The following is a 60,948-nucleotide window of genomic DNA, read 5'->3' on the forward strand; positions in this document are numbered from 1 at the left end:
CGACATTGTGCCACTGCACTCCAGCCCAGGCAACAATGTGAGACTCCCTCTAAAATATACATATATTATATTTTTATATATATATAAATAAATATATAAATATTATATATTAATATATTTAAAATTTTCTTATCCATTATTTTATCCATCTAAAATAAATAAATATATACATACACACACACACAGTCTCTGGATACAACTTTGTTCCTATATATGTTCTTTGTTCCTATAAACGTTCTTTTACAATGCCTTAGCCCAGGAGACCAAGTCCCCTTCAAATCTGGAAAAATCACAACCCTGAGGACCAAATACAGCCCAAATGGAATAGACGCTTATGAAGTTCTCCTGGCAACCCATTCATTCATAAAGTTAAAAGGAGTCAAGCCCTGGGTTCATCAATCACCAGTAAAGATTGTTCCTGTCCACTGTACTCCAGCCTGGGTGACAGAGCAAGACCCCATCTCCAATAAAAAAGTAGTATCTGATAATATTTAAAACTCTCCTCGGCCGGGCGCGGTGGCTCAAGCCTGTAATCCCAGCACTTTGGGAGGCCGAGATGGGCGGATCACGAGGTCAGGAGATGGAGACCATCCTGGCTAACATGGTGAAACCCCGTCTCTACTAAAAAATACAAAAAAAAAACTAGCCGGGCGAGGTGGTGGGTGCCTGTAGTCCCAGCTACCCGGGAGGCTGAGGCAGGAGAATGGCGTGAACCTGGGAGGCGGAGCTTGCAGTGAGCTGAGATCCGGCCACTGCACTCCAGCCCAGGCGACAGAGCGAGACTCCGTCTCAAAAAAAAAAAAAAAAAACTCTCCTCAGCCCCTCATTACACAGGTTACACAGACAACAGGAAGCAGTAGGGCCAACTCATCCAAACCCCAAATGGCTGTAGAAGCCCACAACTAATTTCTCCACCCAGGAATACACTTGTGAACCCCTAACTGATCTTCAGTTACTTTTCAGGGAAAAAAAAAAAAAAAAAGTGCAAGGGCTCTTGGATTTCCAGATAAAGGAAAAGCCATTTATCCATATTTGCATTCCTTTTAGAGTCTAAAACCAGCCTCTGCCTGATCAAACTAGAAGGCCAGAAGCAGATGGCAGCTGAAGGAAACAGCTCACTCAAGATGCCAACCAGGCCTCTGTTAATGCCATCATGGATAAGATCTATTTCTGAGGGTCTAATTAAGTTAGGAACTACAGTTGTATGTATGTTGGGATTCCTTTTCCTTCTTGTCAAGGTACAGATGGAGCAGAGCTATCTTGTATGTCAGTAGCCCCACTCATGCATTCTTGGTACTCAGACCTGCATGCCTTGAAAGCATGAAGTAGCTAGAATGGTCATCACCCCACTTCCCTCAAGATTGAGGAGTGCACAAAAAGGGGGGTACCTGTAACTGTGGGACCAGCTCAAATTAACCATTTCTTAAGTTGTTGCAGGTAAACACAGAGCCAAAATTGCCTTGGCACATGCAATGCAAAAAGCTTTAAATTCTGATTGTTATCATCACCAGCCTGGCAGGCCAGCTGCATTGGCATCATCTGGGTCTAGCTGGAAATGCCATAAAAACTTGACCCACTCCAGCTGGGCATGGTGGCTCACACCTGTAATCCCAGCACTTTGGGAGGCCAATGTGGGCGAATCACGAAGTCAGGAGCTCGAGACCATCCTTGCTAACACAGTGGAACCCCATCTCTACTAAAAAATACAAAAAAGTTAGCCAGACGTGGTGGCGGGCTCCTGTAGTCCCAGCTACTCGGGAGGCTGAGGCAGGAGAATGGGGTGAACCCGGGAGGTGGAGCTTGCAGTGGGCCGAGATGGCGCCCCTGCACTCCAGCCTGGGCGACAGAGCGAGACTCCGTCTCAAAAAAAAAAAAAAAAAAAAAAAAAAACGCTTGACCCACCCCCTAATCACAGAGACAGATCTGAGCATTGCCTCCTGTCTCCTTGCCAGTTGACTTGGTATAAAGCCTTTTTTTTTCCTCAAAAGAGGGAACCATAATGTTGGCTTCTGCGGGTGTCATAAAGTAAGCCTATTGCTCAGTAACAAACATATCTTTCCATTTTTTAGTTTTTCTTTTTACTTTTTTCTTTTCTTTTTTTTTTTTTTTTTTTTGAGACGGAGTCTATCTTCCAGGCTGAAGTGCAGTGGCGCGATCTCGGCTCACTGCAAGCTCTGTCTCCCGGGTTCCCGTCATTCTCCTGCCTCAGCCTCCCGAGTAACTGGGACTACAGGCGCCGCCACCACGCCCGGCTAATTTTTTGTATTTTTAGTAGAGACGGGGTTTCATCATGTTAGCCAGGATGCTCTCGATCTCCTGACCTCATGATCCACCCACCTCAGCCTCCCAAAGTGCTGGGATTACAGGCATGAGCCACCACACCCGGCCCATTTTTTAGTTTTTCTTTTACAAACTTTAAAACATTATTGTAGGCCGGGCGCGGTGGCTCAAGCCTGTAATCCCAGCACTTTGGGAGGCCGAGGCAGGCGGATCACAAGGTCAGGAGATCGAGACCATCCTGGCTAACACGGTGAAACCCCATCTCTACTAAAAAGTACAAAAAACTAGCCGGGCGAGGTGGCGGGCGCCTGTAGTCCCAGCTACTCGGGAGGCTGAGGCAGGAGAATGGCGTGAACCCGGGAGGCGGAGACTGCAGTGAGCTGAGATCCGGCCACTGCACTCCAGCTTGGGCGACAGAGCGAGACTCCGTCTCAAAAAAAAAAAAAAAATTATTGTATTCATAATTTCTCAGTTTATATGTGGTTTTTAGAAGATTTATTCCCAGACAGTTCTCATTTTAAATTTAACATTTTATAAGATGTATTTCTAAGTAGCTTATCATTTCTATTGCTATAATGAATATGAGGGTTTTTTATAGTATTTTTTGTTTGTTTGTTCGTTTTTGAGATGGAGTCTCGCTCTGTCATCCAAACTGGAGTGCAATGGCACGATCTCGGCTCACTGCAACCTCCACCTCCAAGGTTCAAGCGATTCTTCTGTCTCACCCTCCCAAGTAGCTGGGATTATAGGTGCTCACCACCAAGCCTGGCTAATTTTTTTGGTAGTTTTGTAGAGATGGGGTTTCACCATGTTGGCCAGGCTGGTCTTGAACTCCTGACCTCAGGTTATCCACCCGCCTCAGCCTCCCAAAGTGCTGGAATTACAGGCGTGAGCTGCCACACCCAGCCTATAGTATGTTTTCTTATTGGATGTTGGTGGAGTCACGGACTGAATGTGCCCCTTAAGTCATATATTGAAGCCCTAACCCCCGGTGTTGCTGTATTGGGAAGGAGGAATCTCTAAGAAAATAATTAAGGCTAAATAAGGTTATGAGAGGCCAGGAGTGGTGACTCATGCCTGTAATCCCAGCACTTTGGGAGACCAAGGCGCGTGGATCACCTGAGCTCAGGAGTTTGAGACCAGCCTGGCCAACATGGTGAAACCCTGTCTCTACTAAAAATACAAAGATTAGCGGGCATGGTGGTGGATGCCTATAATCCTAGCTCAGGAGGCTGAGGCAGGAGAATTGCTTGAACCTGGGAGGCAGAGGTTGCAGTGAGCCAATTGCGCCATTGTACTACAGCCTGGGCAACAAGAGTGAAACTCTGTCTAAAAAAAAAAGATGTTATGGGATCTTTGGGGTGTCACTTTTCTTGTCAGAAACCTCTGTGGCCGGTGGCACCTTTGCTCGAGTTTTGCTCAGGCCCGCTGGGCTCATTCTGCCCCCTTGGCCTAGCACATTGTGCTCAGCTCACACTACCAGCCCAGATCCCACACCTCTAAGGGTGACTGTGAGGCAGGTGTGGAGCAGCAAGGGGTGTGTGAGCAAGCATGGGATTCAGCCACTGCACCGACATGCTGGCTGCTACTGTGGGGCAGGCAGCTCCAGGTGCTGGCATGGGTGCCAGCTCTCTGTGAAGCTGCGGATGGACTCGGCACACCACAAGCAACTTCCATGGCTAGCACTGGAGAATGCAGTGTTGCCCAGAAGCTTGGAGACCCCAAAAACTACAGGGCCTCAAAGAGGGAGTCACAGCCCTGGCTCAAAGATCTCCCAGGTCTGGGCTCCTCGAAGGGCTGAAGCTCTTCTCTTTCTCTTCACCCACAACGTGGCGAGCAAGGGGCATGTTTCAGCCCTGCGTGTGTTACAGCTCTTTCAGCCTTGCCGTTCAGCGGGTCCTGAGTTCTTGTTCTGCGACCAGAAGGAAGGAGGTAGGCAGACAAGTGAGGGTCAGCAAGATGAAGAGGAGCTTTGTTGAGTCATAGAACAGCTCAGAGGAGACCGCAGGGGGCAGCTCCTGTCTGCAGCCAGTGTGTCCCCCGGTGTTTAGCTCCTAGCACAGAGGGTAGCTCCTCTCTGCAGCTGGTTGTCCTGACGAGGGCTCAGCTCTCAGCGGAGAGGAGGCCCTAAAGTGAGTGACCCCTCTCTGCAGGCAGATGGTCCCACTGTCTGTTCACCTCTGGCTGAGCCTGGGGCTTGTACTGGTCTGAGAGAGGAGAAAGTGCTTGCCGATTGGTTCATGGGCGGCCAGGAAAAGGAACCGTAAGTTCCCACTCCGGGTTCGTGGGACTGGCAGCCTGGCCCCCTAGTCTTCAGGCCTCCCTTGGACTGCAGGTGGGGCCTCACCGGGGACCCGCCCCCTTCCTCCCAGGAGCCTGTCTCCTGTCACTGTGTGCTCAGGCTGCTTGCACCAAGGGGCACCTGTAGGCCAGCCCCGAGCTGCCCTCAGGCCCGCCTTGGCCTCCCCGTTGCACTCTTTGGCACCTGAAGTCTGGCGGGTCTGAGGCGGCAAGAGGCTGGTGTGTCAGTTCCGCCCTGAGCATGTGCAAACCCAGTTGGGCTGTGACTGTGCCTGAGCTCAACTCCAACCCCGCTCCAAGATTGGGCTGGGTGCTGGGAGCAGGAAGAGGCCAGGCAGCGGGAGGAGATACCCCCGAGCCTGTCGGGGGAGGGGTCCTACCCGGGCCTGAGGGTGCAGAGTTCAGAGATGCCCGGGTCCTGCGCCTGGGAGAGCAGGGCTCCGGCCTGCTTTGTGCAATGGGCAGGCAGCCCTGGCCGCAGCCTCCTGGCAGCCTGGGGTGGGGGCTCCAGGTCCTCATTGGGCCCCTCTCTGCCTGATCACGGGTGGCCCAGCCTGGCCCTATCGCAGTGGCTTCCAGGGCAGCAGGCTCTGGAGGGGCTCCTACTTGTCCCTGGCTCCTGCCAGCTCCGTGGAGCACAGCATCCTCTCGGGTCCAGCTCTGCCTCCTCCCCGTGCCCTCCCTGCAGTGGCGGCGGGTGACAGCAGCCACTGGGGACCAGGGGCCGGGGAGCGGGTACCACGCAGCCACACAAGGGTAAAGGCAGCGCATCAGGTGCCTCTGGGACACAGGGCGGGAGACCCACTGCTGCCCCCACAGCCGCTCCTGCCGGCCTGATGACAGTGGCCACTCTGGATAGCCTGCCGCTGCCATCAGAGAACACACACTCGCTCTCTCAGCTCCCACTGGGGAAAGGCCGTGTGAAGACAGTGAGAAGGTAGCCATCTGTAAGTCAGGGAGACAGCCCCAACCAGAAACCCATCATGCTAAACCTGGGCAACATAGCAAGATCTGTCTTAAAACATAAAAATAAATTGGCCAGGTGTGATGGTGGTTGCCTATAGTCCCAACTACTTGGGAGGCTGAGGCAGGAGGATCACCTGAGTCCAGGAGTCCGAGGCTGCAGTGAGCTATGATTGCAGCGCTGCTCTCCAGCCTAGGAAACAGCGTGAAACCCCATCTCTTAAAACACTAATGAATTAAATACAAACTTTTTAAAAGAAACGTTATCTTGCTGACACACTGATTGCAGACTTGTAGCCTCCAGAATTGTGAGAAAATAAATCGTTGTTAAGCCACCCAGTCTGTAATAGTTTCTTCTAGCAGTCTGCGTAGACTAAGACAAATAGTAAACAGCAACAGTATTAATATGTACCTTGGAACAATGCTGAAGTCACTTCTTAGATCTGTATTAGTCAAGAGAGACAGAACCAATAGGCTAGAGAGGTAGACGAATAGATGTGTGGGAGGGGATTTACTATGGGAATCGGCTCGTGGGCTTACAGAAGGTGATTAGTGTCCTTATAAGAAGTCCCACAGATGTGCAATTGCAAGCTGGAAAATGTGAGAAGCTGGAAGAGTGGCTCAGTCCAAGTACCAAGGCCTCAAAACCAGGGAAGCCAGTGGCATAACGCTGAGCTGGAGGCTGAAGGCCCGGGGACCTTGGGTTCTGATGTTGAAGGGCAGAAGATGGTGTCTCCGCTCCAGGAGAGAGTGAAATCACCTCTTGTCAGCCTTTTTCTTCTGTCTGGGCCCTCAACAGATTGGACAGTGCCCGTTCTCACTGGGTGAGGGTGGATCTTCCTTACTCTGCTGATGCAAATGCCAGTCTCCTCTGGAAAGCCCCACAGGCATACCCAGAAATAATATTTTGCCAGTGATCTGGGTATGCTTTAATCCAAACTGACACCTAACATTAATCATCACAAGATCTTGCTTGCAAACAACCAAAAATATTTCTCTTTCCTGTCCAATATACCTCTTAATCTTCATTCCTTGTCTTACCACTAAAATGAGACCACCACTTCTGTTGTCCTTCCCAGCTTCTCCCCCAACTCCCCTTTTCCCTAGTTTATGACAAGAGAGAAGGGGGAAAGCAAAAAGTTGGAAAGAAACAGAAGTAAGATAAATAGCTAGACAACCTTGGCACCACCACCTGGCCCTGGTGGTTAAAATAATAATAATAATAATAATAATAATAATAATAATATTAACCCCTGACCAAAACTACTTGTTATCTGTAAATTACAGACATTGTAGGAGAAAGCACCGTAAAACTTTTTGTTCTGTTAGCTGATGCATGTAGCCCCCAGTCACGTTCCTCACACTTGATTTATCACGACCCTTTCACGTAGACCCCTTAAAGTTGTAAGCTCTTAAAAGCGCTAGGAATTTCTTTTTCGAGGAGCTCAGCTCTTAAGACGTGAGTCTGCCGACGCTCCCAGCCGAATAAAAAACCTCTTCCTTCTTTAATCCGGTGTCTGAGAAGTTTTGTCTGTGGCTCATCCTGCTGTACCACATTGGTTAGGACTTCAGCTCAATGCCAGGGAGAAATAATGAGAAAGAGCAGTGATCTCAGTGGTTCCTCATTTTAATTATACTGTAAGGTTCTGCTTGAAGTATGTTTGCTGAGAGGTTTATCACGAGAAAAGGGTGTTGCATTTTATTCTGAGTTTCTTAAGAATTTTATAACAAATAATTGCTCCAATTTATTGAACATAAACAATTTACTTATATAGTTTATTTTTCTTAAACTGTATAAGTACTTATGTTTCATATCACCCTATTTCTACATTATCTGGTTAAAATGATAAATACATAAACTTTAATATTGAATTATCTTTGACATATTATTTATTTATAAAGTTGAACTAGCCAATGCAGTGGCTCACAGCTGTAATCCCAGCACTTTGGGAGGCCAAGGCGGGCAATCACTTGAGGTCAAGAGTTCGAGACCAGCCTGGTCAACAGAGTGAAACCCCGTCTCTTCTAAAAACATAAAAATTAGCCAGGCTGGTGGCAGGTGCCTGTAATCTCAGCTACTTGGGAGGCTGAGGCACGATAATCACTCGAACCTTGAAGGCGGAGGTTGCTGTGAGCTGAAATTATGCCACTGCATTCCAGCCGGGGTGACAGAGTGACACTCTGTACCAAAAAAAAAAAAAAAAAAAAAAAAAAAAAAGTTGAACTATATGAAGTTGTCCTTTTTGTGGGTTGATCCAGTCACTCTTCTACATAACAGAACACCTCAAAATTTAATGACTTATTATTTTAACTTGATTACCTAAAAAAAGAGTGACTTATTGGCCGGGCGCGGTGGTTCACACCTCTAATCCCAGCACTTTGGGAGGCCAAGGCAGGTGGATCATGAGGTCAGGAGTTCAAGACCAGCTTGCCCAAGATGGTGAAACCCCATGTCTACTAAAAATACAAAAATTAGCCAAGTATGGTGGCAGGCACCTGTAATCCCAGCTACTCAGGAGGCTGAGAACTGCTTGAACCTGGGAGGAGGTTGCAGTGAGCCAGGATCATGCCACTGCACTCCAGCCTGGGCAACAGAGTGAGATTCCATCTCAAAAAAAAAAAAAAAGTGACTTATGATATCTAATAGTTTCCTGGGTCAGGAATTCAAGACAGGCTCAGCTAGGCAGCTTTTTCTAAGGCTAGATCTAGAATAGAAGGGGCTGGAATGTCTGGGGGTGCTTTAAGCATCCCTCACTCTTGATGTAGTCTGTGTGTGAACTAGTTTGGGCTTTCTTACCACAGGGCAGCTCAGGGCCATTGGCTGCCAAGTGGTGCAAGTGTGAATTCCAGTGACAAGGTGGAAGCCGCATGACCTTTTACGACCTAGCTCTGGAAGTTACACAGCTTCACCTCTGCTGCATCCTTTTTTGCTTTTTAAAATAGAAACGGGATTTCACGGTGTTTCCCAGGCTGGTCTCAAACTCCTGGGCTCAAGCAACTTTCCTGCCTTTGCATCCTGAGGCTCTGGGATTACAGGTGTGAGCCACTGCACCTGGCCTATTGCTGCTGCATTCTCTTGGCTACAGGCAAATTACAAGTCAACCCAGGTTCAAGGAGCTGGTGTCGACCTCAACTCTCATGGGAGAAATAGCAGTCACAGTGTATGTGTGATAAGAGATACTGTTTTTGCCATGTTTGGAATTACCACGGTCGGCCCTCTTGCTGTAACAATTCACATCACCCCCCCGCCCCCCGGCAAAGAACAGCCATCTCCTCCCCAAAATCCCAATGTCTCATCCCACTATAATATCAGATTGAAGACCAGGATCTCATCGTCAGACTCTGCTACAGGTGCAGACGGGGCTCTTGAGGATGCAGTTCCTGAGGTGCTATTTCTCCCAATCTGAATGCCTGTGAAATATGAGACAAGTTACTTTCATCTTACACACCCAGGACATTAACAGTGGGGCAGACATAGAAAAACTGTTATCAATACTCCTATTCAAAAGTAGGGACAAGGCCGGGCGTGGTGGCTCAAGCCTGTAATCCCAGCACTTCGGGAGGCTGAGGCAGGCGGATCACGAGGTCAGGAGATCGAGACCATCCTGGCTAACACGGTGAAACCCCGTCCCTACTAAAAACACAAAAAATTAGCCGGGCGTGGTGGCGGGCACCTGTAGTCCCAGCTACTCGAGAGGCTGAGGCAGGAGAACGGCGTGAACCTGGGAGGCGGAGCTTGCAGTGAGCCAAGATTCCGCCACTGCACTCCAGCCTGGGCAACAGAGCGAGACTTCCGTCTCAAAAAACAAACAAACAAAACAAAACAAAACAACAAAAGTGGGGACAAGAGAAGGCACACAGTAGTCACTATTCCATGGAAATTCTTAAATCCTACTGGGTACCCATCACCAGTTCGGTGGTTCGGGTTTGGTTCTGCTGTCTTGGACTTCTCCATGGCTCTTTGCTCTACCCTCTGGATCTTAGTTCTGCTGTCTTGAGTCATCCATGGTTTTTCGTAAAATGTGACCATGTTTGCAACTGAGTATCCTTCTCAACCTACTTCCTGAGCAAAAAGGTTGAGTTCAAATACCTTTTTTGTAGTTTGTCCGTATCTGTCAAGTTAGCATCACTGTTTTTAAAAACGTGTGGGATTTTTATCTATCTGTGTACAATCCATCCCATTAGACAAAAGCCATACGCCAAAAATCTTTTTTTTTTTTTTTTTTTTTGAGACGGAGTCTTGCTCTGTCGCCCAGGCTGGAGTGCAGTGGCCAGATCTCAGCTCACTGCAAGCTCCGCCTCCCGGGTTCACGCCATTCTCCTGCCTCAGCCTCCCGAGTAGCTGGGACTACAGGCGTCCGCCAGGTCGCCCGGCTAGTTTTTTGTATTTTTAGTAGAGACGGGGTTTCACCATGTTAGCCAGGATGGTCTCGATCTCCTGACCTCATGATCCGCCCGTCTCGGCCTCCCAAAGTGCTGGGATTACAGGCTTGAGCCACCGCGCCCGGCCCCAAAAATCTCTTAATAAGACTTTCTCTACCATGGGCTCTCGGTGGGCCTTGTGTGGGACCTCACCTTTAAAATTCTTGGCAGTTCTGTTGCTTATGAGAGGGCTCACAGAAGCATTCCCTCGAGTCCTTAGAAGTTCTTTTTGTTTATTCATTGAAGGGGGTCAGGAGATACCACATTAGACATTTCTGGAATCTTACACAAGGGTACTATAGCCAGTCTTGGATTGCGTCTTTTCCCTGAGGAGCTTTCTTACTTTGAGAATGCTTTACAAGCTGAAAAGACTGTTCTGAGCCATTTATTTACCCCATGGAATGGTTCATTTTTTAGTTCTCTTTCCTCTCTCATTTTATTATCAGCAACGAGAAACCAGGTAGCATCCTGAACCCTGGGTCTAGAAAACACTTAGCTCTATCACTGAAGTGATGAGGTACACTTTCTATTTTCAATTTACATTAAGTGACAGTGTTGATAAATGTCCCGTCACTACATAAAAATGTCTCATTTTCTCCATGTTTCAATAATGCTTTCCTTGTGTTCCTTCAAGCCCTCACCAGCAACCTCCTTGATGACTTTTAGACTCTGCTAATACCATCCCCAAAGCTCACTGAGTTTTACTGACATTTTACTCAAGGGCCTTTTAGATTCTGCTCATTATCCAGTGCCAAGGCCAGTGATGCATGTGAGTAGCACCCCACTTCCAACACTATATTCCAATCACTACTATGGTCTAAAATATCACCTCAAAATATTATAGCACAAATGGCAACAAAGATGTTATTATCTCTGATGGTGTCTGTTTGTCAGGGATTCAGGAGAGGTTTGACTGAGCCTTTCTGGGTCAGGATCTCTCATAGAGCCGGAAAGGCATGGAACGGGAGCATAAGGGGCTGGACAAGCATCTCTTTCTTTTTATGTCATCTCAGAGCCTCTCTGTGTGGTTTCTCTATATGGACTAATTGAGATTTCCTCCTAGTACTGCAGCTTCAAGGACTGCTTACATGGCAAATGAAGGATCTCTGAAATCAAGGCAGAAGCCATATTCCTTTTTATATCCTGTGAAGTCTTACATGATCACTTCCTCCACACTGGCTACAAGTGAGTCACAAGCCAACAAAACTCAAAGAATGGGGCAAGACTATCAGTGGGAGGAGTGGCAAGATCACACTGTAGGAAAGGAGATGAGATGGCAGCTACTGTCACAGCCCACCTCAGAAAACAAAATCTGCCACATATGTAAAACATGGTTGATTATTGTAATTTCCTATGGGTCAACCTTATATACAGATGTATGGTGAAAGAGACCTGGATTTCATTTACTCAGAAAATTTTCATGTATTAGATTGACCTGTATTCTGTATTTCTTTCTTCTACTGTCTCTATCCTGATTTGGTGTAAAGGTTATAAAAGAATTTCTAGGTGAATTTGGAAGAGACATATATATATATATATATATATCTTCCAAATTTACATATATATTACATATTATATATAATATATAAATTTATATAAATTATATAACATATTTTTATATATATATAATTTTTTTTTTTGAGACGGAGGCTCACTCTGTCGCCCAGGCTGTAGTGCAATGGGGCGATCTCGGCTCACTGCAAGCTCTGCCTCCTGGGTTCACACCATTCCCCTGCCTCAGCCTCTCGAGTAGCTGGGACTACAGGTGCCCGCCACCATGCCCAGCTAATTTCTTGTATTTTTAGTAGAGACAGGGTTTCACTGTGTTAGCCAGGATGGTCTCGATCTCCTGACCTCATGATCCACCCGCCTCGGCCTCCCAAAGTGCTGGGATTACAGGTGTGAGCCCTCATGCCCGGCGGAAGTAATCAATATTTTTAAAAATTTCTAATACCACTTACATAACCTAATGATAATAGTCCTCAATATTTGTGAACATTTTATTGGACATTCATCTGGGCTTGCTATATTTCATTGAGGGAAGCTTTTGATACTCCAATTTTCTTATTTATTGTTGATTTTACTAAGTTTTGCTTTTTCTGCTTGGTCGGTTTTGATAATGTGCAATATTCTAGAAAATTGAATTTTTTTTTTTTTGAGACGGAGTCTGGCTCTGTCTCCCAGGCTGGAGTGCAGTGGCCGGATCTCAGCTCACTGCAAGCTCCGCCTCCCGGGTTTACACCATTCTCCTGCCTCAGCCTCCCGAGTAGCTGGGACTACAGGCGCCCGCCACCTCGCCCAGCTAGTTTTTTCTATTTTTAGTAGAGACAGGGTTTCACCTGTGTTAGCCAGGATGGTCTCGATCTCCTGACCTCATGATCCGCCCGTCTCGGCCTCCCAAAGTGCTGGGATTACAGGCTTGAGCCACCGCGCCCGGAAATTTTGTTATGTTTTTATTTTGATTGGCTTATGGTTATCCCTAGTATCCTCCTAAAATTTTTTAAAATTTAGAAATGACTCCATACAATATGAAAGTTTAAAGAATAATACAGAATTTACGCAATGATAATGAATTTGTAAATATTCTTTACCAATATTCCTCAAATTTTTACCATGTTGGCTTTCTCTATAAATAAACGTTTTTTTTTTTTTTTTAGACAGAGTTTCACTCTGTCACCCAGGCTGGAGTGCAGTGGTGTGATCCTGGCTCACTGCAACCTCAGCCTCCTGGGTTCACCCCATTCTCCTGCCTCAGCCTCCCAAGTATCTGGGATTACAGGTGCCCGCCACAACGCCCGGGTAATTTTTGTATTTTTAGTAGAGATGGGGGTTTCACCATGTTGGCCAGCCTGGTCTCAAACTCCCAACCTCAGGTGATCCGTTCGCCTCAGCCTCCCAAAATGCTGGGATTACAGATGTGAGCCACTGAGCCCAGCTAAATTAATGTTTTTCTTGAAATGTATGAGCATTGGCAGGGCACAGTGGCTCACGTCCGTAATCCCAGCGCTTTGGGAGGCCAAGGCGGGTGGATCACCTGAGGTCAGGAGTTCAAGACCAGCCTGGTCAACATGGTGAAAACCTGTCTCTACTAAAAATATAAAAACTAGCCGGGCGTGGTGGTGGGTGCCTGTAATCCCAGCTACTCAGGAGGCTGAGGCAGGAGAATCACTTGAACCCGGGAGGTAGAGGTTGCAGTGAGCCAACAGGGCACCACTGCACTTCAGTCTCAGTGAGAGTTAGACTCTGTCTCAAAAAAAAAAAAAAAAAAAAAAAAAAAGAAATGTATGAGCATGGGTTGGAGGCATAATTTCTCAACATCCCTAAACACCTCAGTGGTGAAACAGTGTCCCCCCCACCAACTCAGAGAGATATGTTGGGGTCCTAATTTCCATACCTTAGAGTGACGCCTTATTTGGAGTGTTTTTACAGAGGTAATGTTAAAATGAGGACTTCAGAGTCATTATGACTGATGTCCCTATAAAAAGGGGAAGTTTGGACAGAGATATGCACATACAGAGGGGAGATTATGTGATGAGACATAGTGAGAAGACAGCCATCTACAAGCCGAGAGGAGCCTGGAACAGATCCTTCCCTCAGAGCCCTCAGAAGGAACCAAACTTGTCAATGCCTTGATTTCAAACATGTAGCTTCCAGAACAGTAAGACAATATGTCTGTGTTGTTTAAGCCATCCAGTTTGTGGTTGTTACGACACTCCTAGACAACTTACAGAATTGTTATTATATTGAAAGTGAGATATTAAGGCTCCAACTAGTATTGATGAGTTGTCTATTTCTCTCTTCATTTCTGTCAGATTTTGCTTGATGTATTTTGGTGCTCTGTTATTAGGTACATATATGTTTACAATTGCTATATCTTTTTTGCCTTTTTTATTGAGGCAAAATATAAATATATAAATAAAATGCAAATATATAATATATATCATCATTACCATTTTTAAGTGTACAGTTCAGCAATAATAAATACATTCATATTTTTCCCTTTCATCCCTCCCTCTCTTCCCAGCTTCTGGTAACCCTTATCTTCATGAGGTCTATTTTTTTTTTTTTTGAGACGGAGTCTCGGCTCTGTCGCCCAGGCTGGAGTGCGGTGGCCGGATCTCAGCTCACTGCAAGCTCCGCCTCCCAGGTTCACGCCATTCTCCTGCCTCCGCCTCCCAAGTAGCTGGGACTACAGGCGCCCGCCTCGTCGCCCGGCTAGTTTTTTGTATTCTTTAGTAGAGACAGGGTTTCACCGTATTAGCCAGGATGGTCTCGATCTCCTTACCTTGTGATCCGCCCGTCTCGGCCTCCCAAAGTGCTGGGATTACAGGCTTGAGCCACCGCGCCCAGCCGAGGTCTACTTTTTTAGCTTCCAAATATGAGTGACAACATGCAATATTTGTCTTTCTGTGCTTGGCTTATTTCACTTAATATAATAGCTTTCAGTTCCATCCCAGTTGGTGCAAATGACAGGATTTTATTATTTTTTTATGACTGAATAGTCCTATTGACTGTATTTATATATATCACATTTTCTTTATTCATCTGTTGATGGGCTCTTACGTTGATTTCTTTTTTTTGAGACGGAGCTTCGCTCTGTTGCCCAGGCTGGACTGCTGTGATGCAATCTCAGCTCACTGCAACCTCCGCCTCCCAGGTTCAAGTGATTCTCCTGCCTCAGCCTCCTGAGTAGCTGGGACTACAGGTGTCCGCCACCACACCCAGCTACTTTTTGTACTTTTAGTAGAGACAGGGTTTCACCATGCTGGCCAAGCTGGTCTTGAACTCCTGACCTCAAGTGATCCACTTGCCTCGGCCTTCCAAAGTGCTGGGATTACAGGCGACACACTGCGCCCGGCCTGACTTCGTATTTTTGGCTCTTGTGGATAGTGCTGCAGGAAATGTGGGAGTGCAGGTGTCCTTTTGATGTGCTGATTTCCTCTCTTTGGGGTATCTACCCAGCAGTGGGGTTGCTGGATCATATGACAGTTCTATTTTCAGTTTTTCTGAGGAGCCTCCACACTGTTCTCCATGGTGCCTGTACTAATTTACACTCCCACCAACAGCATACAAGGGCTGCCCTTCCTCCATATCCTCACCAGCATCTGTTCTTTCCTGTCTTTCTGATACAAGCCATTTTAACTGAAGAGGGATGATATCTGATTGTGGTTTTAATCTGCATTTCTCTGATAATTAGTGATACTGAGCATTTTTTCATATACCTGTTAGACATTTGCATGTCTTTTCTGAGAAACGTCTGTTCAGATCTTTTGCCTACTTTAAAATTGGATTTGGAGTTTGGGGGATTTGTTATTTTTCTTTGTTTTTGTTATAGCGTTGTTTGAGCTCCTTGTATATTCTAGTAATTAACCCCTTGTCAAATGGATAGTGTGCAAATATTTTCTCCCAACCTGTGGGTTGTCTCTTCATTTGGTTGTTTCCTCAGCAGTATGGCAGCTCCTCCCTTGCTGTAATCCCAATTGTCTATTTACAATTGTTACATCTTCTTGATAACTTATCTTTATAAAATACCTCTCTTTATCTCTAGTAAAACTTTTGTTTTAAACTCTATTATGTTGGATATTAGAAAGCCACTGGAGATTTACTATGGTTGCTGTTTGCATTTTATCTTTTTCAATCCTTTACTTCTAATCCAATTCTATGTTTGAGTATGTACGTATGTCTCCTACACCCGGTTGGATTTTTTTATCATCAGTTTGACAATCTGTGTCTTTTGACAGTTTAATCCATTCACACTTAATGTTATTACTGGCCAGGCGCGCTGGCTCATGCCTATAATCTTGGTGCTTTGAGAGGCCAGAATGGGAGGATTGCTTGAGCCCTGGAGCTTGAGCCCTCCATCTCTATAAATAAAACGGCCAGGCATGGTGGTATGCACCTGTAGTCCCACCTACTATGGAGGCTGAGGTGGGAGAATTGCTTGAAGCCAAGAGTTCAAGGCTGCAGTGAGCTGTGATCATGCGACTGCACTCCAGCCTGGGCAACAGAGCAAGACCCTCTTTAGAAAAAGTTATTATTGATATAGTTAGATTTACATAAGCTGCTTTCCCTTTTGTATTTTATGTCTCACATATTTTTTATTCATCTATTTCTCCTTCACTTTTGTCTCTGCCTTAAGGGCATATTTTCTAATGTAAATTGTATTTCTTTAATGATTCCTTACAATATTTTTGCAGTAATTTCCTTAGTGTTTGTTCTAGGGCGTGTTAAATACACACTAACTTATCAGAGTCTACTTCAGATTTATACTACCTTAATTCCAGTAAGATTTTTATAAACCCATCATTCCTATATAGCTCTAGCTCCCACCCCCACTTTTGTGCTGGTATTGTTATATACATCTGTTACAAATGCAACAACACATCGTTATAAATAGTGCTTTATATATTTTATTTAAAGAAGCTGAGAGAAGAATGAAGAGAAAGTATATATTGACAGCTTTTGTTACAGTAGCCTATTTATTTCCTATTTCTGGTTCTCTCAGCTTATTCTTGTGGCTTTGCCATCTAGAGCCCTTTCCTGACCCCAACACGACTTTTCTCCCGCCCTCCTCCTTTGTGCTGTTATTGGCAGACATATTACACTTCTGTATGTTATAATCCAAACAGTATTGCATATTGTTTCATATAATTGCCTTTTTTTTTTTTTTTTTTTTGAGACAGAGTCTCGCTCTGTCGCCCGGGCTGGAGTGCAGTGGCGCGATCTCGGCTCACTGCAAGCTCCGCCTCCCGGGTTCGCGCCATTCTCCTGCCTCAGCCTCCCGAGTAGCTGGGACTACAGATGCCCACCACCACGCCGGGCTAATTTTTGTATTTTTAGCAGAGACGAGGTTTCACCGTGTTGGCCAGGATGGTCTCGATCTTCTGACCTCATGTTTCACCTGCCTCGGCCTCCCAAAGTGCTGAGATTACAGGCGTGAGCCACCACATCTGGTCTATAATAACTGTTAATCAGTTATTAATAAAATTAAAAATCTGCACTTGTACTATCTTTTATTATTACATAACTACCCTTTACTGGTGCTCTTTTTCTGTGGAAACAAATTACAGCCTGGGGTCATTCCTCAGACTGTTGCTCTTCAGTCTCCAAACTGATCACTGGAAATGATGTTAAGTGGGGCCGATCCCGTTCCCACTCCTTGGTTCTTGGACGTGTGTGTGCTCCCTATTGAGTAATCACTATCAGATAAAAGTCGGATTCCAGGACTGCATCTTGGAGGACCGTGCCCTATGCTTGTCAAGTACTGTCACTAAGCTGGTACTTCAACCCACCTTCAGCAGGTCATCCGATGCTGTCACACCAGCAGCTTCTAGGTGGTGAGGTAAGCATAAGGTGTGACCAACAGATCCCTTGGTATGGGACCACCACTGCACCTTATCTGTGGTGAAGTGGGACTCCTTGTCTAATGCCCTGTCATGTGGGATAATCAGAATCTCTACTCTCCTAAAAATTATTAAATAGACTTCTTCCAGTGTTACATACTATTATTTTCTGGGGTTTATTTCCATATTTTTGTACCACCAAATTACATCTTATAATTTTTAAGTCTGTTTAGATTTGGCCAAGCATGACTTTTTATTTTTTTGACTTATGTTTCCAACTTTCTTAGTATTAAATATTTTGTTTAAAATGACATTATTTCACCGTGGTTTGTGAATAACCCTTCTATTCTAGGTAGATGTTTTCTTTCAGCACATTAAAGACATTCTTTTACTGTCTTCTTATGTTTACTGCTGCTATCGAGAAATCAACCTAAGCATGTAAAATTGGAAAAGAGCAACTCAATGATAAAATATCAGACTTTCAACTAATATTCCCATCCTTACAACCTCCAATGATGATATCTGATAACATATTATAAATACAAAGAGAATTTATTTTTTTTTTTTCTAAGACAAGGTCTTCCTCTGTCACCCAGGCTGGAGTGCAGTGGTACAAATATGGCTTACTGCAGCCTCAACCTCCTGGGCTCAAGCAATCCTCTGACCTCAGTCTCCAGAGCAGCTGGGACCACAGCCATAAGCCACCATGCCTGGGTATTTTTTTTTTTTTAGAGATAGGGTCTTGCTTTGTTGTCCAGACTGGTCTCAAATTCTTAAGCTCAAGTGATCCTCCTGCCTCCCAAAAGTGTTGGGATTATAGCATAAGCCACTGCACCCAGCCAGAGTAGGGCTGATTTTAAATTTCATACTTGGGCCCCAAAGTGAGCTGTTATTTTCCTTTTACTGTGATGCTCTTAAAATAGAAAAAAAAAAAAAAAAAAAGCGGCTAAATTGTTTTTAAAAATTAAGGTTGCTCTGGCCGGGTACAGTGGCTCACGCCAGTAATCCCAGCACTTTGGGAGGCCGAGGCAGGCGGGTCACCTGAGGTCAGGAGTTCATGAACAGCCTGGCCAAAATGGTGAAACCCCATCTCTACTAAAAATACAAAAATTAGCCGGGCGTGGTGGCGGGTGCCTGTAATCTCAGCTACTCAGGAGGCTGAGGCAGGAGAATCGCCTGAACCCCAGAGGCAGAGGTTGCAGTGAGCCAAGATCACACCACTGTACTCCAGCCTGGACGACAGAGTGAGACTCTGTCTCAAAAAAAAAAAAAAAAAAAAATTACCCCTACACTTTTTCACAATAAACCTTAAATCTTCAAGACACTCACAAAACCAAAAGCCACTTCCTTCTCCTAACACCCCCAAAATATATGGCCTACTTAGTTCAGACTTCTATTAAAGAGTTAAAAATTCCATCAATAAACACCCAGCATGAATTTCTAAATAAATGTCTGCTTGAAGCACTTCTATTTGCCAGTAGAAGTAATATATTCAACTGTCTCAGGTCAAGAGTTCCTTTTGGCCTCCAGCCTGATCTCAGACTGGACGTTCCTCTTTGGGAACTCCTACGCCCTCTACTCAAGACTGTCCTCTTGGCTTCTCTTGGCTTTTCAGCACCATTGACATTTGTCTTCTTTATGATTTAGTTTGTTTATGTATTTATTTTTACTTTTTACAGAGACGAGGTCTTGCCCTGTCATCCAGGCTGGAATACAATCATGGCTCACTGCATTCTCCACCTCCTGGGCTGAAGCGATCCTCCTGCCTCAGCCTCCCAAGTAGCTGGGACTATAGGCAAGCATCTTTTTTTAGTTCTTCTTTCTTATTCTTTTGCCACAAGTTGATAATTGAGGCCCATGCAAGTGAAGATGTAGACACGTGCCACAGTTAGGACTGTGCTATATACACAGTACATGTGTCTTTGATTTGTTTTTTTCTTTTTTTTAATTTTGAGACGGAGTCTCACTCTGTCACCCAAGGTGGAGTGTAGTGGCGTGATTTCTGCTCACTGAAACCTCCGCCTCCCGGGTTCAAGCGATTCTCCTGCCTCAGCCTCCCGAGTAGCTGGGATTACAGGTGCCTGCCACCATGCCTGGCTAATTTTTGTATTTTTAGTTGAAACGGGATTTCACCATATTGGCCAGGCTGGTCTCAAACTCCCGACCTTGTGATCTGCCCACCTCAGCCTCTCAAAGTGCTGGGATTACAGGTGTGAGCCACCGCTCCTGGCCATGATTTTCATAAATACCATTTACATGATGTAAAAGCAGTGGCCCCAGGAGAACAGGACAGCATTCTACAATAGTCAATAATCCCACAGTAATGGGGAACCTCTGGATTTCAGCAATGCCATTCAGTATTTCAAATAAAACAGAGATTGGCCAACCAAATGCAAATCTAAAAAATACTACATATGGCCGGGTGCGGTGGCTCAAGCCTGTAATCCCAGCACTTTGGGACGCCGAGACGGGTGGATCACGAGGTCAGGAGATCGAGACCATCCTGGCTAACACGGTGAAACCCCGTCTCTACTAAAAAATACAAAAAACTAGCCGGGCGAGGTGGTGGCGCCTGTAGTCCCAGCTACTCGGGAGGCTGAGGCAGGAGAATGGCGTAAACCCAGGAGGCGGAGCTTGCAGTGAGCTGAGATCCGGCCACTGCACTCCAGCCTGGGTGGCAGAGTGAGATTCCGTCTCAAAAAAAAAAAAAACTACATAGACACAAAAGCCAAAGTGATGTCACCCTTCATTAGTGATCACAGGAAGGGTAAAGGAATCCTGAACTCAAGTATTACCCAGTTTGCATTGGCTACACCTTTCTGTGGAAGGCTGGACTATCTTGCCAATACACCTGTTGTTTCCTAATGTTGTCCTCTTCTTCATGGTTCTGTTATCTTATCTGTAATAAACAACTCAAACTGCTATGTTTTCTGATTTTCTGAAAAGTTAAAATCCTTCTGTTTCTTAATTCCACTTTTATATAAGAATGCTTTTAAATGCAAAAGAACCCCCAACTGAAAGTGGCATAAAGACTGACTTGCAAATCCTTGGTTCTAAGTATTTCAGTTCTTCTTTCTTGTTCTTTTGCCACAAGTTGATCATTGAGGCCCAAGCAAGTGCAGATACAGATACATACCACAACTAGGATTGTGTCACATACACAGTACACGTCTGTGATTTTCATAAACACCATTTACATGATGTAAAAGCAGTGGCTCCAGGAGAACAGGATAGCATTCCACCACAGTCAATTATCCCACAGCAGTGGGGAACCTTTGGGTTTCAACAATGCCCTTCAGTATTTCAAACAATACTTGCAAGTCCTTAGCCCTTATACCACTTTAAGTTACAGGTTCTTTTACTTGCATTTAAAAGCATTCTTATATATTACAGGTGGTGGCTCACGCCTGTAATACCAGCACTTTAAGAGGCTGAGGCGGGGAGATCACTTAAGGTCAGGAGTTCGAGACCAGCCTGGCCAACATGGTGAAAACCCACCTCTACTGAAAAAACAAAAGTTAGCTGGGTATAGTGATGCACACCTGTAGTCCCAGCTACTTGGAAGGGTGAGGCATGAGAATCGCTCAAGCCTGGGAGGCAGAGGATGCAGGGAGCTATGATCGCGCCACTGCATTCCAGCCTGGGTGACACAGCGAGACTCTCTCTCAAAAAAGACTAAGGACTTTTTTTAATACTAAATTTGGAAGAAAAGTAGTTCCAGGGTTGGATCACAATTCAATTATTTTCAAAAAGCCAGGATTTTGCCACCTCTAGTGCTATTCCTAGTGAGATGTTTCCGACTTTGATCACGAACCAATCACATCATCACACACCAATATAAAACAAATGGGAAAGCGAGTTTGCATGCAATCGAGGAATACCATTCCTGGAAAATAACCAGGCAGACTTCCATTATATGTTACTGGCAGGACCTCAAAGACATGACTCCTAAACTAATCAGTAGCAGAGGGAAATGAGGTTTCCACCCTCCCTATGGACAGTACTACCTCAATACCAAATAAATGTGGATTTCTTACCAAGGCAAAGACACTCTGGTAGCCAGTGATTGCCACAGAACATGGTTAGTAACTGTCCACTCCTCTGCTTTTCTGAGCCACTATTCAATGAAGCTTTCCCTGAGGGAGTCCTGTGCAGGCTGAGTGGAATTGTTCACCCTGATACCGTCTGGCTTTGCCCACGCCAGCACCAAATTATCCCAAGCGCAGAACTAGTTTTTACGTGAATCTGACAGTTTGAATGTTGCTGAACTTGCAGATGGGATTTGGGACCTTAAAACTGAGTATGTTTGCAAACACACAAAACACTTCGCACGCAGTCCCCAGTACAAGCTTCCGCATCCCTTCCTTCAGTTGGTGGGTAGACTTTCCCTACTTTGTCCTTTTGCTATGGGTGCTGTCCACTGATGCTCTGCCTTTAATGTAGAATTTGCAGTCCACAAGTCTTAAAGTTGAAATCTTGCACACACTCTTAAAATGTGGTCTGGTTGGCCGGGCGGGGTGGCTCACGCCTGTAATCCCAGCACTTTGGGAGGCCGAGACGGGCGGATCACGAGGTCAGGAGATCGAGACCATCCTGACTAACACGGTGAAACCCCGTCTCTACTAAAAAATACAAGAAAAAACTAGCCGGGCGAGGTGGTGGGCACCTGTAGTCCCAGCTACACGGGAGGCTGAGGCAGGAGAATGGCGTGAACCCGGGAGGCGGAGCTTGCAGTGAGTGGAGATCGCGCCACCGCACTCCAGCCTGGGCGACAGAGCTGAGACTCCGTCTCAAAAAAAAAAAAAAAAAAAAAAATGTGGTCTGGTCTGCAAGCTAGTAGCAGTCTGTATGAATTTATCAACTATAAACAGGCATGTGACATGGTCATGGCATCAGAGGCAGAGTGGGCTCTTCGCCTTGTGAGAGTACAGACCCGTTAAGGAATTGTTGTATTTGTGTGGTGAGTTACATGGGCACAAACTGCCTACCAGAGCAGCACTGGACTATGATGTCCTGGGAAACAACCACTGGAGAAGAGTCAATGGTCCACATTCCTTGGATCAGAACTCTGACTTGGCTCATCAGATCACAGTATTATGATCTGATATGTGAGGCCCGAGCTAGTATTCAACAGCCTCTGAAGCTACTTGGGTTATGAGTATAGCACCCTAAAAATGACAGGAAATAGGTTCACATTATATTCTTTCTTCAACAGTATATGGCCTATGGCTAATTCAAGGAACACGGGCTCTTTAAAGCAAGTATGCAAGTTGGGCTGGGGGCCATGGCACTCATGATGCCTGTTACATCAGATGCTTTGATTTTACAGACAAATCCTTAAATGGGTTGAATTCCATTCTTAGAGTTCACAATTAACAATCAACTGGAGACCTCATTACCATGCCCACCCTACCACCCTACACTAATCAAACCAACCTAGTTTAGTTGTTAAGGGCCATTACCAGTCTTCTGAAAGAACAGTATCCTCCAAGAGATGATGGATTTGAGTAACAGATGCTCTCACCCACATTCCCAGCCTAGGGAGAGCAGCTACTACTTTCTTCTTTTTGAGACGGAGTCTCACTCTGTCACCCAGGCTGGAGTGCCGTGGTGCGATCTCAGCTCACTGCAAGCTCCGCCTCCCGGGTTCACACCATTCTCCTGCCTCAGCCTCCCAAGTAGCTGGCACTACAGGTGCCCACCACCACACCTGGCTAATTTTTTGTATTTTTAGTAGAGACAGGGTTTCACCATGCTAGCCAGGCTGGTCTTGATCTCCTGACCTCGTGACCCACCCGCCTTGGCCTCCCAAAGTGCTGGGATTACAGGGGTGAGCCACCGCGCCCAGCCAGCAGCTACTACTTTCAATAACACATTTGTATTGGGTCTTGGTGGAGGGAGAAGGCTTAGGGTCTTAGGAACACATAACGGATTCAATCCCAGCATGTCACAAAGCATTACCATTCTTTCTTCTAGATCATGGCAAAGTTCCTGACATTTGTTCTTTCCCTTGCCAGAAGCCAGTGTTGGATCTGGTCTTGCCCTAGCTGCTGCAGCTAACTTATAAAACCACCATCATGGCCAGGTGTGGTGGCTCACGCCTGTAATTCCAGAACTTTGGGAGGCCAAGACAGGTGGATTACCTGAGGTCAGGAATTCAAGACCAGCCTGGCCAACATGGTAAAACCCCATCTCTACTAAAAATACAAAAATTAGCTGGGCATGGTGGCATGCGCCTTGTAATCCCAGTTACTCGAGAGGCTGAGGCAGGAGAATCACTTGAACCCAGGAGGCGGAGCTTGCAGTGAGCCAGGATGGTGCCATTCACTCCAGCCTGGGCGACTGAGGGAGACTCCATCTCAAAAAAAAAAATCAAAAACCAAAAACCAAAACCATCATGGTGTCAGCGCACCAAGTATATCCTGTAAGTAACTGCCCTTCACTGAACACCCTCAAAGGATTTCACAAGTATTTACCCGCTCCCCCGACTTTTTTCCTGAGACAGGGTCTCACTGTTGCCCAGACTGGAGTGCAGTGCAGCTCACTGCACCCTTGACCTCAAGCAATCCTCCTGCCTCAACCTCCTGAGGAGCCGGGATTGCAGGTGTGCACCACTGTACCCAGCTTTTAAAAAACTTTCGTAGACAGGGTTTTGTCACGTTGCCTTGGGTTTCGTCATGTTGAGAAGTCTGGATATATTACTCACTCCTGCAATGCTCTATGAATTCTACCTATTTCCCTAAATGAGCAATCCCATCCCAGGGCATGTTTAGTGTAGATTATTGTTACCAAACTGGTAAAAATAAGCCATGGGGAATTGGTAGAATAAGCTTCCTCCTGCAAGGCAAATTCCACATTTTCCCAGAAAAGGGAAGGGGCTCTATTTACATCAGGAGGTGGCAGGTTTTTTATGCCTCAGCTACTCAGCTGTGCCATTGCTGTGCAAAAGCAGTCAAATAATACACAAATATATTTAGCCATGTTCTAACAACAGTTAATTATGGACACTCAAGTTTGAATTTTATATATTGCCAACATCTAGTCTATATCCTTAAATGAAGCACCTGCAGTGCAAGGTACATCAGAAGAGTTTGCTAGGCCGAGTCCTCAGGTTCTTCCCAGATATTCCTATTCAAATTATCAAGGGATAACTTTTTGGGGGGGCGGGGAAGGGGAAAATATGGATAACTTTTTCAATGCATGTTTACATTAAGGGATTTAGTAAACATTTCAGGTGAACTGACTTTAATTCACCAAGCCAAATATACTATTTGATTCCCACCATCTCACTCCTACAGCTGTAAGAAACTTTTACAGCAATGTCAAAATTGCTGAGTCTGACACTCCAACCTGAGATGAGATTTCAGGGCTTCAGGCCTGGCATTCTTATGATCTAAGATCTAGCACGATCAAAATCAGCCATCTCCATCCCATCTCAGATTTTCTCATAAATTTAAAATTTTTTTTTTTTTTTTTTTTTTTTTGAGACGGAGTCTGGCTCTGTCGCCCAGGCTGGAGTGCAGTGGCCGGATCTCAGCTCACTGCAAGCTCCGCCTCCCAGGTTTACGCCATTCTCCTGCCTCAGCCTCCCGAGTAGCTGGGACTACAGGCGCCCGCCTCGTCGCCCGGCTAGTTTTTTGTATTCTTTAGTAGAGATGGGGTTTCACCGTATTAGTCAGGATGGTCTCGATCTCCTGACCTTGTGATTCGCCTGTCTCGGCGTCCCAAAGTGCTGGGATTACAGGCTTGAGCCACCGTGCCCGGCCCATAAATTTAAAATTCTTAAAAGGCTATAGTTCTTCGATGTTTCCAAAATTTCAGTGTCAGGGACTACAACATTCCAGGTGTACAGAAACAATAACACTAGTTCACATGATGGGCTAAAAGTTGCTATCTTCAAATATAAACAAGAATGGGATTTTCTTGTCTCAGGAAAAACAGACAAACCTAAATCATATACCCCACTTTGTCAACTACATGCTACCAAGGCAACAACTTATCAGTTAAAGCCCTTAGGTTACAAGAAATAGAAAGCTGGCCGGGTGTGGTGGTTCACACCTGTAATCCCAAGACTTTGGGAGGCTGAAGTGGGAGGATCACCTGAGGTCAGCAGTTCAAGACCAGCCTGGCCAGCATGGTGAAACCCCGTCTCTACTAAAAATACAAAACTTAGCCGGGCGTGGCGGCAGGCAGCTGTAATCCCAGCTACTCGGGAGGATGAGGCAAGAGAATTGCTTGAACCCAGGAGGCGGAGGTTGCAGTGAGCTGAGATCGCGCCACGGCACTCCAGCCTGGGGGACAAGAGCAAAACTTAGTCTCAAAAAAATAAAAAAGAAATAGAAAGTCATTCTTCTTAAGAAAAAAAAACAAAAACCCAAACAACAAAAAGTAAAAGACATTTTTATTGAGAAGTGAGGAAACAACAGAAGATCAGAGAAGCAGGTTCTAAAGGGATAGTATCCACAGTTATTCTTGTAATCAATTAGCCAGAATGAATGGATGTTCTCAACAGAATTCTGGGACAAGAATGAATGAGTTCCCACATTTTCTGGTTCACGTGTGAATGAATTACAGACTCAAAATTCTGAAAAAGAGATTACCATTATCCAACAATGGGTAAAATGCTCACCTGTAGCTAGTGGAACGGATACCTGAAAGACACTACCACAGGAAGCACCCCAGAGAGGGGAGGTATTTCTCCAGAGAAAACAAGGGTGCTCATGTCAATCAATGGACAACAGGCACGGAACTGCAAAATATAATAAACGTTCATTACAATGAGTTCTCTTAAGCGGCAGCCCTGTAATAAATGCCAGATCTGCTTATGAAAAAGAAAAGACAATTAGCATTTAATATGGAAAATACTGGGGGATATTATTCCACAAACTATCAAATATATATATATATAGTTAGATAGAACAAGTTACATTAAAATATAAAATACTAAAAATTTTAGAAATACTTTTCAGTGTTAACTCAGGGAAGTCATATGAAATATCCCTTGACTTTAAGAATCTGCTCCCTGTGTTTTTCCTGAACATTACTTTATTTACATATTTTTTAAAAAACAACTTTATACTCCACCATGAAAAGTCAACTGCTCATAACGAGATTTTATTTTACAAAAACACAGCTTCAAATCTGGAATGTGACTTTCCATGGAACACACTTTCAACGGGAAAATGCTTCCTTAATTTATTGAACTTATAAGGTGTTCCTAGTGTAAATTCTCTGAATCTTCATGATGATACTACAACATCTGATACATTTATTGCTCCACATTCCTTCCACTATTTTCATCTACAAAGATTTGTAACTTATTTCTGAAAGCTTTTACACTCATCCCAAATATGGTTGGTCTCTCTCCTCTCTGATTTTTGACATGAGTGTAGTTTTAGGGCCTCCTGCTTGTAAATCCTGTCTATATTATCCGAAGTCTCCTGAAGATCAGTTTCTCACATGGCATCATTCCGATTTCTCATTTATGAGTCTTCCGATGTATACGAAGCCCTGAATTCCAACAGAAGGATTTCCCACATTCAGAGCACTTCCACGGTTTCTCTCCAGTGTGAACTCTCTGATGTTCACTGAGAGATGACTTCTGAGTGAAGGCTTTTCCACATTCACTGCATTTAAAAGGTTTCTCTCCCGAATGAGTCTTCTGGTGTATCTGAAGTGATGCCTTCCTAGGGTAGGCTTTTTCACATTCATTGCATTCATAGGGTTTCTCAGTTGAATGAGTTCTCTGATGTATAATCAGCTGTGATTTTCCACAAAAGGCTCTCTCACACAAACTACATTCATAGGGTCTCTCTCCGGTGTGTGTCCTCCTATGGATAACAAGGTATGACTTGCTACTGAAAGCCTTCCCACATTCACTGCATCCATAGGGCTTCTCTCCCGCATGAGCTCTCAGATGTGCAGTGAGCTGTTCCTTCCTACCAAAGGCTTTCCCACATTCACCGCATTGGTAAGGATTATTTCCTGTGTGAACTCCCTGATGTACGATGAGCTGTGTCTTCATATTGAAGGCTTTCCCACAATCACTGCATTGATAGGGTTTTTCTCCTGTATGCATTCGGATGTGAACAAGGAGATAGGACTTACTCCTAAAGGCTTTCCCACATTCACTGCATTTATGTGGTTTCACTCCTGTATGCGTTCTCTGGTGTACAACGAATGGAGACTTCAAACTAAAGGCTTTCCCACATTCACTGCATTCATAGGGTTTCACTCCTGTGTGACTTCTCTGGTGTAAAAGCAGCTGTGATTTCCAACTGTAGGCTTTCCCACATTCACTGCAGCCATAGGGTTTCCCTCCTGTGTGAATTTCCTGATGGACAATGAGCTGTGACCTAAAAGAGAAGACCTTTTCGCACTCACTACATGAGTAGGGTTTTTCTCCTGTATGAACTCTCTGATGAGCATTAAGGTTTGACTTGGCACTGAAGGCTCTTTCACATTTACTGCATTCATAAGGCCGCTCTCCTGTATGAATTCTGAGATGTACAATGAGCTGTGACTTACAACGAAAAGCTTTCCCACATTCACTACACACACAATTTTTTTCTATGCTATGAGCTCTTTGATGCTTAAGAAAATACGGTTCTTCATAACCAGGAAACTTATCAGGATTCCTTCTCAAATAACTTCTGCTTGAAGCTGAGTTTTGTGTCAAACTTTTCCCATGTGTGTTATAGAGTCTCTGTCTTGAAGAATCATGGCTTTTGCTCAGATTAAGTCTTCTTCCCAACACACTACAAGCATAGCTTCTTTCAATACTTTCAAGCTCATCTTGATTGTTCTGGTACCATTCTTCCCACCCATCTACAAAAAACAAACAAAAGATAACTTTTTGAATCATAACATAAACCTGATATGGAAATAAACAGTATTAGGACTGTCATGTAATCAACCTTTCTCTTTTGGTAACAAGTCTACCACACTGGTTCAAAAGAAATACTGGGCCGGGCGTGGTGGCTCAAGCCTGTAATCCCAGCACTTTGGGAGGCCGAGACGGGCGGATCACGAGGTCAGGAGATCAAGACCATCCTGGCTAACACGGTGAAACCCCGTCTCTACTAAAAAATACACAAAAAACTAGCCGGGCGAGGTGGCGGGCGCCTGTAGTCCCAGCTACTCGGGAGGCTGAGACAGGAGAATGGCGTGAACCCGGGAGGCGGAGCTTGCAGTGAACTGAGATCCGGCCACTGCACTCCAGCCTGGGCCACAGATCGAGACTCCGTCTCCAAAAAAAAAAAAAAAAAAAAAAAAAAAAAGAAATACTGGCCAAGCATGGGGGCAAGGGAACTGAATCAAAACAGACCAAAATAGGTCCCCTCGTGAAAACTGGTAGCAAATTACCAGTAATCAAAAATAGTTTTTAAAATAGAGGTTTAAAACTGGCACTTGGATTAGCCAGGCATGGTGGTGGGCACCCGTAATCCCAGCTACTAGGGAGGCTGAGGCAGGAGAATCACTTGAACCCGGGAAGCAGAGGTTGCAGTGAGCCGAGATCGTGCCACGGCACTAAGTACAAAGTTCCTGGGGAGGAAGCCTGACTGACAGAGTTTAAGAAATAGAAAAAGGCCAGGAGAGCTAAAACCCACTGAGTGAATGAATGAAAGCAGAACCAAATTATTCAAAACCATGGCAAAAAGTTCTTTACATTTCTAAAACCCTTTTTTTTTTTTTTTTTGACAGGGTCTTTGCTCTGTCATCCAGGCTGGAGTGCAGTGGCGCAATCTTGGCTCACTGCAGCCTAGACCTCCTGGGTTCAAGTGATCCTCCCATGTCAGATTCCTGAGTAGCTGGGACTATAGGCACTCGCCACCACACCCAGCTAATTTTTGTATTTTTAGTAGAGATGGGGTTTCACTTGTTGGCCAGGCTGGTCTCAAACTCCTGAGCTCAAGCGATCCGCCCGCCTTTGCCTCCCACAGTGCTGGGATTACAGGCGTGAGCCACGGTGCCCAGCCTAAAGGTTTTTAATTACAGAAAATCTCAGTCTTCTGCATTTAAAAGATCAGTTTGACTGTTCTGTAAAACGTTAAGAAAAGGGGCCGGGCGCAGTGGCTCAAGCCTGTAATCCCAGCACTTTGGGAGGCCGAGACGGGCGGATCACGAGGTCAGGAGATCGAGACCATCCTGGCTAACACAGGTGAAACCCCGTCTCTACTAAAAACTACAAAAAACTAGCCGGGCGAGGTGGCGGCGCCTGTAGTCCCAGCTACTCAGGAGGCTGAGGCAGGAGAATGGTGGGAACCCGGGAGGCGGAGCTTGCAGTGAGCTGAGATCCGGCCACCGCACTCCAGCCTTGGCGGCAGAGCCAGACTCCGTCTCAAAACAAAACAAAAAAAAAGTAAGAAAAGGGCAGAGAAATACTTTAGACAGTTATTGCAGCAGTCCAGAATGAGATAATTTGAACTACACTTCTTGATATACTTCGGATACCTATTCCCGCCCAAGTCTCATGTTGAATTATAATCCCCCTGCTGGAGGTGGGGCCTGGTGGGAAGTGTTCGCATCGGGATCACAGGAGCAGATCCCTCATGGCTTGGCGCAGTCTTCATGATAGTGAGTTCTTGTGAGATCCGGTCATTTGACATTATGTGGTACCTTCCCTGTCCCTTCTTGCTCCTGCTTTCACCATGTGATGTGCCTGCTCCCGCTTTGACTTCCACTATGACCGGAGCTACCTGAGGCCTCCCCAGAAGCAAATGCTGCCCGTAGAGCCTGCAGAACTCTGAGCCAATTAAACCTCTTTTCTTATAAATCACCTAGTCTCAGGTGTTTCTTTATAGCAATGAAAGAATGACCTAACACATGTCTGGAATTGAGGAAATTTGGAACATATGGGAGGGAACTAAGATGACTTGCTGAGGGGCTGGATGTGGGAGCACAGAAGGGGAGGAGTCAACAGCTTGAATGGCAAGATGGCTCCTTAGAGATGGAGACACTAAGAAAGAAACTTGTGGAAGAAAATGAAGGACTCTGGCTATTGCCTTGAGGAAGAATGGTAATTTTAGAAGGAAATCCCCGTTTCTGATACTGAGAGTAAAGTCTGGGGAAGCATGGGGTAGCGCTCCCACAGGCAGGTAAAACCCAGGACTCAAGTGCCAAAGAGAAAGACCTCATTTTTGATGTTACAACACTGGGGGGAAAGCTTAAACCTTCAGAATGGAAGAGTCTTTCGACAGTTACAACATAGGAGAGGAGAGCCAAACTGGGAAAACATACCCCTCTGGACAACGCAAAAGGGAAGTGTAAGGTGTGTAAAATCACTCAGATACAGGGGACACCAGGGCTAAGACTGTGAGTCAAGTCTAGGGGATTTAACTGTGGAAGGCAAAGGAGGAAATAAAAGAAAGGGAAATAGAGGGCCACGAGCCACACCAAGTGAGGGGGAAAAAAATCCCCTAAAGGTCTCGATGTCCAATGAAACCCATGACCATGACCATGGGGAGGAGGCAAACTTACCCAAAACCAAACCTGGAGCAGAGTTCAGGGAAGAGGGGCGTGCCTGCCTCTCAACAGTAAGGGGGAAGAAAAACCCAAATATATGAAGAGTGACGGCGATTTCCTTATCTGAGGAGCTCCTGGCTTCATCCTGAGTCAGCTCCAGTAGCTCAAGGACTTCCAGAAGAATTTCTGAAGACAACACTGCGAGTGCCCACTCCTCAGGTACTCACCAGCTCACTCCCATGCCTCCCACCTTCCTCGTTCTCACTCACCCACCTGGATGGCTCTGCCTGGAAATTTTGGCATTTATTATCCATGGATCTTCTCCTTGTTCCAACTTGAAGATTAAGTCAGGCTTGGTACCATGATACCCTGTTGATGGGAAATCACAAAGGGTGGGGACCAGGCTGTTAGGGACAGGACCGAGGAATCAAGAGTTACAGAGCAAAATTGCTCATCTCACTTGGGGAAAGATTACAATTAGGAAGTGAGGGACAAATAGGGATGAAGGAAATTTGACCCCTAAAGTTCAAGTTCATAATCATTAAGCACTTCAGAGATCCCAGAGTAGGTCAACAACAAAAAAAGGGATGGCAATTTATTACTATCTGAGTGATGCGATGCTGAGACGCAGTACCTACCCACTGATAACAGGTTATGATAGTTTTCCAATATCACATCTCTGTATAGGTACTTCTGTGTAGAATCCAGTAGCTGCCATTCATCCCAGGTGAATTCCATAGATATATCCTTGAATGACAATAATCCCTGAAATAACACACACCCTGTTCAATTGGATGCAATTACATTAGGTGATGTAGAAAAGCTGTAGAGGAACTGGGAAGGGAAAAATGTTCCTCTACCGACTATTTCCTGTGTCTGGCTTAGCATTTACTCTGTGAGAGAATTAAAAATCAATCAAGGAGTTCTGGGCATGGTGGCCCACGCCTGTAATCCCAGCACATTCAGAGGCCAAGGCAGGAGGATCACGAGGTCAGGAGTTCAAGACCAGCCTGACCAAGATGGTGAAACCCTGTCTCTATTAAAAATACAAAAATTAGCCAGGCGCAGTGGCAGGCTACCTGTAATCCCAGCTACTCAGGTGGCTGCGGCAGGAGAATCACTTGAACCCGGGCGGCAGAGGTTGCAGTGAGCCGAGATCGCGCCACTGCACTCCAGCCTGGTCGACAGAGTGAGACTCCATCTCGAAAGAAAAAAAAAGAAAAAAAAAAATCAATCAAGGAGCTTCTATTTGCCAGTACTCTCTTGGGTCCTGAAGATTTCAGGATGAATAAAATCCAGTTCTGTCTTCAAGAACCTTTCTATATTGTAGATAGGAACGAAAATTTATACATGCAAACAAAGTAAGGTGTTCTGAGTCCTTGGTAAAAACATCCAGGGTACATTTTGCACAGGAATGAAGAGAGCCACTCAAGTAGTCTCAGAAGATTCATGATGTGTTCCTCAAGAAGTTGGGGTGGAAAGGGCAATTCAGGAGGTGTGTGGATGAGGTTCAACTGAGAACAGGGGGATAAACAAGAGAGTTTATCCTTCTACTTGCAGGAGTCTGAAGGCAATTGGTCTGGGGCTTCCATCTCTGCTCCACCTTACACGGCTTCCACTTCCAGGACAACCCAGTCTAAGATGGCTCTAGTCATCACATCTGCATTCTAAGCAACAGCAAAGAGTGGGGACTGGGAGGGAACAGCAGGGAAATTCAGAAATGGAGTCTGTTTCTGTATATGCCCAACTGAAAAACTGGCAAATCTATTATGAAAGAAAGAAAAAAAAAATAGATTGGAACATAATTTGCAGTCCCTGTACCAGGAGCAAGCATCACACAGAACACACGGTAGAGCCTGGTCAATTCAAGGAACTGCAAATATTTCAGACACAGAAAAGATTGCTGTCTTTGTTTTCTATTTTTATAACAGCATACTAGAAACTGGGTGATTTATAAAGAAAAATGTTCATTTAGCTCAAGGTTCTGGAGGCCGGGAAGTCCACGAACATGGTGCTGGCATCTGGTGAGGGCCTTCTTGCTATGTCGTAACTTGGTGGAAGGCATTACATGATGAGAGACAGGGAGCATGCCAGCTCAGGTCTCTCTTCCTATCCTTATAAAGCTACTAATTCCATCATAGGGGCCCTGCCCTGATGACCTTATCAAATCCTAAATACCTTCTACCTCCAAATAGCATCAACTAATAAATTTAGGAATTAAATTTCCAACATATGAAATTTGAAAGATACACTCAAACCATAGCGATGGCTACAATGGGTGAACAGGTAAGAGCTAGACTACAAAATAAACCTGAAGGCCGGGTACAGTGGCTCATGGCTATAATCCCAGCACTTTGGGAGGCTGAGGGAAGCAGATCACAAGGTCAGGAGTTCAAGACCAGCCTGATCAACATGGTGAAACCCCATCTCCATTACAAATACAAAAATTAGCCAGCCGTGGTGGCGGGCGCCTGCAATCCTAGCTACTCAGGAGGCTGAGGCAGGAGAATCGCTTGAACCAGGGAGGCAGAGGTTACAGTGAACCAAGATTGTGACACTGCACTCCAGCCTGGGCGACAGAGCGAGACTCTGTCTCAAATAAATAAATAAGCAAGCCTGGAATGATTGTCCTAGTTTATAGAAAAATTGCCAATGTAGGTTTATATAAATAAGATAAATAATAGGGCAATGTTTGAAGAAAGATGGCCTGAAAATTCTCCTGGAGCGAAGACAAATACAGGAGTTCACGTGATAAAAACCTACCAATTGAAATGCAAGATAAGTCAACCAAAAAAAAAAAGGTCCAAATTTAAGCAGATGGTAACGAAACGTCTGAAAATAAAGTAAAAAGAGAACACCTGATAACCAACTAAAAGGAAAGAACAATGCTTCCTGAAAGTGGGAGAGAAATAAAGTACGGAGAAGAAACAATGCTGATTCTGAAATCTTACACCAGCCAAACTAAAAGGCAAGAATAAGGGAAAATAAAAGACAGTTTCAAATATACAAGCACCTGGAAAATTTATATCCATCAAGTGTGGTAGTCATGCCTATAATCCCAGCATTTGGGAGGCCGAGGCAGGAGGATCACTTGAGGCCAAGAGTTTAAGACTATCCTGGGTCACATAGTTAGACCCCATCTCTACAAGTAACAAAAAATGTGTGGGCATGGTGGTGCACACCTGTAGTCCCAGCTACTCAGGAGGCTGAGGTGGAAGGATGGTTTGAGCACAGGAGTTTGAGGCTATAGTTGGCCATGACTGTGCCACTGCACTTTACACTGGGCAACAGAACCAGACTCTGTCTCTAAAAAAAAATTTAACAACTTAAAATTTTAAATTAAAAAAAAATACACCCTATACAGACAACATCAAGACACAGAAAGAATTGGTGGGAAGCTGGATACAATGGTGAGCCCTGAAAACAGCAGAACATAAATCTAAATATTGATTCAAACACATCTGAACTAAAATTATTATCAGCTATACGATTTAAGCATGTGTGTGATGCAAACAGATGAGAATCATAGAAAATGAAGGTATAAAGAAACATCTTTCACTTGGGAAAAGAGAAAATGCAACTGTATAGACTTTGGTTTAAAGGGAAACGTTCAGTGGGTCTGTGAATGACTTAAAGACAACCGAGCACTAAAATGTAGGGAGGGAGCGCGGAGGAAGTACAGCTTCCAACACAGGAGAGAAAAAACCGACTGACAAAGAACATATTCCTGTTGGAAGAAACATAACTAAGACAGTCTGAAACTCATGAGACACCAAAGAAAAAATACAAATTAGAAAATAAATGAAAAAATATATCAGGTAAATGCTAAATCAATGAAAGCTGATACTCACAGAATTAGCACAAAATAATTGCATTTTTACATCAGTTTAACTCAGGGGACTTAAAACTAAAGGCATTTCTTATGCATCCCAAGTAGCATGAAGGTCTCACTACAGCCAACAGCTCCTCTTGCTCAGGCACCTCCGTGTAGGTCACCATCCCTACTGGCTCATCAATACTCGGCCATGATTCTTCTATGCTAGATGGCTTTTCTACCATATACAATTTCACAAATCAAAACACCTACAAAGTTGTAAGATTTATGCCCATTAGGGAGGTTGAGGTGGAGACTAAATGTGATTTGAAAGTAGGAACAGGCCGGGCGCGGTGGCTCAAGCCTGTAATCCCAGCACTTTGGGAGGCCGAGACGGGCGGATCACGAGGTCAGGAGATCGAGACCATCCTGACTAACACGGTGAAACCCCGTCTCTACTAAAAATACAAAAACTAGCCGGGCGAGGTGGTGGGCGCCTGTAGTCCCAGCTACTCGGGAGGCTGAGGCAGGAGAATGGCGTAAACCCAGGAGGCGGAGCTTGCAGTGAGCTGAGATCTGGCCACTGCACTCCAGTCCGGGCGACAGAGCGAGACTCCGCCTCAAAAAAAAAAAAAAAAAAAAAAAAAAGAAAGTAGGAACAGAGAGAATGGCGAGAAGATTTAAACATGACTATCAGTATCCTCCTCTATCTGAGACTCATTTAAATTACATACAGGAATATAGCACGCACAAACACACCTCTAAAAAAAAAGGAACTACGTAAACGGAAGCCAGTAAGATATTTTGATAAATTTTTAATAAACAGTAAGCCAAAAATCTGGTCACTGACTTCCCTGAGCAGAAGCTCTCCAGAGGTAAGCTGAGGCACAGCAAACCATCTCTCCCACAGAAGCCCTAAAAGCTCTGGGAACAGTCATCCTGCATGAGGACAACGAGGTGTGAACTGAAAATAGCTAAAAGCAGTATACAAATTAGGCTCCCAGGTCCCACCCACCTAGGGTCTCCAGGGTGGGTGTTACTCAGCCAACACATGACTACCTAACATGCCAGTGGTGCTAGGTACTCTTAACAAAATCCAGGGTGGGCACCGTGGCTCACACCTGTATTCCCAGCACTTTGGGAGGCCAAGGCGGGTGGATCACCTGAGCTCAGGAGTTCGAGACCAGCCTGGCCAACATGGTGAAACTCCGTCTCTACTAAAAATACAAAAACTAGCCGGATGTGGTGGTGCACGCCCGCAATCCCAGCTACTCGGGAGGCTGGGACAGGAGAATCGCTTGAACCCATGAGGTGGAGGTTGAAGTTGAGTAGAGATCGCACCACTGCACTCCAGCCTGGGCGACACAGCAAGACTCTGTCTCAAAATAAAAAACAAACAAACGAAAAATCCAAGCAGGTAAGGGACAGGGTCACCAGAGAGAAGGAGGCACGGGTGCTGTTTCAGACAGGGTGATCAGGGCAGCTCTCTGATGAGGTGATATCTGGGCAGAAATGCAAGTGCTGTGAGAAGCCACTGAAAGGCTTCTCGCTCTGACTCGTATTTTGAGATCATCCTGACTGCTGTGGAAGAGGGAGGGGGTTGTAAGAGAAGATACCGGGGAGACCAGTTAGGAGGCAACTGTGTTAGTCCAATGGAAGAAGGCGGCTTGGGCCAAGGTGACAAGGATGGGAATGATAAGCAGTGGCTGGACTCTGGGCATCCTGTGGGGACAGAGCCAGAACACAAGCTGATAGAGACACCGTGGCATGCTTAGAGACAGAAAGGGGGCCAGGAGGACACCAAGCAGCCTGGCCAAGCAAACTACAGAACTTCCCCTTTAAAGAGGTGGAGAAGCCTGGGGATAACAAACGGAGGAAAGAAGATAGTGAATAACTGGTCCATGAATGACTGAAGATGGGGGAGATCCAACCAGAAAACAGTCCACAGAAGGGAGTCACTGAAGGAGAAAAGTGACCTTGCTAGGAACACATGGGAAGAAAGGGAAGCCGACACCCATCCTCTCAAACACGAGGGGCTCCAAGAAAAGGGGACTGTGCAAGCGCCCCACACACAACCTGGACGTCTGCAAGAACTGACCAGGCTAAATCTGGGGACTTTTCAGAAGGAACTGACATGTGCTTAGGAATTTAAGTAAACAAGGATCCGATAACTGCTTTCCTGCAAAAAAATTCTGAAGGCAGAGACTGCAGGGGGACTTTTAAAAGGCAGCAGGGGAGTGAGGGCTCAGCAGCTCACCTCAGGAAGGGCACCGTCTCCCTGCAGTTCACCTCAGGCAGGGCACTGTTTCCCTGGGCCCAAGGAACACCCAGAAGATTCCTGAACTTGACACTTGAGCTCATTAGCAGGCCGCTCCTCAGCAGCACTACTTGCAGGAGGGAGACCCCAGGGGAAGAGGCAGTGAGTAGACTTCTGGGTGAGTCTGCAAGCAGTGAGGGAAAGAATCACATACAGCATGGAACTGCTGGGTAGAGCCCAGTCAGAGGCTCTAACCAAGCCCCACAAACCCCACAGATGTCTATCAGAACACTGGGTACTGACCGCCACACAACAGGGGCCTTTGTATCTTTTCCTCTAACCACTGATCTTCCCATCCCAACCCAGAAGGAGCCCCCACCAGAGGGCAACAAGTAAATGGAGTGGGAATAGACAAGCCTCCTCCATCTCCCGTGCAGGCTAGAATGACGGGATGTACGAGAGCTTGGAGTGAGAGTGGACTGAACTTTCCCATACCTGAAAGTAACTGAAAGTTAATAACAAACAAGACTGTGATCAGAGCATCATCAGCTCTCCTCACACGACCACTAGGGAAGAAAGGGCTGACAGAGCAAGACTGAGGCTGTGATGAGAAAAATGAAGACACTACTGTGCCCTTATTATGTTCAGGCCACTCGTCAAGCGGGTTACTTTAAATCTGAGGGAGAAGAATCATGGAACACATCACGTCGATGTGACCATGTTAGAACCTGGAGGTCTATACCAGAAGAGGAAATGGAGCCCAAAGCAGCTGCTTCTGGGGACACAGGATGGAAGAGGAAAGGTGCAGAGCAGAGAGTGGGTAGACCAGGAGCAGCAAGTAGACCAGGAGGCTTGTTATCTACTTCTATTTAAAGCCTTTTACTATTTCTTTAAGCTTGATATGAATAAAAATAGGCCGAGCATGGTGGTTCCTGCCTGTAATCCCAGCACTCTGGGAGGCAGAGGTGGTGGGTAGATCACCTGCAGTCAGGAGTTCAAGACCAGCCTGGCCAACATGGTGAAACCCCATCCTACTAAAAATACAAAAATTAGCCAGGTATGGCGGCGCACGCCTGTAATCCCTGCTACTCGGGAGGCTGAGGCAGGAGAATCACCTGAACCCAGGAGGTGGCGGCTGCAGTGAGCCGAGATCGTGCCACTGCACTCCAGCCTGGGCGACAGAGCAAGACTCCATCTCAAAATAAATAAATAAATAAATAAAAGAATAAAGATGAAATACAAAATAATGGTTAAAATTTTGAATTGACCTAGCTTGATCAAAAGAAAATTTTAAAAGAAAATTTTGGCCGGGCGCAGTGGCTCAAGCCTGTAATCCCAGCACTTTGGGAGGCCGAGACGGGTGGATCACGAGGTCAGGAGATCGAGACCATCCTGGCTAACACAGTGAAACCCCGTCTCTACTAAAAAATACAAAAAAAAAAAACTAGCCGGGCGAGGTGGTGGGCGCCTGTAGTCCCAGCTACTCGGGAGGCTGAGGCAGGAGAATGGCGTAAACCCGGGAGGCGGACCTTGCAGTGAGCTGAGATCCGGCCACTGCACTCCAGCCTGGGTGACAGAGCGAGACTCCGTCTCAAAAAAAAAAAAAAAAAAAAAAAAAAGAAAATTTTATGACCAAGAAGCAGTCCACAAACTCTAAGAGATTTAAAATTTCACAAGAGATTATGATAAACAGTTCTACTGTAATGGGATGCATATGCTGCAAAAAATTACACCATTCAGTCGCATAAAAAGCCATAGGGCTGGCCGGGCGCGGTGGCTCAAGCCTGTAATCCCAGCACTTTGGGAGGCCGAGATGGGTGGATCACGAGGTCAGGAGATCGAGACCATCCTGGCTAACATGGTGAAACCCCATCTCTACTAAAAAGTACAAAAAGCTAGCCGGGCGAGGTGGCGGGCGCCTGTAGTCCCAGCTACTCGGGAGGCTGAGGCAGGAGAATGGCGTGAACCCGGGAGGCGGAGCTTGCAGTGAGCTGAGATCTGGCCACTGCACTCCAGCCCGGGCGACAGAGTGAGACTCCGTCTCAAAAAAAAAAAAAGCCATAGGGCTTATGGGAAAAATGGGGTAAAGGCATAGTACTGGTGACACACAGAAAGAGAACGTAGAACCTGATAAAAACAGTAGCAGTTTCATACATGCTAAATGGTTAACAAACATATAAACACTACAATAAATATGCCACTTTACCTTGAAAATGACCAGTTACTACATGGTGGTGGAAAGAGGGTTATCTGAAATCAGATGGAAAGCTCACGCTGTTCCTTAATATAGCAATAGTGTGGAAACAAATTCATGTTGTCAAAGCAAACAAAATAGCAGAACTGACTGTATTTACACATTTGTTCCAATAAATTGGAAAACTTAAAGTGGAGATTTTTCTATGAAAATAAAAGTAACCAAAATTACCCCAGCAAGAATTAGGAAAACCAGGCTAGAGCATGGTGGTTTATACCTGTAATCCCAGCACTTTGGGAGGCAGAGATGGGTGGACCACTTGAGTCCAGGAGTTCATCAAGACCAGCCTAGGCAACATGGTAAAACCCCCTCTCTACAAAAAAATACAAAACTCAGCTGGGTATGCCACACATCTGTAGTCCCAGCTACTTGAGAGGCTGATGCGGGAGGACTCCTTGAGCCTGGGATGCGGAGGGTGCAGTGAGCAGAGATGGCGACACTGCACTCCAGCCTGGATGACAGAGTGAGACTCCATCTCAAAAAAAAAAGAAAAGAAAAGAAAAACAGACTAGTCGATGATCATTTTAAAAAACTGAAGTAGTAGTCAAAGGATCAAAGGTATACTCTTCCCAAAAAGGCAACAGTCCCACACTAATAAAAGTTCTAACACCATCCAAAGAACAGAAAATTCCCAGTATATTTCATCTGACGTAGCGCTGTGAAATGATGGGTCACCTGTATGACGCATCACACAAAGGTGCACAACCCTAGAGACAAAACAAGGACAGCACAAACTGTAATCTAACCTCATTTATGATTAACATTGACTAAAATACTTAAAAATATTAGTAAAGTAAAACTAATCCTGCATATGTGTGTGTGTGTGTGTGTATATATATATATATGGCATGTATTTGTACATACATACATAGCAAACTACACCAAGAGTTTATCCAATGAATTAAAGGATAGTCCACATTTTTAAAAAACAAAAAACAATAAAATAAGTCACATTAGCACATTCATGGAGAACAATCATCTCAATAGACATAACAAAAGGAACATGATAAAACTCAACACTTTTGGCCCGGCGCGGTGGCTCACGCCTGTAATCCCAGCACTTTGGGAGGCCGAGGCGGGCAGATCATTTGAGGTCAGGAGTTCAAGACCAGCCAGACCAACATGGTGAAACCCTGTCTCTACTAAATACAAAAAAATTAACCAGGCGTGGTGATGAGAAGCTGAGGCAGGAGAATCGCTTAAACTCAGGAAGTAGAGGTTGTAGTGAGCTGAGATCACGTCATTGCACTCCAGCCTGGGCAACAAGAGCGAGACCCCCTCAAAAAAAAAAAAAATTCAACACTTTCAAAACTCAGAATTTAAAGCAAACTAAAAGTAAAAGGAATTCCCTTGACGCAATAAAGTGTTTCTTCCCTAAACCTATAGAAAATATCATACTTTGGCTAGGAGTAGTGGCTCACACCTGTAATCCCAGCACTTTGGGAGGCCAAGGCAGGTGGATCATGAAGTCAGGAGATTGAGATCATCCTGGCAAACACGGTGAAACCCCGTCTCTACTAAAAATACAAAAAATTAGCCAGGCGAGGTGGCGGCACCTGTAGTCCCAGCTACTCAGGAGGCTGAGGCAGGAGAACGGCGTGAACCCGGGAGGCGGAGCTGGCAGTGAGCCAAGACTGTGCCACCACACTCCAGCCTGGGCGACAGAGCGAGACTCCGTCTCAAAAAAACACACACAAAAAAAAAAAGAAAAAGAAAATATCATACTTTATATGAACCATTAAAATAATTTCCTTTAAAAACACATGACGGCCGGGGGCAGTGGCTCACGCCTGTAATCCTAGCACTTTGGGAGGCTGAGGCGGGCAAATCACGAGGTCAAGAGATCGAGACAATCCTGACTAACACGGTGAAACTCCATCTCTACTAAAAATACAAAAAATCAGCCAGGAGTGGTGGTGGGCGCCTATAGTCCCAGCTACTCAGGAGGCTGAGGCAGGAGAATCACTTGAACCCGGGAGACGGAGCTTGCAGTGAGCTGAGATCACGTCACTGCACTCCAGCCTGGGCAACAAAGAGCAAAACTCCATCTCAAACAAACAAATAAACAAACAAAACTAAGAGAATCAGCTGAGATAAAATGAGAACTGGTGGAGATCCACTATCTTGTTTTGCAGCTGCCTGAGACACAGATATGGCTTCTGTTCTACTGACTCTGGAACTATGTAAACAGCTGTTGGATTCTACAGTCCTTGATAAACAGCTTTCACCCGACTGGCAAAGAGCTGCTTGACTTGTGGATGGCAGTTCCAAGGTGAACAAATGACATCCTGTTTGGAAGGCTGCTGCTCTGATTAAAGAAGAGTCAAGAATCTTTCTGAGTTATTTACAGCTTAGAATAATTGGGTAAAGAATGTTTTTGTGAGCAAAATTTACCTTTCTCTCTACCTGATTTCTCCAAAATCTGGAATCTATTCATGAGTATTCTGATCTTATGGCAACAGAGTTATTTACATAAGTTCAGCAAGAATCTGTTTTCGTTTGCAAAAGGACACAATTGGAAAGACTGGTTATTGTATCAAGGCCTCAAATGGAATGGCATATTTTCAGATATAACCAGGCTGCTTTGAGAAATTTAGGTTGGATTTACAGAGCTGATAAAAAGCCTCTTGGAAAGACTGGCCTGGTACTCTGTCCACCTTAAAGATTCCTGACCTGGGGCAAGTAAAGAATGTCACTTTCTAACAGGCTCAGGAACCTCATGGTATTTTGGGATCTCGAGAAGACAGGAATTCATACAGGTGTTACAAGCACAGTCGAGCGGCAAATCCTTGGGTTGGCTTCTGGCCTTCGAAGCTTTTAAAAAGTCGAATCAAAAATTCCTTATAAAAGTTCCAGCAATGCCGGGCGCGGTGGCTCAAGCCTGTAATCCCAGCACTTTGGGAGGCCGAGACGGGCGGATCATGAGGTCAGGAGATCGAGACCATCCTGGCTAATACGGTGAAACCCCGTCTCTACTAAAAAATACAAAAAACTAGCCGGGCGACGAGGCGGGCGCCTGTAGTCCCAGCTACTCGGGAGGCTGAGACAGGAGAATGGCGTAAACCCGGGAGGTGGAGCTTGCAGTGAGCTGAGAGCCGGCCACTGCACTCCAGCCTGGGCAGCAGAGCAAGACTCCGTCTCAAAAAAAAAAAAAAAAAAAAAAAAAGTTCCAGCAAGGCCGGGAGTGGTGGCTCACACCTGTAATCCCAGTACTTTGGGAGACCAAGGTGGGCAGATTATGAGGTCAGGAGTTCGAGACCAGCCTGACCAACATGGTGAAACCCTCTATCTACTAAAAATACAAAAATTAGCCAGGCGTGCTGGCACGTACCTGTAATCCCAGCTACTCAGGAGGCTGAGGCAGGAGAATCGCTTGAACCCGGGAGGTGAAGATTGCAGTGAGCCGAGATCATACCACTGCACTCTAGTCTGGGTGACAGAGTGCACCAATCTCAAAAAAAAAAAAAAGAAGCTCCAGTAAAGTCAACTTAAAAGAAGCCTACATGGCTGGTCACTATTCTTGCCATTCTTTATGCAAATAACCAGGCCAAGTATGAGACCAAAATTTATTTGCAAATAAATTGGTCCTGCTATGATTTATTCTTTCTTGGTAGAAGTAGGAAAACTGAAGACAGAAAATTTTAGATTCTGATTGCTGTTCTGAGTTTTTATTATTTGCCTATAATTTGGGCTAATTCTGAATTATTTCCTGGCTATAAGAAGTCCCTAAAAAGGAATGAGGTTTTCATTTTCTTCATGACACTTTTAGTTGGCCCATTAACGGAATAGGTTATTTGCTGCTATTGTTCCGGCACAATCAAAAGTTCTCTTTCGTTTGTAATCCTTGCGGGCATTATATTTCTATTATTCAAATTATTATGTATCTCTCAATGTTTTACTTCATCTGAGAAAACTAAAGTCATAGTATCCTGAAGACCAGAAATGATTCAATAACCCTGTGAATCTCCTTAATTTGGAATCCTCCTGGGCCTGATGTGTTTTCCACTGCCAATGCACTGCTGCTAAAGCTACGCCATATCAAGCACCCTCCCTAAGGTTCAGAGGAGGGTGCCTAAGATAGAAAAGCTGGATTGGGAGGTGAAGTGTGAAGGCCAAAGCCATCTTGGAAGCTCATCTACCACGTGGGCTTCTGATCAACTCCTGTTCTGGGAAGGCCTGTAAGATTTCCAGTTCATCTATTGTTCCTCGTGTCAGAGCAGGTACTTACCATAAATCCTACCCTTAGGTCAATCTTCATGCAACCATACTTCAACTATCCTGCACATCCCTTCTGAACCACCCCTCCCTATGGTCTAGATGCCCTGGGTCTGGGGGTGCAGGGATCCACCATCTTGTCTTGCCACCACCTGAGACACAGACATGGCTTCTGTTCCTAAGTCCCTATCAAATGCTTCTTTCTAAGAAACACACACACAAACAAAAACACATGAGAACCAGTAAGAAAAGGCAACAGGGCAGCACTTTCAAACAAATCCGTAAGGAACAGCTTTTTGGTACATTAGCAGTAACCAACTAGAAAATATAATAAGAAAATGCCTATATGATCTTAACAAATCTAGAAAGTACTTAGAAATAAAAATATTTAAAATGCAGGAAAACCTAACAAAAAATACACATGATAAAATATGTAAGTACAGAAGAGACTGAAGCAATATACCATGTTTATGATGAGTAGACTTATATGGTAAAGATATTAATTTTGCCGGGCACAGTGGCTCACCCCTGTAATCCCAGCACTTTGGGAGGCCGAGGCGGGCGAATCATGAGGTCAGGAGATTGAGATCATCCTGGTTAACACAGTGAAACCCTGTCTCTACTGAAAATATAAAAAATTAGCCAGGCGTGATGGTGGGCGCCTGTAGTCCCAGCTACTCAGGAGGCTGAGGCAGGAGAATGGCGTGAACCCGGGAGGCAGAGCTGGCAGTGAGCCAAGACTGTGCCATAGCACTCCAGCCTGGGTGATAAAGCAAGTGAGACTCCGTCTCAAATTAATTAATTAATTAATTAAAGATATTAATTTTCCACAAATTAATTTGCAAATTTGATAAATTCTCAATGAAAATACCAAGAAAAATTTTCATTTTATTTCATCTAATAATTCTAACTCTCATTAACATAAAATAAAATCATATGCTTGGACTACTGCTGCTACAACTAGAAAATTTTAAATACCCTTATCTTTTTAAAAAAACAGAGACCTGTGGAAGCAAGGAGGACTAAATAAACTAAAATTGCAGAGAGAAAAGAGCTGCTCTTAGGTGAGCTAAAATTGCTGGCTGTTACCCACCTGGGTCATTTGCTCAGCTTGAGAACAGTGAAGGAAGGGCTCAGCCCAGACAGAGGACTATGATGGGGAAAGAGAAACCAGTGAAGGTTTTGATGCGCCCCAGTGGACAGTGAGTTTTCCCCATGGGACATCTGTTGAGTGCTGGTCAGTGCAAGAAGCTGCAGGCTGGGCTAGAACGGCAGACTAAGTCCCCCACAGCCTGAAGGTGCTCCGGAAACAAAGTACCTACCAGTAGAGACGAGCCTGCAATAAATACATCATCCAGAAACCTGAGGCCACAGGTAATAGAGTCCAGCCCCTAAACAGCTCAATTCCTGTTTAAACTGAAGTGATCAGCCATTCCTCTACTGCATGACAGAGAAAAAGGGAAATATCCTCTGATATAAAACAACAGGAAGGCCAGGCGTGGTGGCTCACCCCTGTAATCCCAGCATTTCAGGAGGCCAAGGTGGGTGGATCACCTGAGGTCAGGAGTTTGTCGAGATCAGCCTGACCAACATGGTGAAATCCCATCTCTACTAAATATACAAAACTTAGCCAGGCATGGTGGTGGGCGCCTGTTATCTCAGCTATTGGGGAGGCTGACGCAGGAGAATTGCTTGAACCCAGGAGGCGGAGGTTGCAATGAGCTGAGATCGTGCCATTGCACTCCAGCCTGGGCGACAATGCAAGACTCCATCTCAAAAAAAACCACAACAGTAAACTTTAGCCTCTGTGGTTATTCCTTTTAAAACAATGTCAGCAAAAAATTAAAAACTTTGAGACATGAGGCAGGAAAATATGACTGACAAAAGGAATAGGCAGATAATTGATCCAGACAGATGATCCAGACGATGTTAGCAGACAAGTAATATTACAAATAACTATCATAATACATAACTATGTAAGTATTTAAAATACAGAGAAGTTGTATAAAGTGAATAAAAAGAGAACTGGAATTAAAATAAAATAAAATAAAAAAAACAAGGAGACATTTAGAAACAAACAACTGATCCCTGAAATGAGCATCAACGGGACAACAGCCACCACAAGCCCGTTAAGGATGTGGAGCAAACCATCCTTCTCGGGGGTTGTGCTACTTGTCCAGTGACCACACGGTGAGAGCAATGCTGCTAACGCCTACGCAACACACCCACATCAACTACAGTGCTGCAATTTTTTGAAAAGTGGAAAACCTCTTTTCCATGAAAATAAAAAAGGATGTAGGGCAAATGCAGCTCTCAATTCCTGGTACTGGGAATGTGAAGTCATTTCGCCACTTTGGAAAACCGAGAGTATGTACTAAATTTAAATGTATGTATACAGTGACTCAATGGTATCACTTGTAAGTATGTGCCCAGTGGTTCTCAATGGGTAAGAGGGAGATTTTGTCCCCCAGGGGGCATTTGACAACGTCTGGAGCCATTTACGGTTGTCACAGTGGGGCAGTGCTACTGGCACCTACATGGGTCGGGGCCAGGAATGCTGCTCAACATCCCACAACGCACAGGACGTTCCTCCACAACAAAGAATTATTCAGTCCAAAATGTCAATAGTGCTGAGGCTGAAAAATCCTGGTGTGTGCCTAGCAGAAAGGACAGCTGATGTCTACCAAAGGAAATGTGCAAAAATATTCATAATAGTGTTATCGAAAATAGCCAGTAACTGAAAACAACCTAACACTGATGTTGATAACAGATGATTACAAGAGACAAACTATGACATGTTCATACAACAGAATATCACACAACTTCACAAAAATAAACCAACACAAACATTTTAAGGATATAAACATCTGCATTAAAAATGTATAGGGAAAGACCTAGAAGAATATCTACCAAACCGATTACCTCCGAGGAGAGAAAGGGGATTGGGATGGGTGGGTGGTTATAAGAGACAATTGTGTTCTCAGAGAATGTAGAAAAATAGCAACTGTAACATCAAAAATTAACAGTTCCAGTTCTGCATGTAAAGAGCCTGGAAGCAGCCACTCTGTCCTAACAACAAGTAAAAAGTTTAACAAACTGAAAAATCAACAACTCTTCTTAGATCTGAAAGAGAAGTGAAAATACAGGGCAAACCACTGTCCCCAAAATCAGAGACAGGCAGAAACACAGCACTTACCAGAGCACAAACCTCTGTGAGAAACAGTGTCAGGACAGAAATACCTGAACTGCAACTGACAAACTGCTAGAGGCTAGGTGTGTACGTGTCTGAAGTTAAAACGCCCAAGGCGGGGCCGGGCGCGGTGGCTCATGCCTGTAATCCCAGCACTTTGGGAGGCCGCGGCGGGTGGATCACGAAGTCAGGAGATCGAAACCATCCTGGCTAACACAGTGAAACTCCATCTCTACTAAAAAAATACAAAACATTAGCCGGGCATGATGGCGGGCGCCTGCAGTCCCAGCTACTTGGGAGGCTGAGGCAGGAGAATGGCTTGAACCCAGGAGGCGGAGCTTGCAGTGAGCCGAGATCGCGCCACTGCACTCCAGCCTGGGTGACAGAGTGAGACTCCATCTCAAAAACAAAAAAAGTCCAGGGGGACCCACTTATGGTAGGAGTGGAGTGAGACAAGGTCGCAAGCTTTTCTGAGTTTTACTTTCAGGAGCTCAACCAGGTTACCAGAGCCTAATCTACTAAGGTTTTGTCAGAGCCTAACTAACCTGAGGGAAGAGATATACCAAATTCCATCCTGTCCCATCTAAGGGATGGGGTGGGGGTGGCCTGGGAAATACGTGTGAGGTTCGGAGTCCAGGGGAACAGGCTCACAAAGAGACAGACTTAATCAGGGGCCTACAGAATACTCACCCTTTCCCGACATCTCACCACCACATGAGTAAAGTACTATTAAAAGTAAGTCTTTGTACTCAGTACATCATGTCCAGCTATGAACAAAAAGGGGCAAGGCAATACTAAAAGGCAAATAAACACAGACAGGGTGACCAGGCGCAGCGGCTCACGCCTGTAATCCTGGCACTTTTGGAGGCCGAGGTGGGCAGATCACCTGAGGTCAGGAGTTCGAGATCAGCCTGGCCAGTATGGTGAAACCCCATCTCTACTAAAAATAAAAAAATGGCCGGGCGCGGTGGCTCACGTCTGTAATCCCAACACTTTGGGAGACTGAGGCAGGTGGATCACGAGGTCAGGAGATCGAGACCATCCTGGCTAACACGGTGAAACCCCGTCTCTACTAAAAATACAAAAAGAATTAGCTGGGCGTGGTGGCGGACGCCTGTAGTCCCAGTTACTCGGGAGGCTGAGGCCGGAGAATGGCGTGAACCCAGGAGGTGGAGCTTGCAGTGAGCCAAGATCACACCACTGCACTCCAGCCTGGGCAACAGAGCAGACTCCATCTCAAAGAAAAAAATAAATAAATACATAATAAAAATAAAAATAAAAAAATTAGCCAGGCGTGGTGGCGTGCACCTACAGTCCCAGCTACTCAGGAGGCTGAGGCAGAACAATCGCTTGAACCCAGGAGGCAGAGGTTGCAGTGAACCGAGATCACACCACTGCACTCCAGCCTGAACTCCATCTCAAAAAAAAAAAAAAAAAAGCACACAAGACAGGAGAAGCATCAGAACCAGGCATGATAGGGATGCTGAAGGTATCAGAGAAAACTTAAAACAACCATGATTAATATGTTATGGGCTCTAGTGAATAAAGTAGGCAGCATGCAAGAATAGATGAGCAGGCCAGGCGCAGTGGCTCATGCCTGTAATCCCAGCACTTTGGGAGGCTGAGGCAGGCAGATCACTTGAGGTCAGGAGTTCAAAACCAGCCTAGCCAAGACAGTGAAACTCTGTCTCTACTAAAAATACAAAATTTAGCCAGGCACCGTGGTATGCACTTGTAGTCCCGGCTACTCAGGAGGCTGAGGCACAAGACTGGCTTGAACCTGGGAAGTGGAAGCTGCAGTGAGCCCAGATCGCACCACTGCACTCCAGCCTGGGCAAGAAAGTGAGACTCCATCTCAGAAAAAAAAAAAAAAGAGGCCAGGCGCGGTGGCTTAAGCCTGTAATCCCAGCACTTTGGGAGGCCAAGACGGGTGGATCACCCGTCTTGATCAGGAGATCAAGACCATCCTGGCTAACACGGTGAAACCCTGTCTCTACTAAAAAATACAAAAAACTAGCTGGGCGAGGCGGCAGGTGCCTGTAGTCCCAGCTACTCGGGAGGCTGAGGCAGGAGAATGGCGAAAACCCGGGAGGCGGAGCTTGCAGTGAGCTGAGATCCGGCCACTGCACTCCAGCCTGGGAGACAGAGCGAGACTCCGTCTCAAAAAAAAAAAAAAGAAATACTAGTGATCAAAAACACTGTACAGAAGTGAAGAATGCCTTTGACGGGCTATGTATTATGTAGACGGTATGAGATTGAGGGAAAAAAATCAAACCTCCAAGCAAAGAGAACACTGGGGAAAAAAAAAAGAACAGAATATCCAAGAACTGTGGACAGCCATAAAAGGTGTAGATATGCACAATGGAAATACCCAAAGGAAAGGAAAAGAACAGAAGAAAGACAGCCAGTGCCTGACGCATGGTGGTTTGACTTAGTATTTTCCAATTTTACAACAGCGCAAAAGCAATACACATTCAGCACATTCCCCAACTTACAATGAGGCTCCATCTGGATAAACCTATTATAAGTTGAATATATTATAAGTCAAAAATGCACTTCTGACAAAGAGAATTTCAATTTATGATGAGTTTATCAGGATGTAACCACATCATTAAGTCAAGGAGCATCTATATATGAAACAATAATTACTGAAAATTTTGCGGAAGTAATGTCGGACACCAAATCACAAATGGAGGAAAATCCGAGAATACCAAGAAGATAAATGCCAAAAAACCTGCATGTAGGCATATCATTTTTAAAACACAAAAAATCAAAGATAAGCCTGAGGGGGAAAAAAATACCTTACCTACAGAAACCACAGAAGCAAGAAAATGGAGTGAACAGTTAAGATGTTTAGAGAAAAAAAAAATCCATCAGAACAGAATTCTGTACCCTGCAAAATTATCCTTCAAAAGTAAAGAAAGACTTTCTCAAAAACTAAGATAATTTATTGCTGTTACAAGTAAACTTGCCTCAACTGGGCAGAAAAGGAAAATACAGGTCAGAAACAGATACAATTTCTTTTTTTTTTTTTTTTCTTGAGACAGGGTCTTACTCTGTCGCCCAGGCTGGAGTGCAGTGGCATGATCTTGGCTCACTGCAACCCTCACCTCCTGGGTTCAAGCGATTCTCATACCTCAGCCTCCTGAGTAGCCAGGACTACAAGCACGCACCACCACACCTGGCTAATTTTTATATTTGCAGTAGAGACAGGGTTTCGCCACGTTTGCCAGGCTGGTCTTGAATTCCTGACCTCAAATGACCTGCCCGCCTCAGCCTCCCGAAGTGCTGGGATTACAGGGATGAGGAGCCACCAGGCCCGGCCACAGATATACATTTTAAAAATTGAGAACATCAAAGAAAGAATAAGTGAAAGTAAAATTAAAACTTTTTTCTTATCTTTTTTTTGAGACGGTCTCACTCTGCTGCCTAAGCTGGAGTACAGTGGTGTGACAGCCTCAAACTCCTGGGCTCAAGTGATCCTCCCACCTCACCTCCCAAGTAGCTGGGGCTACAGGTGCACACTAGCACACTTGGTTTTTTTTAGGTTTTTTGTTGTTGTTGTTGTTTTGTATAGACAAGGTCTCTGCGTTGCCCAGGCTGGTCTCAAACTCCTGGCTTCAAGCTAGCCTCCTGCCCTCAGCCTCCCAAAGTACTGGGATTACAGGCGTCAGCCACCATGCCTAGCTATTTTTATTTTCTTGTTGTTGTTGAGACGGAGTTTCGCTCTGTCACCCAGGCTGGAGTACAGTAGCATGATCTTGGCTCACTGCAACCTCTGCTTCCTGAGTTCAAGCGATTCTTCTGCCTCAGCCTCCTGAGCAGCTGGGATTACAGGTGCGCGCCACCACGCCCGGCACTAATCTTTGTATTTTTAGTAGCAACGGGGTTTCACCATGTTGGTCAGGCTGGTCTTAAACATCTGATCTCGTGATCCACCTGCCCTGGCCTCTCAAAGTGCTGGGATTACAGGCCTGAGCTGCCACGCCTGAGCCACCATACCCGGCCATGCCTAGCTATTTTTCTTATTCTTAGTTGACCTAGTCTGTTCAAAATAGTAATAGTGGCTGGGCACGGTGGCTCACGCCTGTAATCCCAGCACTCTGGGAGGCCAAGGTGGGTGGATCATGAAGTCAGGAGATCGAGACCATCCTGGCTAACATGGTGAAACTCCGTCTCTACTAAAAATACAAAAAAATTAGCTGGGTGTGGTGGCACGAGCCTGTAGTCCCAGCTACTCAGGAGGCTGAGGCAGGAGAATCACTTGAACCCAGGAGGCGGAGGTTGCAGTGAGCCGAGATTGCGCCACTGCACTCCAGCTTGAGCAACAGAGCGAGACTCCGTCTCAAAAAAAAAAAAAACACCGAAAAACTCCTGGAACTGAGTGATTATACCAAGGTTGCAGCAGGATACAAACTTAATGTACAAAAGTCAACCCCTTTCTTGTACACAGGTGTAAGCTGAATTTGAAATAAACACAATACCATTTACAGTAGCACACACAACAATGCAATACTTAGGCGTAAGTCTAACAAAATATATAATGATATTATATAAAATCTATATGAGAAAACCTACCAAACACTGCTGAACGAAAACTAAGAACTACATAGATATAACATGTTCATGGATAGGAAGACTCAATATTCAAAACTTCAGCTCTTCCCAGCTTGATCTACAGATTCAATGCACTGTCAGTTAAAATCCCAGCAAGTTATTTTGCAGATGTTAACGAACTGCTTATAAAGTTTAGACTGACAAAAGACTTAGATTAGCTAACAGGATACTGAAGCAGAAGGATAAAGTTAGGAGAATGAACCTGACTTCAAGACTTATAGGCTGGGCATGGTGGCTCACACCTGTTATCCCACCAACGCTTTGGGAGGCCAAGGAGGAAGAAGTGCTTGAGGCCAAGAGTTGCCGGCCAGCCAGGGTAACACAGTGAGACCCTATCTGCACCAAAAAAAGAAAAAAAATTTAATTAGCCAGATGTGGTGGCACGTGCCTGTAATCCCAGTTACTTAGGAAGCTGAGGCGGGAGGATCCCTTGAGCCCAGGAGTTCGAGGCTGCAATGAGCTGTGACTGTTCCACTGCACTCCAGCCTGACAGAGCGAGACTCCGTCTCAACAGAATAAAAAAAGACTTATTTTAAAGCTACAAAAATCAAGACAGTGTGGTAGTGTGGTATTAGGGAAAGAACAAATAAATCAACAGAGCTCAATAAAGAGTCCAGAAATAGGCCCATATAAATATAGTCAACTGATCTCTGACAAAGGAACAAACTCACAGCGGGGAAAAATCCACTCCTAACTTTCTCTCATTTCTTTAGCACCACAGCCTTCCTCACTGTGTCCTTTCCTTTCATTAACTTAAGTCGTCACCTCGGTCCTCTTGAGGGTTCTAGTTGGTCACACTCTGAGCTTCCACGAATATAGTAAAATGTCTTTAGATATTTCCAGTTTAGACCTCCCATGTGAGTTACAGGCTGAAATACAGGCATTGGATATTCAACACCTGCGAAAGTCTCTCCCAGGGTCCCTCTTCCAACAGCATTCCTAGTCTCCGGCTGTATAGCTCAGGGGCAGAGCACAACATCCGGCAACGTCGTCGCCACCACTCACCGAGTGCAATGGATTTGGCAATCAAATCACTTGTAAAGTCTTCCCTCTGGTTCACTCCATTAATCATTCATAAAGTCCAGATGATCCACTGGCCCGCCCCTTACCTCTTGGACTCTCGGGCTCCGCTCCTAGCCTTTTCTCCCTACTCATACACCCGTAATTGTGTCCACAGTTCACTAGACTACCCTCCCCACCAAACCAAAGCTCCTCTAAAATCAGGAACATACATAATTTATCTCTGCATTGCCAGCACCAGCTCTAGAGTTCAGCACACAAAAAGACACTCCATAAACAAGCATTTGGCCAAACGAAAAAGGAGGAACTGGTAATTTCTCCAACGAAGTTCCAACGGTCTGCATAAGACAACTTTCTGTAGAAAACACGAAAAGATGGAGGATCCTCAGATTTCAGGGCCCGCAGCTGGCAATGAAGTGCAGTATAATTGCCCGTCACAGATTACAACGAGGCACGTTTCTGCAGGACCAGAGCTTGGGTGAGCTTTAGAGGAGCTTTGGTTTGGCGGGGAGGGTAGTCTAGTGAACTACGGACACAATTACAGGTGAACGTGAGTTCAGTTCCCGGGAGTAACCCTGAAGAGATCAACGTGGCCACCCTCAGTATCCAGTCGACTTTTAAACACGGGAAGTCTCTACTTACCCAGCACGAAGCTGTCCGGAAACTGGTGGCCATCCCCACGCCCACGTTCGTGCTCTGCCTAGGTGGCAGGACCCGCGGGCTGCGGGAGACCGTGAGGGATGCGTTGGCCGAAGACAGGTGCGGGCCCCGGGACCCAGGCACCTGACCGTCCCGGGGCTGAGTCGCTCGCAGGGACGCCGGATCCTCAGCTCTCGCCCAACGCGGAGCGCGCGTGACTAGACAGCCTCCCGGTCTGGGTACCAGGAGTCGCACCGATGGATTTGTGCCGTTCAGCAGCCCTGACTCGGGAGAGCAGGCGGCTGGCCTGGCTCCGTCCACGCCCCGGACCGAGGAGGTGTTTAGCTGGTCAAGTCCCTGGTCTGCCCAGGATAATCCGAGCCGCTTAGCTCCGCGCCTCCGCGGTCACAGACTAGCCAGGTACACCCACTGGCCAGATTTCGGTCCACTGAGTCTAAGCCGGAAACAGCCCTGCACGCGCGCACCCGACTAAGACAGGGTGTGCGGCGCACGCGGAAGAGCGTCATAGGTCGATGCGCCAGGACGCGACAGCGCCGGAAAAACTACATCTCCCAGAATCCTCGGAGAAGGCTCCCTAGTTACAGGCCTGGCTTCCAGCTGCAGCGTATCTGGAGAGGGGCACAGCCTGACAGGAAAGGAAGGCTGGGAGGGGGCTCCGTCAGCGGCACCTGGTTCACCCTCCCCCGGCTGCGGCAGGTTCAGTACCATCCTCGGAGCCCGGACGCCCAGTTTCCCAGGGCCTGTAGAACTGACTCAGAGTCCGACCCCAGCGGAGACGCAGGCGTGCTGAGGTCTTGATATCAAACAAGATAGGGTTCAGACCAGAAGGCACAGCAAAAAAGGACTCTTTGTAAAGCTAAAAGCTGCAATTCGTAGGGTTAAATAACAGTTTTGAAACCAGTGCACCAAATAATAGAATAACCAACTTCATAAAGAAGAAACTACAGTAGATGTTAAAGACAAATAAATAGAACCACACTAATAATGAAACTGCCTTTGCAAAAATTATATCAGTGAGAAAATTATTGCCGTAGGGTAGGTCTAATCTAACCAAACCCGCGACCCCACGCGCCTTTGGCTCTTCTGGGCTTAGGCCAAGCTAACTTTGGAAGACATTTAGGTTATAGTTTAAATGATAACCCTTTTCCAAAACTCAACTGCCTTTGTAAACCTATGAGAGACCACCAAGCTAGGGGGAGGAGAGGAGCCTGAATTCTAAGATGTAGATTGGTCACAAGATATGCAGCTTCCCCAATTACTCCCACAGATAACACCACTATTGTAGATTCGCCTTTCGAGATTTAAAAATGTGCAAAATGGCCAGGCGATGGCTCACGTCTGTAATCCCAGCACTTTGGAGGGCTGAGATGGGTGGATCGCATGAGCCCAGGAGTTGGAGAGTAGCCTGGGCAACACGACGAAACCTCGTCTCTACAAAACATAGCAAAAGTCAGCCGGATGCGGTGGCATGCATCTGTAGTCTCGGCTACTTGGGAGGCTAAGGCAGCAGAATTGCTTGAGCCCGTGAGGCGGAGGTTGCAGTGAGCCGAGATTGCACCATTGCGCTCCAGCCTGGATGACAGCAGTGAAACCTGTCTCAAAAAAAAAAAAAAAAAAAAAAAAGCCAAACATCTGAATAGACATTTCTCAAAAGAAGACATACAAATGGCAAACAGGTATATGAAAAGGTACACAAGATCACTGATCATCAGAGAAATGCAAATCATAACTACAATGAGATATTATCTCACCCCAGTTAAAATGACTATTATCCAAAAGACAAGCAATAATAAACGCTGGTGAGGTTATGGGGAAAAGGGAACACCTGTACACTCTTGGTGGGAATGTAAATTAGTACAACCACTATGGAGAACAGTTTGGAGGTTCCTCAAAAAAATAAAAATAGAACTACCATACAATCCAGCTATCCTACTCCTAGGTATGCACCCAAAAGAAAGAAAATCAGTATATTCAAGCGCTGTCTGCACTCCCTTGTTTATTGCAGCACTATTCACAACAGCCAAGATTTGGAAGTAACTGAAGTGCCAATCAACAGGTTAATGAATAAAGGAAATGTGATACATATACACAATGGAGTACTAGGAAGTCATAAAAAAGAATGAGATCCTGTCATTTGCAACAACATGGATGGAACTGGAGATCATTATATTAAGTGAAATAAGCGAGGCAGAGAAAGACAAACTTCACATATTCTCACTTATTTGTGGGAGCCAAAAATTAAAACAATTGAACTCATGATGATAGAGAGTAGAAAGATGAAGGCCGGGCGCGGTGGCTCAAGCCTGTAATCCCAGCACTTTGGGAGGCCGAGACGGGCGGATCACGAGGTCAGGAGATCGAGACCATCCTGGCTAACGTGGTGAAACCCCGTCTCTACTAAAAAATACAAAAAACTAGCCGGGCGAGGTGGCGGGCACCCGTAGTCCCAGCTACTCGGGAGGCTGAGGCAGGAGAATGGCATAAACCCGGGAGGCAGAGCTTGCAGTGAGCTGAGATCCGGCCACTGCACTCCAGCCTGGGCGACAGAGCGAGACTCCGTCTCAAAAAAAAAAAAAAAAAAAGAAAGATGGTTACCAGCAGCTGGAGAGTAGTGGGACACTGAGGGGGATAGAAATGGTCATTCTGTAGAAAAAATAGAAAGAATAAGACCTAGTATTTTCTAGCACAACAGGATATACTCAAAAATAATTTAATTGTACATTTTAAAATAACTAAAAGTATAATTGGATTGCTTGTAACATAAAGGATAAATGCTTGAGGATACCCCATTTTCCCTGATGTGATTTTTATGCATTGCATAATAATATGCATTCTATGTCAAAATGTCTCATGTAATCCATAAATGTATACACCTACTTTGTACTCCTAATCATTAAAAATTTTAAAAATTAGCCAGATGTGTTGGCATACACCTGTAATCCCAGTTACTTGGGAGGCTGAGGCAGGAGAAATGCTTGATCCTGAGAGGTTGAGGCTGCAGTGAGCCATGATCCCACCACTGCATTCCAGTCTGGGCAAAAGAATGAGACCCTGTCTCAAAAAAAGAAATTAATTAATTAAAAATTTTCCCACAGAGAAAATCTGGGAGTGGTTGGCTCCACTAGTGAGTTCCATCAAATATTTAAAGAAGAAAGGATAATTCTTCAGAAATTATTTCAGAAAATAGATGAGAGGGAATACTTCCCAACTTACTCTATGAAGCCAGTATTATTCTCATACCAGAGTTAGACAAAGACATCACAAGGGAAAAACAAAATAAAACTACACACCAATATTCCTATGGTGTGTAGTACCATAGACATAGACACAAAAATTCTTAACAGGCTTAGACTTTTTTTCTCCTCAAACTAGTTTTGCAGGTGTTTACTCATGTGAAAACTTACCAAATTGTTTAAATATGTGCAGTTTATTCTATATCGATTATAACTTAATAAAGCTGTTTAAGAAAAATGTTAGTAAACTGAATCTGGCAACGTACAAAAAGGATTTTATAACATGACCAAATGGAATATATACCAAGAGTGTAAGATTGGTTCAACACTGAAAATCAGTATAATAAAAGACAAAAACTATATGACTATTTAAACAGATGCAGCAAAAGGCATTTAGCAAAACCAACATCTATTTACGGTAAAAACTCTCAACCATCTAGGAATAAAAGGGAATTTCCTCAACTTAATAATGGGCATTTTAAAAAACCCTAGCTAACATCCTACAGAATGGTGAAAGACTGAATGTTTTTCCTCTATAATAGGAAACAAGCAAGGGTGTCTGCTTTCAACACTTCTGTTCAACGTTGTACTGGATGTTCTAGCTGGTTGTGTTCAACGTTGTACTGGATGTTCTACTTGTTTCCGTTCAACCTTGTACTGGATGTCCTGGCTGCTTCCGTGCAGCGTTGTACTGGATGTCCTAGGTGCTTCCGTTCAGCGTTGTACTGGATGTTCTAGTTGGTTCTGTTCAGCGTTGTAAAGGATGTTCTAGTTGGTTCCGTTCAGCGTTGTACTGGATGTTCTAGCTGGTTCCGTTCAGCGTTGTACTGGATGTTCTAGTTGGTTCTGTTCAGCGTTGTAAAGGATGTTCTAGTTGGTTCCGTTCAGCGTTGTACTGGATGTTCTAGCTGGTTCCGTTCAGCGTTGTACTGGATGTTCTAGTTGGTTCTGTTCAGCGTTGTAAAGGATGTTCTAGTTGGTTCCGTTCAGCGTTGTACTGGATGTTCTAGCTGGTTCCGTTCAGCGTTGTACTGGATGTTCTAGTTGGTTCTGTTCAGCGTTGTAAAGGATGTTCTAGTTGGTTCCGTTCAGCGTTGTACTGGATGTTCTAGCTGGTTCCGTTCAGCGTTGTACTGGATGTTCTAGTTGGTTCTGTTCAGCGTTGTAAAGGATGTCCTAGCTGGTTCCGTTCAGCGTTGTACTGGATGTTCTAGCTGGTTCCGTTCAGCGTTGTACTGGATGTTCTAGTTGGTTCTGTTCAGCATTGTAAAGGATGTCCTAGTTGGTTCCGTTCAGCGTTGTACTGGATGTTCTAGCTGGTTCCGTTCAGCGTTGTACTGGATGTTCTAGTTGGTTCTGTTCAGCGTTGTAAAGGATGTTCTAGTTGGTTCCGTTCAGCGTTGTACTGGATGTTCTAGCTGGTTCCGTTCAGCGTTGTACTGGATGTTCTAGTTGGTTCTGTTCAGCGTTGTAAAGGATGTCCTAGCTGGTTCCGTTCAGCGTTGTACTGGATGTTCTAGCTGGTTCCGTTCAGCGTTGTACTGGATGTTCTAGTTGGTTCCGTTCAGCGTTGTAAAGGATGTTCTAACTGGTTCTGTTCAACGTTGTACTGGATGTTCTAGTTGCTTCTATTCAACGTTGTACTGGATGTTGCAGTTGCTTGTGTTCAACGTTGTACTGGATGTTCTAGTTGGTTCTGTTCAGCGTTTACTGGATGTTCTAGCTGGTGCAGTCAAGCAAAAGAAAAGAAAGAGAAGAAAGCATCCAGATTGGAAAAAAGTAAAACTGCCTTTATTCACAGATGACAGGATTCTGTATATAGAAAATTTCAAGGAATCAATGATAATAATAAAACTACTGAAACTAATAAAAGATGTTAGCATGGTCAAAGGTTACAAGATCAATATATAAACACTCTACTTCTATATACTAGCAATGAATAATCTTAAAATAAAGTTAACAATTTCACACCATCAAAAAGAATAAAATAGTAACAAATTTAATAAAAGAAGTAAAAATGTGGCCAGGCACAGCGGCTCACGCCTGTAATCCCAGCACTTTGGGAGGCCGAGGCAGATGGATCGCGAGGTCAGAAGATTGAGACCATCCTGGCCAACACAGTGAAACCCCGTCCCTACTAAAAATATAAAAAATTATCCAGGTGTGGTGGTGGGCGCCTGTAGTCCCAGCTACTTGGGAGGCTGAGGCGGGAGAATCGCTGGAACCCGGGAGGCAGAGGTTGCAGTGAGCCGAGATCATGCCACTGTACTCCAACCTGGGCAACAGAGCAAGACTCCGTCTCAAAAAAAAAAAAAAAAAAAAAGAATAGCAAAACAATTTTGAAAAAGAATAAAGTTGAAAGACTTACACTACTTGATTTTAAATTTGCTATAAAGCCACAGTGATGAAGACACTGTGATATTAGCACAAGGATAAGTAAATAGATCAATGGAAAATAAGTAAGGATCTATAAATATATTGTAACATTTATGGCCAATTAATTTTTGACACAGTTACCGAGATAATTCGATGATGAAAAGGTAGACTTTAGTAAATGATTTTGGGTAAACGGATGCATACATGCCAAAGAAGGAGAAGGAGAAGACTTGCCTTACATGTTATACAAGAAAATTAGCTGAAAACGGGTCATAGACCTAAAAGTAAGAGCTAAAACTATAATACAATAGAAAATTGTTGTAATTTTGTGTTGGGTAAAGAGATTCCAGATATAACAACAAAAGCATGATCCATGAAATAAAAGCATTCATAAATTGAACTTTGTCAATATATAAAAACTTTTCTGTTTCAAAAGACAGTATGAAGAAAATGAGAAGACAAGCCACGGTCTAAAAGAAAATATTTGAAAATAATTTGTCTGATAAAAGACTTGTATTCAGAACACTTATGACTCAATAATAAGACAAGCAACCCAATTTTGCAAATAAAAGATCTGAATATATACATTTATATACATTTCACCAAAGAAGATATATAAATGGCTAATAAGCACATACAAAGATGCTCAAGGTCATTATTCATTAGGGAACAGCAAAGTTAACCACAATGAGATGCCAGTAAAAACTCAATAGAACGGTTATAAGAAAAACAGACAAGACCTACTGCAGGGAAGTATGTGGAGAAAGGAGCCTTCGGGATTTGCTAGTGAGATGTAAAATGGCAGTCACTTTGGGAAACAGTTTGGCTGTTACTTAAAAAGTTAACCATAAACTTACCACAGGACTCTGCAATTCTACTCCTAGGTATCTAAGAGAAAATGAAAACTTATGTCTGTATAAAGTCGTTTATGATCATGTTTATAGCAATATTATTAGTAGTAGTAGTATTTTTGAGATGGAGTCTCCCTCTGTTGCCCAGGCTGGAGTCGGCAGTGCGATCTCAGCCCACTGTAACCTCCACCTCCTGGGTTCAAGTGATTCTCCTGCCTCAGCCTCCCGAGTAGCTGGGACTACAGGTGACCGCCACCATGCCCAGCTAATTTTTGGCATTTTTAGTAGAGATGGGGTTTCACCATGTTAGCCAAGATGGTCTCGATCTCCTGACCTCGTGATCCGCCCGCCTCGGCCTCCCAAAGTGCTGGGATTACAGGCATGAGCCACCGCGCCCGGCCAGTAATATTATTTACAATAGCCAGAAACTGGAAACAACCCAAAATGTCTATCAACTGCTGACTATATAAACAAAAGTGAAAACAACTCAAATATCCATCAAATGATGCCTGGATAAATAAGTGTGGTATAGCCATACGATGGAATACTGTTCAGCAGTTAGAAGAGAGGGAAGTGCTGGTACATGATATGTGAACAAACCTCAGAAACATGATGCTAATGTCAGGAAGCCAGACACAGGCCGGGCGCGGTGGCTCATGCCTGTAATCTCAGCACTTTGGGAGGCCGAGGCGGGCGGATCATGAGGTCAGGAGATTGAGACCATCCTGGCGAACACGGTGAAACCCCGTCTCTACTGAAAATACAAAAAAATTAGCCAGGCGTGGTGGCGGGCGCCTGTAGTCCCAGCTACTCGGGAGGCTGAGGCAGGAGAATGGCGTTAACCCGGGAGGTGGTGGAGCTTGCAGTGAGCGGAGATCATGCCACTGCTCTCCAGCCTGGGTGACAGAGCGAGACTCCGTCTCAAAAAAAAAAAAAAAAAAGAAGCCAGACACAAAAGTCGTCACATGGATGATTTCATGGATATAGTGTCTAGAAAATGCAAATTTGTAGAGTGAAAAATCACATCAGTAGTTGCCTAAGGACAGGAGTGGGAGCAGGAGTTAAATGTAAATGGGCATAAAGAACTTTGGGGAGGTAATGAAGATGTTTCAAGGCTGCGTTGTGGTGATGGTAGTAAAACTCTATGGATTTACTAATATCACTGAATTGAATACTTACAATCGATAAATTTTGTGGAATGTGAATTGTATTTCAATAAAACTTTTTTAAGGCCACTGAGTTTGACTGTTGGAAATGAGAGAGATAAAAGCAGAAATAAATGAGGTCGAAAGCAGAGCAACAGTAGAAGCTAATAAATAAAACATTTGTTTTTGAAGAACATTAACAAAATAGACAACTTGGTATTCTAATCCAACAAAAAGAGAGAAAGTACAAATACACAAAATAAGAAACACAAAGAGGAAATAACTACTGAAACAGAAGATAGATTTTTTTTTAACCATAAAAGACGTTTTTGCCCAACTCTAGGCAAAAACATTTTGAAGACCTAGATGAAATGATTAAATTCTAAGGAAAATTGAATTTTCCAAGATTTACCTCAGAAAATTCAACATTCTTTTCATCAAATAAACTTGTCAAGAACCACCCCACAAAAAAAAGTAACAGATTTGGGTGATTTCATAAGAAAATGCTGCCAAACTTCAAAGACCAGATAATCCCATGCTCAT

The 60,948-nt window shown here is 44.9% G+C and overlaps 1 protein-coding gene across 4 annotated transcripts; it reads right to left on the bottom strand.

Moving 5' to 3' along the window:
- Positions 1–25,692: 25,692 nt before the first annotated feature.
- Positions 25,693–53,276, bottom strand: ZNF26 (zinc finger protein 26). 4 transcript variants are annotated; one of them, XM_030939647.1, is made up of 5 exons: positions 52,783–52,850; positions 36,845–37,028; positions 31,412–31,538; positions 31,047–31,142; positions 25,693–28,136 (listed from the first exon to the last, which is right to left on the bottom strand). In XM_030939647.1, the coding sequence occupies exons 3-5, from the start codon at positions 31,509–31,511 to the stop codon at positions 26,788–26,790; spliced, it is 1,545 nt and encodes a 514-aa protein (XP_030795507.1). In that variant the 5' UTR covers positions 31,512–31,538; positions 36,845–37,028; positions 52,783–52,850; the 3' UTR covers positions 25,693–26,787. The 4 variants fall into 4 exon arrangements, with proteins under 4 accessions (XP_030795507.1, XP_030795506.1, XP_030795508.1 ...); XM_030939646.1 differs by lacking the exon at positions 36,845–37,028 and having other exon boundaries at positions 52,783–53,276; XM_030939648.1 differs by lacking the exons at positions 36,845–37,028; positions 52,783–52,850 and adding an exon at positions 42,430–42,477.
- Positions 53,277–60,948: the final 7,672 nt, after the last annotated feature.

The sequence above is a fragment of the Rhinopithecus roxellana genome, chromosome 10, assembly GCF_007565055.1.
Source record: "Rhinopithecus roxellana isolate Shanxi Qingling chromosome 10, ASM756505v1, whole genome shotgun sequence".
NCBI classification, from domain to species: domain Eukaryota; kingdom Metazoa; phylum Chordata; class Mammalia; order Primates; family Cercopithecidae; genus Rhinopithecus; species Rhinopithecus roxellana.

Bases quoted from the DNA above. Each gene is read 5' to 3' on its own strand.
- ZNF26 (XM_030939646.1), bottom strand. From the start codon at position 52,815: ATGGCCACCAGTTTCCGGACAGCTTCGTGCTGG. The intron at 31,539-52,782 runs GTAAGTAGAGAC...GTGTTATTTCAG, and splicing joins TCCGGACAGCTTCGTGCTGG to GGATTATTGTCATTCAAGGA. The intron at 28,137-31,046 runs GTGGGTGAGTGA...TGTTTTTTGTAG, and splicing joins TTCCAGGCAGAGCCATCCAG to ATGGGTGGGAAGAATGGTAC.